This window comes from Phoenix dactylifera, chromosome 12 (genome assembly GCF_009389715.1).
Source record: "Phoenix dactylifera cultivar Barhee BC4 chromosome 12, palm_55x_up_171113_PBpolish2nd_filt_p, whole genome shotgun sequence".
Classification (NCBI taxonomy): domain Eukaryota; kingdom Viridiplantae; phylum Streptophyta; class Magnoliopsida; order Arecales; family Arecaceae; genus Phoenix; species Phoenix dactylifera.
Window position 1 is genome coordinate 5831766 of NC_052403.1, and position 57514 is coordinate 5889279.

The 57514-nt window shown below is 41.1% G+C and overlaps 4 protein-coding genes and 2 long non-coding RNA genes across 10 annotated transcripts; 4 read left to right on the plus strand and 2 right to left on the minus strand.

Annotated features, from left to right (window-relative positions):
- Window positions 1–1702: 1702 nt before the first annotated feature.
- On the minus strand, window positions 1703–9114 carry LOC103718122 (protein DWARF 53-LIKE-like). Its single transcript, XM_008806797.4, has 3 exons — window positions 7688–9114; window positions 4222–4468; window positions 1703–3995 (listed from the first exon to the last, which is right to left on the minus strand). The coding sequence occupies exons 1-3, from the start codon at window positions 8929–8931 to the stop codon at window positions 1950–1952; spliced, it is 3537 nt and encodes a 1178-aa protein (XP_008805019.2). The 5' UTR covers window positions 8932–9114; the 3' UTR covers window positions 1703–1949.
- Window positions 9115–19592: 10478 nt separating this feature from the next.
- On the plus strand, window positions 19593–24013 carry LOC120112726. 2 transcript variants are annotated; one of them, XR_005514373.1, is made up of 3 exons: window positions 19593–21212; window positions 22913–23017; window positions 23974–24013. It is a non-coding gene; the product is annotated as an uncharacterized LOC120112726 (long non-coding RNA). The 2 variants fall into 2 exon arrangements; XR_005514374.1 differs by lacking the exon at window positions 19593–21212 and adding an exon at window positions 22146–22250.
- A 2511-nt stretch (window positions 24014–26524) lies between these two features.
- Window positions 26525–28417, plus strand: LOC120112727. Its single transcript, XR_005514375.1, has 3 exons — window positions 26525–26629; window positions 27313–27417; window positions 28378–28417. It is a non-coding gene; the product is annotated as an uncharacterized LOC120112727 (long non-coding RNA).
- An 8176-nt stretch (window positions 28418–36593) lies between these two features.
- LOC103718123 (dual specificity tyrosine-phosphorylation-regulated kinase 4-like) lies at window positions 36594–45874 on the plus strand. Of its 4 annotated transcripts, none has more exons than XR_001880026.3 (8): window positions 36594–36993; window positions 37155–37817; window positions 38307–38628; window positions 38722–39001; window positions 40893–41000; window positions 41554–41832; window positions 43120–43280; window positions 45281–45874. XR_001880026.3 is itself a non-coding variant. In XM_008806798.3 (8 exons), exons 1-8 carry the CDS (start codon window positions 36726–36728, stop codon window positions 45455–45457), a joined length of 2241 nt encoding a protein of 746 aa, XP_008805020.2. In that variant the 5' UTR covers window positions 36595–36725; the 3' UTR covers window positions 45458–45835. The 4 variants fall into 4 exon arrangements, 3 of the variants coding, with proteins under 3 accessions (XP_008805020.2, XP_026664658.1, XP_026664659.1); XM_008806798.3 differs by having other exon boundaries at window positions 36595–36993; window positions 43137–43280; window positions 45281–45835; XM_026808857.2 differs by lacking the exons at window positions 36594–36993; window positions 37155–37817; window positions 38307–38628; window positions 38722–39001 and adding an exon at window positions 39223–39386 and having other exon boundaries at window positions 43137–43280; window positions 45281–45835.
- A 455-nt stretch (window positions 45875–46329) lies between these two features.
- LOC103718124 (pentatricopeptide repeat-containing protein At5g39980, chloroplastic) lies at window positions 46330–48842 on the plus strand. The gene has a single exon (XM_008806799.3). It carries the CDS (start codon window positions 46585–46587, stop codon window positions 48586–48588), a length of 2004 nt encoding a protein of 667 aa, XP_008805021.2. The 5' UTR covers window positions 46330–46584; the 3' UTR covers window positions 48589–48842.
- A 3132-nt stretch (window positions 48843–51974) lies between these two features.
- LOC103718125 (probable ubiquitin-conjugating enzyme E2 C) lies at window positions 51975–57109 on the minus strand. Its single transcript, XM_008806800.3, has 6 exons — window positions 56941–57109; window positions 56803–56830; window positions 53254–53481; window positions 53072–53135; window positions 52924–52983; window positions 51975–52459 (listed from the first exon to the last, which is right to left on the minus strand). Exons 1-6 carry the CDS (start codon window positions 57051–57053, stop codon window positions 52401–52403), a joined length of 552 nt encoding a protein of 183 aa, XP_008805022.1. The 5' UTR covers window positions 57054–57109; the 3' UTR covers window positions 51975–52400.
- Window positions 57110–57514: the final 405 nt, after the last annotated feature.

The window sequence follows — 57514 nt, forward strand, 5'->3', positions numbered from 1 at the left end:
GAGTTTTTAGAAAATCAATTCAAGCCGACCCAACCAAATTCATATGTATATATAAAAATATATATATTCAAACCGATCCCATATGTACCTATATATATATATATTATTTTTTAATATTATATATATATAATAGAATTTTTATGTTTAAATTTAGCTCAATTTATTTAGTTTAGTTCATTGAATATCAACCCTATATAAACTAGACATTTTTTATATTTAGACTTAGCAAAGTTGGTGTAGTTAGTGAAAAACTGAAACCAAACCCAAAATTCATCACAGCTTTTTGATATTGAAACCAAACGATTTTTAAAATAATAAACCACAACTATGATCGAAAAAACTGAAAAACTAAAAATTGTTTAACTTTTTTATTTCAAAATTTTTCCATAACCAAGTTGAAGACATCATTTATAAATTTTATAATATAATTCATACGAACTCAACTAATAAATATATCCAAAACTAATAACATTGCTATCAAACAAGCTCAATAATTCAAAAATAATAATATAATCATCTAACAAACATAATAATCCAAGTTAAAAATAAGTCCAACTACATTAAAGAAAATATAATGATAATTTTTTCAATAAAAAAAAATTGGTAGACAACCCAATTCAGAAAAAAAAATATAAAAAAATAAGCCCAATTAATAAAATAAGTTATAATATAATTTATAATTATTTATTCAAAATGTGCTGTGAAACTTTGATATTGCATGGAATGGGCCACCCATGCCACTTTTGGCTATTTTGAGTTTTGACCTCTGTGCAACTTGTGCTGAAAGGGTGTGTAATCCTACGAGTATGGTACTCTTCATCATCATAAAATAGAAAGAAGTTCATAAAATCACTAATACCTGGAAATTTAATGAAACCAAGATTTCAAGATAGGAGAGTGTGGATAAATAACTCTCATGTAGGACTAGTTTACCTATTTAACCAGGGATGATCTTTCTCAAGAAACTCTTGGATCCTTCATTGTATGAAAGAAAAATTTTTGTTTCCAGAGCACATCAAAAAGCAAATTTGAAACGAATTTAAACTATTCAAAATTTGATGATTTGAGTTAAAAAACACTGAGTAATATTGTAAGTAAAATTTGAAAGGAATTTAAACTACTCAAAAATTTAAAACATTGAAGGATAGTAAGGAAGATTTCAATGGATATATTTACATAGTCACACGGGTCCTTCATGTTTAAATTAAATTTTATAAAATTTAAAAAAAAATCAGTATATTGATGTATCATTTTTCTTCAAAAATATCCCTAGAAAGCTCTTTGATCACCATTTTAATCCCTTTCCCAGGGGAAAAACTTATCACTGGTATGTAACATACCAATGCTCTGTCAACTGTTGCGTCTTACTGACACCCAAGGAGAAAACCCAAACAAAAAGGAAAAAAAGAAAGCAAGGTTCAGTTGTAGAAAAATCTTTTGGGAGCCAACAAGAGGCGATGTGCTATACAATAGGTCATTTTTTTGGAAACACAACCAATGAATAGTATATCAGAAAAATTCATCCCTGACTTTCCAAACATTTTAATAAAAAATACAGCTAAAATGCTGCTAGTCTTTTTCGCCTTGAAGCTTGCAATAGGAAACTAAGGAAGAGGTTTTGCAGGGTTAAGACATGAGAGAGAACCATAAAATTTGCTGAGCACAAGAAATCCAATTTACCCACACTGTCCTGATTACAAAATTTAAGAAAATATAATTGGATTGGCACTGTTATAATCGTTTCACAGCAAAAGAAGAATAAAAGATGAGGTCCTGATGACTTAAGACATCAAATGGAACCACAAGATTTACAAACTGCAAAAGATTCAATTTACGAGCACTAGACTGACAAAACCAGGAAAAACTAATGGGATTAACAGGACAATATTATTTCACAGAGAAATGCTAGACACTACATTATACATATAATTACAGCAATCTTTAACTTGTCAGTTTAGACAAATTCTTGAGGGAAGGAGGACTCCGGGCGCATGCTCCCCCATAACTACATCCTCACAAGCAACGAGTCTGACTACAGTTTGTGTCAAGAGCTTACATCTTTCCCTCAACTCAATGAAGCTCCTGCCGAGTACTCGTTCGATCCAAACATCTAGAGCTCCTCTATCATCCGATAGCCATGCAGCTGCAAGTATCTGCTCCATTACCTTCACATCAATCTCCAGCATACACTCAGAGCCAATTGTGTCATGGAAGCTCTTACTGATTTCCTTTAATATACTATCAGCAAGGGCATCAAAATCATAAGGCTTGAAGTTCATGGTTGCATCCACTGAGCTGAAGAAATCTTCCACCCATGCCTCTGTATTATCTGATGTAGAGCTATTCCCATCACTGCTGCTACTCTCCGCGTCATTTGACTCAACCTCTTCTACAGGCAGATTCAAGTCTAGGAATGTGTTTGATGTCCTGTGTGCCCGTTTTGCAGTCTCCAAGGATTCATGCTGCTCTTTGAGGTCATCAGCAACATCCAGCTTACGTTTACTTACAAAAACCGGGGATAAATATGATTGCTTATTCCTAGACTTTTGCCTGGAAGCAATCAGCACATTAACATTTGGATTGCAGCTGGCAGCCTCTGAAACAGGTTGTGTCAAAATCTTCATCTGCCAACTCCGAGCTGCAAGAATCCTTTCCTCCGGGAATTTAACAGAATCTGTCATTCTGGAAAAGACCTTACCCTGGGCCTTCATTGCAGTCATCACAAAAATGGTGTTGCTAATGCCAAATTCCCTTCCATGAGAATCAGGAAATTTTCCAGTTAGAATAGCCTGGGATAAGCTGCTCTGAACTCGCAGATCCGCTTTATCCACATTTTGGAGGAAAACTATGGACCATGGCTTCTTGCTTAACTCCCCAGCAATATGATCGACATTTGTCTTGCCTCTGAACCTTGTATCATAACCACTGACCTCTTGCTGGTCGCAGATAGTAATAGGAAAAGTAATGCCATTTTGGTAGCTTAGATCAATGCTGATCAAGTTTTCCTTGCTGCCATAGATCAATTCTGCAAGAGCCACTGCTACCTTCTTCTTTCCAACGCTATCAGGACCAAGAAAACTGAGCCAAACGTCTCCTTTTAGGCTTGCACCACGATACCTTTCATGACCTGCTCTGCAATGTACTATAGTTTGACTGATAGCACTCAAGGCTTCTTCCTGTCGGCCAACTTTATCAATGAGACTAGCACAGAATGATTTGTAATTACTTTGATCAAACTTTTGACACACATTGGATGAACCCAGACATTGTTGGTTAAACGCAGGCGCACCACCACTCTTTGAAACTGAGGGACTATACATGAGTGGATATGTACCATTCTTCAGCAAATCAGGACAATCAGAGCAAGAATGCGACTGCACGAGGACCTCTGGAACATTTCTGCTGAAATCATCAACCTTCTTGGATAGCAAACTCCCAGAGCAACTGTCCAAATGATTTGTGTGTTTCTGAATGGCATGCTGTTCATCCTTACAAGTTGGCTCATGAGGGGTTCCCAAAACCAAATCTGTCCTAACGGATGTTACAGAGGACGGTGAAGTATGATCATCATGATTGCCCGAATCTGAATGTGGACCTTGGTGAGACTGGAAGATCTCTCTCTGAAGCTGTTCACTTTTTGATTGTCTGACCTGAAGTTTAGATATCAAGTCCTTGTTTTTGGGTTCAGGAATTACAGAAAGTGACAAACTCTGGCTTGCTGCAGCAATCTTCTGTAAGCCCCCAACCATAGGAAATGAATTTCCGCACCCTTCTTGGTATTGTTGGTTTTGAGTTAAATCAGGATTGTTACTGTTCAGGTTACTGGCTCTCTCCTTATCAGAAGAAACATATGGAAGACCAACAATGTTTCCAAGCGCCTGGTAGCTGTCAGTCTCAAGCCTCAGGCATCCCTGGTGAATACGCTGGCAATAATCATTCCACTTCTTTTGCAAATCCATTACTTTTACATTCAACAGTGTTTTATCATCTTGAGCCTGCACTGAAGAAAATGAGCAAAAAATTAAAAAAGAAAGAAAAAAAGATGAAACCTATCTGTAGGTTAATCATTTGAAAAATAATGAAACCACAATATGCATGATGATTCAATAAAACAGAAATTTTAGAACCAAGTTTTTAAAACCATTATAATATATAATGTCAACAAGCTGTTAGTTTGCTTGAACATAAAGGTAAAGACATGAATTTCAACAGTAAACACACCTTTGATGCATCTAATCCACCATTTATGCTAAAAATATTAGCTCTCTGCACCAAAGCAGGCACATCTGCTGAGTGCTGATCTTCAGCTGAAGCTGAATGTCCCTTCAGAATTGCAGCAACTTCTTGCTTGCATTTGTCATTACAATGCTGGCAGCGGAGTACCGATGGGTATGGACTGCTTAGCAGAACCTTTGACTCATATGCCGTAGGGAAAAAGCCTCCAAATGGAACAAATGAATCTGTCAAGCTGAAGGCATTTCACAAGCAATGCATGGTGAGATTTCATTCCAGTGCAAAAGGATGTAACAAAAAGCACACATATAATGATAGCAGAAAGAATAGCAAATTTATAAAATAAATCATCACCAAAGCATGTATAATGCTTTACAACCAAATCTCATGCTATTTTCTGCCTCATGCACAACCTGCAAATTGCAGCCTGCTAGATACTTTGCTTATTAACTATAGCAACTTATGTTCTATATGCCGTGCAGATGCTGTCTCAAACGGCTATAAAAGTTGGAAATTGTCAAAAAAGCTCGACATTTTTGTCTGATGAATTATGTGATAAAACTTTATATAGGAATATGTAAAATGCAGAAAAGAAAAGGGAAATGGGGTTTCAGAGACTGATCCCATCAAAATAATAGATCATAAAATAAATGAGCAGTCTTTGATATATCAAGCCAATGAAAAGAAATAAACTCCCTAATATGTTTACATAATGAGAAAGCAATTACTCTGATCCATAAATATTATATTGTCCACACAGAATTGTCTTCAAGAATGCTTCTGCATCATTATTATTGCTCCCTGCACAGTTGATTAATGACAAACAAGTCGATGACTTCTTACAGAAAGTACAATGTTTGCTTGAGTGTTGATAACTGATGACAGACATAAAATATACCTGATTTAAAAACATAGAGATAGAATGGAGACAAGGCATGGACAAGCAGCAGGAAAGTGAGACTGTGACCAACTTAGAAAAAGAAAAGCAAATGTCGATGGGTTGGATCTTACATGTAGCAAACAAATACAAGGAACAATGAATTTACTCATCTTTGACGATGGACAATAGGAAGTTGTTTGACTAATAAACCAACAGTTTCCAGCACAGGATATAATCTCAAGCTCCGGAAGTGAGTTGACAACTTGGCCAACCAAAGCCCTACAATTAGACTTATGATTGATCAAAAAACTAGATATTGATTGCAAAGTTTCTAGATTCACTTAATGTTGTATTATACAATTTTAATATCTTATCACATTTTATTGTTGAAATGGAAATCTTCATTAAAGAAAAACAAGAGAAACAACTCATGACTAAACATATAACACTATTTTATAAATCTGTAACCCAAAGCCCCCCATCCCATGTACTCTATTGTAGCACTATTATAACCCCAAATTTCACCCCACCACCCTAGGCTTCTGATGGCTTTGTAACAACATTTTGACATTATCCTCAATTCCACTCTCTTTTCATGCACCACGACAAGCTCAGCTATTCTCCATAGCCACAACTTCAATGTTACAATTTTGGGACATAAAAAATAAAATAAAAAATCATGAACTGGGAGGTCACAAAAGATGAGAACAAGATAGCCTGAGTGGCTGAGGGAGCTGATGTGGGCTTTGTCAAGGAGGGCTCAACATAAGCTGAGAGATTAATGCATGGACGGGCAGGTGACATGGATCTTGGATGAGGTAGAACCTAGGTGAGGAGAGGAGGAAGTTGTGGCATGTGAGAGGGTGAAAAGACAAAGGTGGAGAGGGCAGAACTGGAGACCTGGTTTACCTTCTTTTTTTTTTTTGATAAATACAAGAGTGCTATACAACTCTTTCAAAGATACAACCACCCCGCTCTGCTCGAACCAGTCGACCAGAGTTTCGGGGAAATCAGAAGACCAAAAGGCTGAATGACCATGTACAAGGGCAAAGACATTTGCTCTAAAGTCCTGACACCCAAGTCCTAGTTTCTGTCTTGAAGGGAAAAATATTTAATAATTTTAATATCCTTAAAGTTAAATGTTAAATAAATAATCAAGACCCCAAAAACCCATGGCCCACATCAGTGCCTTGAGCTATGATCGCAGGCTACAACTTCTACATGGCAACTAGCAGTGAATAGTCCGCTATTTGGCAATTTATCTGCATATTTTGCAAATTTCATGATATATTTGCAATTAAATTGCAAATGAACAAACTATTGCAAAATAATTACATTAGGTTGTCAAATCATAAGTATTTTTTTGAAACCATTGTCCTGGCTTTGACGATTTTGGTCACCAGTTCACAGTCAACCACTTCAATTGCAAGTAAACCATGGTTTGTCTCATCCTTCTTCCTCACCCTTTTCCTTTTGAGGTCTCTAGACCAAAAAAGAATATGAAGGCTAATAGGAGGACTGCATAGATGCTTTGCTCCCCTCCCCCACCCTAGAACTATAGATGGCAACTGGAGATGAACAACAATTGAAACCACCTACCTCCTACTAGCAGACTGAGACCAGTAGAACATCCAACGACCCCACCATATTCCACATTAAAGGGCTCTCTAGGCTATAGTCCAATGGAGACCAACATCCACACAAAGGAGGGAGGATTTCGAGGCAAGCGTAATCAACACCGATGTCTTGAGAGAGAATGAGAAAGAGAGAGTATGGGGTTCAATAAGAAGGGGGAATTATGGAGAGATCATGGAAGATTTGACATCTAGGGCTGGGGGTGGAGGCCTTTTTCCCCACCAACATATAAATAATTGACCCAACCAATGGTTAAACTGGAACGATCAGATGGCTTGAGCAACTGAACCATCCAGTTTGATGATTCAGTGGTTTTTTCCCCCAAAAAATCCAGGTTACCACTTGATCCGACCTATATTAGTCTCTGTGTGATGAGTCGAACTAGTGCATCCATTTGATTGAAACGGGTTCTAAGTCTATGAACAGAGGTATGCATTTCCCACACCTTTCAACCTTCATGCTCCTCATAATACAAAAATGAGCAGATTCTAAGGACTGCTTTCCTTAAGCTCATAATATCTGGGCATAAACAGTTAGCATGAAAGTAAGCCATATTTACCTCAAGCAATCTAAATGTAGTAGCACAAGCATCAAAGATAAAGAAAGCTATATAATAATTCACAATATTTTTAGCAATGTAATCAACCTTCAATTTTCACATATAGATCTTCAGTTTTGAAGGCATGAGGTTGCCTCCAAATAAAATTCCCATCTCTACCCAAAAACAAACCTTTTCTACGAGTAAAAACAAGACCTTCTAGTCATCAATATGCAACAAACTACTAAGAAAATTCAAGGATGATGAGCCATAGCTTTAATTTCTAAGCTAAATTTTCACAAGAAGCAAATAAAAAGTTCCTAAATGAAATCAAATAGCAAGTACTGTATTGATTTAAGTAGAGATCGAAGTGGAAGGGCCCAAGGCACTGATCTACGCACCTGGGAGGCCTGGGGAGCGATCCACCCGTCCCCGGCCGGACTGTGGTAATCGGTAGCAGCTGCAAATCCAAGTCTTTATCCAGCAGAGGATAGCGCGACAAGAACTTCATGTAAGTCTCGTAGGACGCCGACCATCCCATCACCCACAGCCTCCCCCGGAAAAGCTCCAGCACCCTCGTCAGCTCCGGAACCAAGCAGCTCCCCACATCATCGCCCCCTTCTACCATCCCCTTCAAATCCCCGATGCTCAAAACCACCCCGGGCTCCTCCGCCTGCCGGCCCATCTCCTCCAACCGGGCGCCGATCCGCGACCTGCCGTCACCGCTCTTCCCGAGCTCCGACACCTCCCTCTCGATGCTAACGAGCCTCAGCCCGCGCAGCTCGGGAGGCAGAACAGCCCAATTCTGCCGCTCCACCGCTCGAGCGAAGTCCTGGGCGGCCTCGCCAGCGCTGACGCCAACCAGCATCGGATTCCGGGTGCTCCTCCGGGCGAGGACCTCGCCGATCCTCCGGCAATTCTCGTCGCCGCCATCGGAGGCGGAGAAGGGGAACGTGAAGCCCCGTGGCGTAGGGAGCGCATCGAAGTCGTCCGCAGCCGAGAAGTTGCACAAAAAGAGCGGCGGGCAGCGAGCTGCGCGGGGGAAGCGGAGGATGGGCAGCGGGGGGCGCAGGACGGCGAGCTTGATGTCGCAGCTCCGGAACCCAGCCTCGCCGAAGACCCGGCTGACGATCGGGTCGTCGAGGATGGCGAGCACCAGCTGCTGCAGCTCCACCTTCACGCCGCAAAACGACGACGACCCCTGCTGCTGCTGCTGCTGCTGTTGCTGGTAGAGGTGGAACGTGTCCGGATTCCGCCTTTGGTTGGCCTGCGAGCGCTTGATGGCCGCCATCAGCGAGTTCGACACCGGCGGCTCCTCCGCCGGCGCCGCCTGCTTGTGGTGCTGCGACGACGACGACGACGACGACGACGACGACGACGGCAGCCTATCCAGAGCGACCCCGAAACAGAGCTCCAGCGCTTTAAACTGCAGCCGGGGGGAATACATGGAGCTCCGGGCGCGTGAGAGGGCGTCGCGGAGAATGGAGGAGGGAGAGGATGAGGAGGAGGATAGGAGGGCATAGACGAGGTGGAGGGAGGTAGTCTGTGCGTGGGCGCGGCGGCGGGCGACGGCGACGGCGTCGTCGAGGGTGGCGGCGGCCTCGCCCGCCAGGCACTGCCGCGCGCTGCTAATCGGCGTCGGCATCCCGGAATACCATATACCGGAATTAAAAATAACCAAAAATCCTCGCCACCAACAATATTAAAACAACAGCAAGAAGAAGAAAAAAAAAATGTATCTTCAACCTTATTATATAATAAACAGAGTAACGGGGTTGGGAGAAGCAGTTCTCGTCCCTGGCCAGCCTCCTCCGGGAAATATAAAAATCCGGGGAAGTAGTAGAGTCCATCGGTGCCCTTTATCAGGAGAAAAGAGTAGAGTGAGAAGCTCGGGTGGTTGTGGTGGGGCCCCGAGAGCACAGATGCCTGGGTCTCGTTGTTTGCATCCAGCCATCGCTCTCGAGGAGGCTCGTGGGGGCCTATGACGAAGAGATGCGGAGGCCAGCGTCCACTTGTTATGAGAGTGGGGCCCAACGGAGGTCATGGAGTGAGGGAAATGGTATGGGGCGGGGCTTGGGATCGCTGTCACCGCTTTTGAGTTTGGACGGGTTAACCGCCGGACGGGAGCCCGGAGCGGGGATCTCTCAGTTTCTGTACTTTGGAGCGGTCCCGCCTCCCCCCTCCTCTATTTTTTTAAGATAATTTTTGTTTTGCTTACAATGCAAGTACAGACGTATTAAAAAAAACAAAAAAAATAAAAAAATCACAAAGTGCCCTAGGTAGCCCTTCCTCTTAGATCCACATCATACCGTCCGAATGGTTGGCCATATAAGCAACCATACAATCTGTCACGCCTCCGCGGGGCACGTGAAGCACCCAGTGCGCACGTGGGAGCCACATGAGGGGGAAAACACGGGGCTCTCCTGCCAGATATTGTCCGGTTCCGGACCTTCACGCAAGCGTCCTTCACCCCTCTCCTGCCTCATATGCTTAGGCTCTGAAATGAGTTTTTTCGATGTAGGATTATTAGGCCTCACACCCTTTTCACCATCGGACAAGAGTCGTTTTCGGCTTTGATACCAAATATCATGCTTCCGCCTGCGCGGGGCACGTGAGGCATCCAGTGCCCATGTGAGGGACACATGAGGGAGGACCGCGGGGCTCCCCTGCCAGATATTGTCCGGTTCTGGGGCTTCACGCAAGCGTCCTTCACCCCTCTCCGATTTTATTTTCCTCCCAAAACGCGTCAGCAGGATTTGGAGACACCCGCCTCACATGCACATGCTCTAAAACGAGTCTTTTCGATGTGGGACTATTGAGCCTCATACAATCTGCGACCCTATTAGCCTCTCTGATGCATGTTTGGCCCTGATAGGTTTCCATTTTTATTTAATTTTTGTTTAGACCTTATAATATAAATTTACTAGAATAAATAGAAAGTAGTAAAAAAAATAAACTTGACAAGAAACAGAAGCTCAAGAGTCTCCCATTGCACAAATTGTGTGATGACACCATCCAATCTACCGTAACATTGGCTTTCTGAAATATATGCGTAATCTCGAAAATAACTAAAAAAGAGATAGTCCTTCTAACATCGAATGGGCTCACTCCATTCTTTGGAATAGTTGTTTTAGATGAACTCTTTTGGCAACAAATTGTATCATTGTATAATAATTTGCTGATATGTTAAAATAATGAAGATTACTTTATTATGATTTTGGACATATATTTGATCTTGGATGTAGTAGGCACGGTGCGTGCTCAAATTGTTAAGCTATGCATTTCTTTTTGAATAGGTTAGGGTGGGGTGAGTTTCAGAATTTTTAGACTTGGGTTCCTCTGCCGTGTGCCCTTGTGCACCGCAGAAATTTGTACATAGCCACCGCACGTATAGGCTATTGCTCGTATAGGTTGCACGCCGTGTACGGACCAAGTACGACCACTCAGATTTCTACAATAAGATGAATGATGTGATAGACATTCAGGATGGTATAATCCTCTGCGATTTAAAATATGTGTTGTTAATGATCTTTTCTAAAATTTGAAGGGTATTTTGATCTTTTATCTTGATGAGAACTTTACTGTTAATGTCACTTCAATTTTCTACTAAAGAAAATTAGAGGTTGCAAGTATGTTGGCTTGACGAGGGATGTAGGTTTCTCCGTATTGCTGGAAAACAGACCCAGGGGTGACCGCAAACCAAGAAGGAGGAGCTTCTGCTGCAGTGCGGTGGCGGACGGCTATCTTCAGCAGACCTGCAAGAAGTCTGGATCGGAGGATCCGGCGAAGGCCCTCCGATGCTTAAGCCAAATAGAGATCTTGAGATATTTTAATGGAGATGCTTTCTGACGAGGAGAGAAAATGCCCCTCTCCCACGCAATCGGATGTGATTGCGCAAATTTTGGGTTAAATGAATTACCTTAGATGTTACGGGATTTCAGGCTAGCTGGCGATCGGCTAAAATTGCGAGGATTCAAATATTGACAGCCGTTGTGGTGGAGACTGCGGAATTTGATTCCAGAGGATTTGGTGATCCTTTCTTTAGGCGGACCGACTTGACTGTTAGTAGAGTTGGATTCAGTCTCAGCTTCTGACTAAGTCTTCCTTGACCTCAAGATCGATCGGATTTTGCTCAGCCGAGATCATGCGTGCCGAGGTCATGCCTGCCGAGGTCGTGCTTGCCAAGGCCATACTTATTGAGATTATGCCTGCCGTCGGATTCGGATGCTTTAATCGTATGTGTGGGGTGGTCCACTTTTCCCTCCATCGCTCCGATATGCTTGGACTGCCCGGAGACAGAGGAGTCTATCTTCCATATCATTAGAATTTGCCCGAGGGCTGCCCTAATCTGGGGGTGCGCCTGGGGTCCCCATGATCCATGGCTGGGATGGTCGACGACCAAGGATTTCTTGCTCTTTTTGGAGACTTCAACGAGGAGGCCGAACCTGGAGGGTCTCGAGATCAGGGCTGCCTATCTAGCTTACCACTGTTGGCTAGATAGGAACGCCCGAGTCTTCAAGGGCAGCAGAGTTCGCCCGAGGTCAGCAGCGGAGAGGGCTCTTCTTCATGCGGAGGAGATTATCTACAGTGCCACGTTGTCGTCTCTAGGGTCGGCCGGAAAAATCTAGGGTTCCCCTCTTGCTTATACAGCGCCAAGGACCGTGCAGGTCTCATGGAAGCCCCAACCCTCTGGTTTTCTCAATATGAACTTCAACAGCAGTGTTGACGAAAAGGGTGCACTAGAAGTGTGGGCTTCGTTATCATGGATCATGATCCCTATTTGATACCGGCTGGGAGTCGACAGATCTTCGACACGTCCGTGGTTAGTGCAGAACTCAGGAATGAATGGGAGGGAGTTACCTATGCACGGCGGGTGCTGGGCGTAGACCGCATTTTGCTCGAGGGAGACTCGGCCTTGGTAATTGAGTGGATCCGGAGCTCAATGTGAGGTCCATCCCATTGATCCACGATATCCGCAGACTCTTCGATGAGGACAGTTTATCGTAGGCTAGACATACCTACAGGGAAGGAAACAGCGCGACTGATTGGATAGCCTCATTCGCGGCCTACAACTCGGGAGGCTTTACCTAAGGGGACCATGTGTCAGTGCCTTAACCTCTATGTTATCTTCTTTTTTCTGATTTTGCCGGATGCATTCATTTTTAGTGAGTGTAAATTATCATTGTGCCAAAAAAAAAACCTGTCGCCCTAAATTTATTATGGATATCCAGAAAACAAACGGAAAATGTCATATATATATATATATATATATATATATATATATATATATATATATAATGATAAAAAAGCACAAAAAAAATGATTTGAATTTAGATTTGTCTGGTCAATTTAAGAACAACGGCACATGTGTATAAATATGGTTCTTAACTGTTTTTATCGTCCTTGCCCTTTCATTCACATGTAGGCGGCGGCCATGACGCGGGTTAAAAGTAGAAATGGAGGGCGCCTATTAGTTCCACACCGTATAACATGGATTTTTTTTATAGCAAAAAAAAAAAAAAAAATGCCTTGCATGGTTTGGTGCCGAGTTAATAAGTTCCCAACTTCCCATGCCATGTTAAAATGCTTCAATGTTTGATGTGACTAGGTGTTAAAGTGGGTAAAAGATTACTTAGCGATTCCAAGAACTCCACATTTGTTATCAAATAGTTTTTTCCACCAATCATAAGCATGACATTCGCACCGTGTCGAGGTTTTATTTGGTGTCATTAGCCCTTGTGACATTTGTCTCGTTTGTTGTTTTCATCCCACAAATGCAAAAGGGATGCTTCAGTGGCTTGTCATGCATTCGTGAACGTAGCAAGCTTCAACACTCTTTCTATTCGAGAAGACAGTTTGTCGTTATCCTTGAGAGTTGCGAGGAAAAGTATAGGAAGAAAAAAAATCTAATTTTTCTTCTTTTGGTTTTTTACACCAAAAAAAAGAAACACTAAAAATAACTTTGTATTATTAAAAAGTTTAACTTTTTTTTTGGTTTTCCATGACCTTTTTTAAATAAAAGTTATTTTTTACCCAAAAATTTCATCCTTGGTTGAAACCTTTTCTAGCTAAAAAATGGCTGATAAAAAACGTATCTATAAAATAAAAATATTTATTTTATATTATATATTATTTATGTATAGTATAAATAATATCATATGACTAGTTTTTTTTAGACGAAATCCTAAATCATGGTACAAGTAATTTAGATATGGTTGCAATTTACATATCTTTCCCCTCTAGAGAGAGTTTAGAACATCCAAGCCTAAGTACAACACCTAAACAAATATATAGGCCTCCCAATCTGCAAGATTATTGCCCAATATCCCAATATTTCTTCTATCTCAGCCGGCTTCTGCTCACACCTGCTTGGTCTAACTTCCCTTCATAACACGTCCTCCATCCCCTATGGATCCGATGTGGCAGCCGAAAGTTACAAAACATTTTGGTGTTATAATTTTCATCAAGTAGGATGTTAGCATTGAAATTTTCATCTTGTAAGATGTTGCTATATTTACCTTGGATCTAATTATATTGGTATTTTCCATGCAGAGCTCACATGCAAAGCATATATACAACATAATTTATCTTTAGAGTTCGTTTGGTTAGGGTATGCCAAGCCTCGTTGGAGTCCGGGACTTAATTCATGATGAAGTCCAAGGGGTAAACTTCGATCCTTTACTGTGGCTGATCTGGATAGAAATTTTACTGTTGACATCTGGAGGATCTTCACTGTAGATATCACATCAGTTTTTCACACCAGTTTTTTGAGTGGAGAGATGATGATTGCTAAGAATCATTTATTTACAACAATGATTGTAAGGAAAAAATAAATTTTAAAAAAATTAATCCAAAAAAATGATGCCAAAAAAAAATTACAATATAAAGATAACCTCAAATGAAAATATTACCAAATTTTCAGCAATATCCTTGCATAAGAATTTAAGTAATAATTTTTTTTTAATTCGCTTCATTTGTTGGTTATTTACGACCCACTTATATGAAAGCTGTCATTATGCATAATTTGAATATTCAAACATATTTATATGAGCTGATAAATATTTTTAAATTAATTATACATATATTAGAAAATATATTTTTTATTATAAATAAATTTTATATTTTAATTTTTCATTAAGTAAATATATTAAAAAGCAACCATACAATTAATTGATTATTTTGAAAAAAATAAACTATTAGATAGAAAAATAGAAATTTAGATTTAGCATGATCATATATTGAGTTAGTATACTTTCTAATATATGCTGGTACCATATAAAAAAGGCCATTTGAGGGTTTGAAGGAAAAAAGTGAAGGCATTTCCATCAAGCAATGATAATTTTAGATTCTCCTTTCAATAATCTAGCATGAAAAAAAATACCATCATCCTGGCGGTATTTATTTTACATTCTTTTTCAGTAAAATAAGCATAGGATTCACTATTTATTTTACCACTTCTCTCATCCTTTTTTCTAACCAAATATGGTAATTTGATGTAGAATTTATTTTTTCATACTAAACTATCCCTAAGCAAATATACTTTTAAAAATTGGCAAATCCGTATTTGTTTTTCAATTCCATGATAGTTTCAATCTTTTTTTTAAAAAAAAATATCTCAGTCCACTAGATTCATGTCATTATAGGATTTAGAAAGCACAAGATCCATGCAACCTTACTCATATGTACCAAGATATTTTGCTTCCATATTCCAAATCCGTTGCATGTGCATTTATCATCGAACCAAAGCTTATCTTCAAATTGCTGATATACTAAGATATTCTTAAAGTTTCTAACAATTTATGTAAATCTTGGATGACATCAAAAGACATCCATGAATTCCTCGAATAAAGTGAACAGCCAAAAAGTGACAATGGAAGCCACCAACTAGTCCAACCTTTAATGTACGCCTTGTTCCTCAGAAATGGACGCATATGAATGCATATCTGGAGATAGAAAACAATGGAATTCATGGTAGGCTTGGTGGAAAGAAAAATCAGATAGAGACAAGCAAGCGAGATATAGTTGAAAACTGAAATAACTTTGATATATATTTATCAGTAGTATACTACTAGAATGTTTATAAAACTTTAAGAGAAATATTAATAATGAAATTTTTGGTAGAATTATTGACAAAGCAATGGATACAATTTGATTTTTTTTATAAAAAAAACAGAAATATGATAGTATGGCTATCAACCCCAATTTACTAATAAAGAACAAGGGTTTGAAAAATTAGAGCGAAGCAAAGGCATCATGAGATATGCTAACCAATATTAAGAGAATGTTTGATTCAGCGGAGATGGATTTTGAAATGAGAATGGAAATATGTGATTCATGTTCCAGTCTATTGGTTGGAAGAAATTATAATATATTCTGATTCTAAAGGAAAAAGAAAATATTTTAATTCCTCAAAATCTATTACTCTTTTTTAATATTCTAATTCCATTTCAATTTTGATTTCAATTCTAATTGCGAACTAAATGCATTGGAGGATATAACTATTCCGATTCTCTATTTTAACTTATTCTAATTCTGATTCCAATTTCTATTTCGATCGCGAATCATATATGGCCGTAAAAGATTTAACCTTATGGATCTATTTGGCGTCCTTAGATTTATGGTCTCATGTTTTGCCTTTTCACTGGAGTTGCACAACTATAATCCAGGTGAAAGGCAGGCTAAATGGTCATGATCCGGTGGAGCCTCAAAATGACCTTGCAATTGAACGAAGAAAAAAAAATCTCTAAGAAGAATCACTTTGAACTAAAGATATAAAAGCGGAGTCAGCTCAAGAGTAGACTCGCATCTCGAGTGCCACCATTTTTCCAATACCATGTCGCACGTACATTTACGCGTTTCTTCCACCTACCCCCATAATGATTTCATTCTTCGTCACCTTCCAAGCCATACTAACCCTCGGTCCAAAGGTTATTAATCCAAGGTTGCTGAAGACGTCCGTCATCACTCACAGCCCGACAGCCGTCATCCCAAAAAACTAAAAAGCCTGCACTCAATGGTGACCCATGTCCTTCTTGTTCATCCCTCGCACATTCGTTGCACGCGCCTGACGCAGCGCGGTGGCCTAGGGAAGGTAGCATTCTAAGCGACGCTAAGTGACATGCCCCTTAATTTCTGTCATTGTTTCTCCCTCTTTCTCCTTTCCATTCAACGGAACGGGACATGACGCACTGATAAGGGTGGTGATGGAGATGGTGGTGGTGGTGGTGGTGGTGGTGGTGGTGGGAAGGGGAATAGAATTCTCACCACCCACCAGAAACATCCTCTTCACCTCCATGGAATCTAAAAGCTCTTGAGTTGGACCCGGACCCCACCACCTTTTGTCTATGCCTCCCACCATCCCTGATGCTGTTTTGTAGGACCAAAGCCTGGGTTAAATGTATAGGAACAAACAAGACAACCCCAACCCAACACTAAGACCACCCCTCCCCACCTCCCTTTCCTTGTCTCTTGCTCTCTTACTCTCTTTCTCTTTGTCGATCTCTGCGGCTCTGCCCATCTCCCAGCCCGCACCAGTGCTTGCAAGAAATGGGCAGACCTTCGGGCCGGCCTTGTCCCCCTCAAACCCTTCCATTATTGGGGACGGATGAGCACTCGGCTTTTGAGTGATGGTGAAGTATCAGAGAGACGAGAGAGCGAGAGAGAGAGAGAGAGAGAGAGAGAGAGGGCTCTTCTCCTAGAAAAAGGCTAGCTTGGACCCAGATTGGTTGGCTTCTTTGGGGGTGGTTCTATATACACCCCCCCTATTGCTAAGGACACCCCCCAAAAACCAAAAAAAAAATATCCAAACTAACCTTTAGTGTAATTACCATATTGCCCTTGAAATTTTCTCATACACCCCCCTTCCTCCTCCTCCGTTTCGTTTTGAAAAGAAAAAAAAACACCTCTCAAACCCCTCTTAAACCCCTCGATCCATTTACATCGTTTAGGCGATCTTTGAAGGAGATTTAAGCCCCATTCGAAGCATGGACAAGCAACTAGTGATTTGGGACGAAGAATCGGCCGCAAAGGTACGTGTTCCACCTTGTTTCGAAATTTTTTTTTTTCACGGTTCGTGCTCCGTTCGGCACTGGATCGCCGAACAAAAGGCTTCTGTTCGGCTGAACAGTGCCGAACAGAAGCCTTCTGTTCGGCAACCCTCAACCGAACAGATCTGTTCGGCTGCACAGTGCCGAACAGAAGGCTTCTGTCCGGCACTGTTCAGCCGAACAGAAGCCTTTTGTTCGGCGATCCAGTGCCGAACGGAGCACGAACCGTGAAAAAAAAAAAATTTCGGGAGAAGCCGGCGAGGTGGTTCCGGGAGAAGCCGGCGAGGTGGTCGGAGATCGGGAGAATGCCGGCGACGAGAGGGAGAAGGGGGAACGGGGGGGTTTTGGGCGTTGGCGAGGTGTTTTGGAGGGGAAGAGCGGGGTGGGGGGAGGGTTTGGGGGGTGTAGAGAGCAATTTAGGTGAGGGGGTGGGGAGGGTGGGGGGTAATTTAGGAATTTTTAATTTTTTAGGGGTGTCCTTAGCAAATAGAGAGTATTTAATTTTTTTTTAATTTTTGGGGGGTGTCCTGAGCAATAGGGGGGTGTATATAGAACCACCCCTTCTTTGGATGGTCCCCTCAACAGCCCACAAGAGGGCAAACCTTGAAGGGCACAAATGTCCCTCAATAGCTATCACTACTCTTTCGGCGTTAACCCCTTGCTTTTTCATAAGTTCTTGCATGTCTGTCCTTTTAAAAATGTCCTTTTACGTGTATATGCCAGCAGATTATTCTTGTTCATCGTATTCTAAATGACATGCATGCTATCTACATGTTTACAAAAGGTGATCATTGAAGTAGAAAAGTCTATACATTGTTCTTGATATGCACAAATGCACTCCTAAATGACAAAAAAATTAACCTTAAAGATGGTTATAACGGTAAGTTTGCAAGCTAGGTTATTCTTTTTTAGGTACTTAAATACTATGTTGCTCTTTTATTATGTTAAAATATAATATTTTCAAAGAGGCTAACAGTAGGACAGAGTAACTAGGTAGCTTCTTATGCAGCCGACTATAGTAGATTTGAGTATTGGAAAACCCCGACTAGTTTACTAGGTTGTCTTTTCAACATTTTGACGATTGATTGGAAAAAGAAATAGCAATAATATTTTCTAGCAATAGATCGCCTTTATTACTTTATTATGTTTATAGTGAAATAGCTGGTTCCCAAAAGTTGGATAGGACTTAATTAATGATTATGATTCTTGTAATCAAAATTAGCTATATGTCTGTTTAAATCAATGCTTACTTTTATCAAATAACAGGTAGTGTTCTTGTTGTATAAGAAACATTATAATGATCACCGCTTTGATTAGAGCTTTTGACATAAATGACATAATACTGGGTCGTGTCTGAAGCTATTATAGCAGCCTTGAAGCCTGAAAAAATAGTTACATTGATGATCAATACATGTAAATTATAAATTTATAGCTGTATATCGATAAAAAAAATATTAATTCAAACAATATATTTGATATATTGTTTTCATTTTGTTTTGTTTGGGGGGTTGAGGGGAGATCGAGCTGTCGAATATTGCTTTCCCTTGAATTATTAGGATGCTTTCAGAAATGGAGTTCTCCCTTGACACAGACTTTTCGTTGTGCTGCTTGGCTGCCCCTTTCGAGCCAAATCGGGCCACCATGGCTCGCCTTAGGACCACTACATCTCTCCATCCCAAGTCTCGATCCAATATCAATCAAGATCCTCTACGGTGCATCAAATCCCCTGAGGTGCACTCGGTATTGTGCACCTCAGGCACTACAAAATACTGTCATCCATAGATAGCTGCCATCAAAAAATGAATAAGCATCAAGCATCATGCACCGTGTATGATATGGCACGTGGTTGAGAAATGCTTTACGAAATGGCAATCTATCTTTTGACAATAGTCATCATCAGATAGGATTCGTGCTCACCTAAAATAGAAGGCCAGGCCGCTAAAGATATTTTTCCAAGGGGTTTTGAACCCAATCCCAGTCGTCGCTGGCCACTGCCCTTAATGGCAACGACCCACACTTTTACGTTTATCCGTTGGAATCGTTGCCCGTTTTTGATAAAAGATTGCTACTGCTAGCGTGGAATCCGATCCAATTTCACCCTTACGTCATCGATCATTCCATGTGTCACTTGTTCTCCTTCTCTGGCTCCCAAAGTTGGGCCAAAGTCTCAAAAGTCCCGAGTCCTTGACCTTTCTTACGTTTCTAACTTGGCTTAGGTTTAATATATTTGTAAAGCCTCGTTGCTTTGAAGTCCACAACCCAAGTCTATGCTCTCCCATCATGGTATCATGTGTCAGCATTTGGTAGTGCTTCTGTAGCATGGAAAGGTTCCCCACCCACTGCTTTCCATGCGGGTCGGCGGAAGCCTAAAGGCCAGGATATAAAGGTGGCGACTTTTTCACTCAAAAAAAAAAGAAAGAGAGAAAAAAAAGGTGGTGACTTTTGTCCACATTCTTTAATTAGTGTGCGTAGCTAATGATATATGCTAATGACTTTTCTTTGCCACCGTATCTTTTGAAATGATAAGAATTTGATCTTCATGTTCGGTTTCACGCTCACAGCTTCATCTTCTACAGGGTTATTGCTGTCCTGGCTCATTCTTCCTGATGATCGAATGAATTGGTGCAAGATCCATGAGAGCATCAAGTGGCTTCCTTCGAAGGGAGCCAAATGGCCATTTTGATTGGCTTCGGCAAGATTCTTCATCAACTTGTGATTTGTCTTGTACGAGGAGTTTCTCAGCTCCTCTATATTCCATCAAAAAAACAAAAAAAAAAATTACATTCTCTTAAAGGTAGAACTCTTTCTGGCTAGACGCCATCACCTAGAACTCTTAAGTCCTCCTTCCCTCATATAATTTGGATTCGAGCTCAGGTGTCTATTAATTGGTGGTGCAACTACTGTGAGACTTTTACCAGCTAGCAAGCTGGCCGGTACAAATAATGGCACAACTAGTAAAAGGATAACAACTAAAAACAGTGGGGAAACAATACTAGGGTCCTAAGATACTTCCATGCTTTTCCACACACCATATTGCTTAAGATTCCAGCCAGATGATATGCTTACTAATCCACGTCAGTGCTGCATCATTTATCATGCATGGGGCGAGCACATTGGTACAAAATGGAAACCTTCAAAGCCCACAAGCATACGCACCAAGCCATTTGAGTAAATGATCGAAATGCAATGAATGACCTTATCCTTGGATGAAGATATTCCCCCTCCCAAGGTAAGAGCTAGGGGGGATGGATGTGAGAGACGTGACTCGGAGAGAGCGATGGTGTGTATATATATTGGGGGACCAGTCCCACTCGCAAAAGGGTTTTGTTGCTCTTGTGGCTGATGGCATTCCCACCACCACACAAGGAGCAAGAGAGAGAGAGAGAGAGAGAGAGATTCAGGTTTGAGTGGCTCTGGGAGCATTCAGCGTTGTTCCACTATGCTGGACACATGCATGAAAGAGGTCTCAGAACCTTTTCTTTGTAAAGGTGGAGGACCCTTGTTTGCTATCTGCCAAACTTTCTTCTCAAGCCTTTCTCCTGGGGTATTTTTTGCCGTGGGAGCCCTTTCCTACATGCAGGGGCTGCCCTATTCTGTCGCTCGTGGGGTTTGGTCGAGTTCATTAGACCTGCATCAAGGCAAGCAAACACCAGGAAGCCCGTAGAAGTAAATTTCTTTAAAAGCTTTTGGGATTTTAGAGGGTGTTTAAGAAGTTATAGCTAGGGAAAGTGATTGCATCATTGATGTACCTGGCCAGTTGCAAGCTGCCTTCTTTCTGTGGATGTTGGGGTGGGGAGAGATTACCTCCACTACATGGCAGACAGCTTCCATGACTTTTGCGATGTTGGAAGACAGCTCCCATTCACCACCAATATCAGAGGTATCTGTCTGACAGCCCAATAAGCCAACCGGATTATTGATTGGACTCATAAATCTATCATGTTGGATTTGAAAAGTGTATGTTAGATCTTATTTCCTCTCAATTTATGCAAAGATTTTAGGTTTCTAGGTCCTAACCAGTACTGTCATGTTCCATGACCAAAACTTATTGCATCTTAAAACTAGTCATGGGATGAGGATGCATACTAGGTGCCTGGATTTTGCATACATAATGGATGATTTGAGCAATGATTTTGGCGAATGTGAATTTTGGCACAGTATAGTGAATGGTGGATGGATAACTGCATTCCTTAAGTCTCATATGAGTAAATTGATTGCTTCTTCTTTTTTTTCATTTTTTTAATTAAAAAAACTGGGCTTAGCCTTGAGTATTAATGTGCAAGACATCAATAATTGACTTTGTGGGACCTAGAGGCAACATTAGGTCATATGCGATGGAAGCAAGGAGTAGGGAATAGGGATATGTGAGGAAAGTAACCAATGACATTTGTGATAGCCTCTATACTTGGCAATGAAAGTCCAAGACATTATACAAACATAAACAGTTAGAGTTGCTATTGAAATTGACCATCCGCTTGATTTATTATGTTCGACAAGATTCAATGTATGATATTGTACCTTCTAGAATTTATTTGTTTGATCATCAAATCGACGCAAAATGGATTTATATTTTTAATATTGTAATACCCCTGAAAAAAAAAATAAAAAAAAAAGGAAAGGGGGACGGGCCGGCCCGAAAAGACCGGGCCCATCCCCTTATTACGATCGTGCCTTAGGCACGATCGTGGTGGATGAAGGGAGGGTGCAAAGGGGGAGGCGGCGGCGGCGTTGTTGGAGAGGCGACTCGCTGGAGGAGACCGAGCGCCGGAGAGGTTCGAGATCCGGCCGGCCGCGGGGGGCGGGGGGGGGGGGGGGGAAGCCTTCCTCTTTCCTTCGGTGAAGACCCTCCGCAAGTTGCTCACAATTTCTCCGCCGATTCCTCGCCGGAAAGGTCGCCGGAGCACGCCGTCGGACCGAGGTAAGTGGGGCTCCCTTCCTTATGCTTCATGTTCTGGATTTTGGGGGCGTTGGAGGGGTTTTTGGCCGGTGAAGCCGTCGGAGAGGGATCCGAAACAGGGTACCCCTGTTTCGGCCCCTCTCTTTCGGATTTCGCCGCCGCCGGCCGCCGGGTTGGCCGGATCTATGGTCTTGGGGGTTGAATCGGGACTGTGGGTTGGTTGAGAGGGATTTCTAGGGTTTTAGAGGGGATGGGAAGAGGTGGACCGAGATCTCCTTCCTCGTGATCCCATCTCCTTTCCTTCCCCTCGTTGGTTGGCCGCCGGCCGACCACCGTCGCCGGTGGTGCCGCAGTTGATGGCCGTCACTGGCCGGCCGTCGTCGCCGAGGATGGGCACCTTGGTGGCTGTGCCACCCTGATCCAAGAAGAGAGGGAGATGGATCGGTTCCCCTTATTTTGAGAAGGAGGAAGAGTTTTCTCTCTCCTCTCTTCTCTCTCCTAGGTTCTCTCTCTTGTTTATTAGTTCCTCTCTCTACTTGGATTATTTCTCTCTCCAGTTTCTCTCTCTAGTTTGATACGAGGAGACCATGGTTTGTAAGGATTGCTGGATAGTCGTAGGTCAATGGAGGGTTTTGGATTGTCAGATACTCTGGATAATTTTTAATATTGTCTTGATTCTGTAGGGGGACAATCTATTGGACGAGAGGACGCTGAGCGGAGTCCTGCGCATTCCGGTTCATAGATCGCCGTGAGGACGGTGATTAGTTTGTCTGAGTTTTCAACAAAGTGTAAGAATCCTTGTACGCCAATCCTACATGATATAAATATTTTGCACTATATATATATATGTTTGATATGCTATGATCCAGGCAAAACAAAATGGTTTTTATATTTAAATTGTATTTTGATCGTCTTTGCTTGTGATTGGTATAATGATAGATGCATGCATGCGCATAACCTACACCTGCAAAATTTGACTGATGGATGTGGTGCTCTAAACTAACCATATGATATTGGTTGCCCCGTCACGGGCTGGAAACGTGGCTGTGGTTAGTTTATAGCCGGAAATAAATAAAAGAAAATTGATGTGTAGATGTAAACTGGATTGTATGAAAAAGAACTTTGGGTTTATCTTGTTATTATGGCAGGCCCCGTCACAGGCTGAAAATGTGGTATTTTGGTAGGCCCCCTCACAGGCTAGAAATGTGGAACTATAATGTGCAGGCCCCGCCACAGGCTGAAAATGTGATATTTTGGTAGGCCCCCTCACAGGCTAGAAATGTGGAACTATAATGTGCAGGCCCCGCCACAGGCTGAAAATGTGATACTTTGGCAGGCCCCATCACAGGCTAGAAATGTGGAACTATAATGTGCAGGCCCCGCCACAGGCTGAAAATGTGATAATTTGGTTGCCCCACCACAGGCTGAGAAATGTGACCGAGATTTGACCCAAAGTCGGAAAGATAATTAAACCGGATCAAGTTGAAGAGAAGACATTGAAACTATAATACATGTTTATGAGCTATCATATGCTATATATTTCTTGTGTGGCTGGACTTTTATTGATGTTTGATGTACATACTTGTATCGATTATTTGAGCTTTGATAGCCGGTTATGACTTCATGATATGTGCTTTGACTTGTCATGGTTTTCAGATTTTTATTATTATTGTGTTGGTGTGGATGTGTAGGGATTCTTACTGGGCTGTAAAGCTCATCCCCTTTTCTTCTTTCTTTTTATCAGAGTTGCAGGATGCTTAGATTTGGATGGGATGGGCGCAGAGTGCAGGTATCAGAGTCATTAGCTAGTTAGTTTGTTTGTCCTTCTTTGATGTCGATGAACATTTGAAGATCTTGTAATTGAACTAATTTGTTTATTTGGATATGTCGGACTTGTCTATTTGAATTATTAAATTAATCGTGGATTTATTGGAATTTTGTTAAACATAGGCCTTGCATGATCTTTAGGGCACTGCTCTAGGGCTCATGCGGCCGGTCGCGTGCCGGACCCGGAAGTTGGGTTCGGGGCGTGACAGAGTGGTATCAGAGCTTAAGGTTAAGGTATCCTAGGGTTTAGGTTCAGGTGAGTGTGAGTGGGGAATTATGATCGGAAAACTATCAGAGCCTTAGTTTATAATCACCTGAGATTGTAACAGGAATGATAATGTAATTTAAGGTTTAAGACCACTAGGGATTGTGGCCTTAGTGGCATTAGAGTTTAAGGTTTAAGATCATTGGGGATAGTGATAAATTGGAATCTGAGCATATGTTTAAGATCACTAGGGACTGTGACTGAAATATATTATAGCTTAAGGTTATGATCACTTGGAACATGACAATTAAATTCAGTGCTTAAGGTGTAAGATCACTGGGCATTGTGATAAAATATATGCATCGGGTTTTGGTTTTCGATGAGTGTGGAAGGAAAGTATAAATTATCTTTGATCATGATAAGAGAGGTTTGACCTAAGATAAGTGTAGGAAGGTCCACAATGGCATATCAGTTATACCATATTCGGATATTATTTAAATGACCTGAAAGTTCAAACTTGATATGGGTTTTGATGTGATCGTACTTTTGGTTTTGCTGCTAATTATTAGAGTAGGGTTTGTACGTAGATCTTCCATAGTATTGGAGTGAGCTAAGAAGATTTCATAATATTGAAAGGAATGTTCTTCGAAGTTGAATATGTATGTGGATTATATCTGGTATTGGCATGTTGGCTATTGCAAATAGGTCTATTTCCTATTAATGTATTTGATTATTTTGAGGCCATAGAGTATGCATATTGACGGGGGAATTCTAATTATTTGAATTCTCCTATTTGGATTGGGCTACTGGATTTTACTTATAATTGTAGAAGATTATTTGATGTGTTAAATTTAAAACTCAAGCCTAGGTTTAAGATTTGAGCAGGATCTTTTGTCATTGTTGATGAAGCCACTAATAAATGTCATATTGAGTAGAGACTTCGGTCATGAGATGCTTACATAAATTATCATATATAGCATTTTTGATGGATGTTAAGAATCTTGGTGAAGAAAGATCTGGAGATCGATAGAGTTAATTTCTAATCATAGTGTATTGGCTCAATGACTTCTAACCCATTGAATTTGAAGTAAATCTTTTTGGAAAGAAGATCAACGTAGATTGTCTAATCGAATTGCTGAGGAAATCCAAGGTTAACTTATTTTAAATTAAACCTAGATATTTTGAATTCTAAAACGGTTGTGAAGATCATGTCGTGACCTTAAACTTGATTAATGGCTTGAGTGTTAGTAATGGTTAGTATACTCTACATAAATTGAGGATAGAGAGATCTGGAGGTTCTGCTCAATTAAAGTTCTAAAATTTGGATTTTTCTTACTCCTAATGCAAAGTGATATTTCGGTCATAAATTATTTAGAGGCTTTAGAGTATTTAATGGATTAAATCAGAGTGCGCAGCGGAAGTGTGGTGGTTTGAGTTATTTTGAAACTGGTTAAGGACATTAATATTTGATCTAAAAGGTATTATGATGGAACACTTGAGTTAGTTTCTAGTAGAGGAGAATGTTGTTGATTCTATGGATGATCTAGAGGTAGCTATGTAATTTTCACCGGTGGGTTCTTCTATTGTCGATAACTTTTGGGAGAATCTTGGGCATCTTAAAATTAGCGTTAATGGTTGATGAGTCCTTGGTTGGTCTTAGACTTGGAATGTTTTAACATGGATCCCCTATTTATTAGGATGATGTGGGCGAGAGAAAATTATTAGGCCCAGAGATAGTGCAATAGACCATAGATAATGTGTAAGTGATCAGAGAACGACTTCGTACAGCTCAGAGTTGTTAAAAGAGTTATGCTAATAATAGAAGGAGATCAAAATAACCTACTATGTGTGGTAAATAGAAAGGATTAAGTTTTGAGATGCTGTAATTTTTGTATGTCAAAATCTTGTGAGTAGGTACTCCGAGAGGGAGACTATTTGAAATCTCGGGGATGATATAACGGATGCATATTTTTTTTAAAGTTTGAGGCTTCAAGTAAGTTAATTTCGAGGACGAAATTTTTTTTAGGGGGAGAGAATGTAATACCCCTGAAAAAAAAACAAAAAAAAAAAGGAAAGGGGGACGGGCCGGCCCGAAAAGACCGGGCCCATCCCCTTATTACGATCGTGCCTTAGGCACGATCGTGGTGGATGAAGGGAGGGTGCAAAGGGGGAGGCGGCGGCGGCGTTGTTGGAGAGGCGACTCGCCGGAGGAGACCGAGCGCCGGAGAGGTTCGAGATCCGGCCGGCCGCGGGGGGGGGGGGGGGGAAGCCTTCCTCTTTCCTTCGGTGAAGACCCTCCGCAAGTTGCTCACAATTTCTCCGCCGATTCCTCGCCGGAAAGGTCGCCGGAGCACGCCGTCGGACCGAGGTAAGTGGGGCTCCCTTCCTTATGCTTCATGTTCTGGATTTTGGGGGCGTTGGAGGGGTTTTTGGCCGGTGAAGCCGTCGGAGAGGGATCCGAAACAGGGTACCCCTGTTTCGGCCCCTCTCTTTCGGATTTCGCCGCCGCCGGCCACCGGGTTGGCCGGATCTATGGTCTTGGGGGTTGAATCGGGACTGTGGGTTGGTTGAGAGGGATTTCTAGGGTTTTAGAGGGGATGGGAAGAGGTGGACCGAGATCTCCTTCCTCGTGATCCCATCTCCTTTCCTTCCCCTCGTTGGTTGGCCGCCGGCCGACCACTGTCGCCGGTGGTGCCGCAGTTGATGGCCGTCACTGGCCGGCCGTCGTCGCCGAGGATGGGCACCTTGGTGGCTGTGCCACCCTGATCCAAGAAGAGAGGGAGATGGATCGGTTCCCCCTATTTTGAGAAGGAGGAAGAGTTTTCTCTCTCCTCTCTTCTCTCTCCTAGGTTCTCTCTCTTGTTTATTAGTTCCTCTCTCTACTTGGATTATTTCTCTCTCCAGTTTCTCTCTCTAGATTGGAGTTTTCTCTCTCTAGTTTGATACGAGGAGACCATGGTTTGTAAGAATTGCTGGATAGTCGTAGGTCAATGGAGGGTTTTGGATTGTCAGATACTCTGGATAATTTTTAATATTGTCTTGATTCTGTAGGGGGACAATCTATTGGACGAGAGGACGCTGAGCGGAGTCCTGCGCATTCCGGTTCATAGATCGCCGTGAGGACGGTGATTAGTTTGTCTGAGTTTTCAACAAAGTGTAAGAATCCTTGTACGCCAATCCTACATGATATAAATATTTTGCACTATATATATATATATATGTTTGATATGCTATGATCCAGGCAAAACAAAATGGTTTTTATATTTAAATTGTATTTTGATCGTCTTTGCTTGTGATTGGTATAATGATAGATGCATGCATGCGCATAACCTACACCTGCAAAATTTGACTGATGGATGTGGTGCTCTAAACTAACCATATGATATTGGTTGCCCCGTCACGGGCTGGAAACGTGGCTGTGGTTAGTTTATAGCCGGAAATAAATAAAAGAAAATTGATGTGTAGATGTAAACTGGATTGTATGAAAAGGAACTTTGGGTTTATCTTGTTATTATGGCAGGCCCCGTCACAGGCTGAAAATGTGGTATTTTGGTAGGCCCCCTCACAGGCTAGAAATGTGGAACTATAATGTGCAGGCCCCGCCACAGGCTGAAAATGTGATATTTTGGTAGGCCCCCTCACAGGCTAGAAATGTGGAACTATAATGTGCAGGCCCCGCCACAGGCTGAAAATGTGATACTTTGGCAGGCCCCATCACAGGCTAGAAATGTGGAACTATAATGTGCAGGCCCCGCCACAGGCTGAAAATGTGATAATTTGGTTGCCCCACCACAGGCTGAGAAATGTGACCGAGATTTGACCCAAAGTCGGAAAGATAATTAAACCGGATCAAGTTGAAGAGAAGACATTGAAACTATAATACATGTTTATGAGCTATCATATGCTATATATTTCTTGTGTGGCTGGACTTTTATTGATGTTTGATGTACATACTTGTATCGATTATTTGAGCTTTGATAGCCGGTTATGACTTCATGATATGTGCTTTGACTTGTCGTGGTTTTCAGATTTTTATTATTATTGTGTTGGTGTGGATGTGTAGGGATTCTTACTGGGCTGTAAAGCTCATCCCCTTTTCTTCTTTCTTTTTATCAGAGTTGCAGGATGCTTAGATTTGGATGGGATGGGCGCAGAGTGCAGGTATCAGAGTCATTAGCTAGTTAGTTTGTTTGTCCTTCTTTGATGTCGATGAACATTTGAAGATCTTGTAATTGAACTAATTTGTTTATTTGGATATGTCGGACTTGTCTATTTGAATTATTAAATTAATCGTGGATTTATTGGAATTTTGTTAAACATAGGCCTTGTATGATCTTTAGGGCACTGCTCTAGGGCTCATGCGGCCGGTCGCGTGCCGGACCCGGAAGTTGGGTTCGGGGCGTGACAAATATCCCGTCAATTTTTTTATTCATTTATTTCTAACAATATGATAAAGGGTTTGATTGGTTTATGCTCAAAACTTTAATATGAAGTTATTGAATCTCAAGCCATGTACTTTAAGATGCCTAAATAATGAATATTGAAGTTAGTGACCAGATCATGTCACAATTAAGCAAACTCACTTGATAGTGGACTCATCCTAACTATGATTTGAAGGAAAGAAATGAAACATTACTTGATATGTATTGCATATATAATTAATCAATATCATGCACATTTTAACATGTATATAAATCGCATGAAAACGAACAAATCAAGATTATTATAAGATATCGATTGTTATGCTACTCATTGAAGGCTTTAATCAAATACAATTAATTGTTTAATTTGGAAGTTCTGCACCAATTTTTGTCTGTAATAGTTCTTTTTCTCTTCTCCCTTTGTCGACCACAAACATCAAAATTAGAATATATAGGGCTATATTTGGTCAGTAGAATACCATGGCAATCAGTCCTCTCACAGGACTCAGTCTGGGGACCTACTTATTGCCACCTTTCATTGTTGTAGGGGAACCAATGAGGCCTGATTTTAAGAGGGCAGAGCCTGAAACAATAAGCTGCCAACCGAGACAAGCCGAGTTTGGGACCGGTTTTCTGTACTACCATCGATCAAATATTTCTAACTGAGGTAGAATTTGATTAATTGTGTTCGAGATTAAACGTGATTAAATACTAATTGAACAATGCAATGGTAACTCAGAAAAATCACTCAAAAAAGTCGTTAAACTATCTTCCACCGTTCACGCTGCTTCATCATGCGTCACAATTCACAATGCAAATACAAGGAGAGCAATGAGAATACAACACACCAGCTGATTGATTTGGAGTTAGTGAAGCATTATTGATACTAATTACTACGTTTGAGGACCGAGACAGCGAAAGCACGGGGAGAGCTGCTGTAATGCTAGTAAGAGTTGTGTTACAACCATTTGCAAGTGCATGAAAGGAAGGATGCTTTCTTCTCATCAAAACTTGCAGTTTTTTGGTCAGGCACTTCTCTCTCTCTAGTTAATTAGGCAGTTTTTAACATATGAGAAGTAGAATTAAACTTATCTTCGCATGCTGATGAATATTCCGGTCAAATGCTTTTCAAAAAAGAAAAAAAAGAACATACTGCACCAATGGACCTTCTACCATGGCAACCAGCAAAACACCTACAGTGTGAACTGTGAAATATTGAAAAAGAATATGGCCATCTGTGGGTCGAGAAGGGCCCGACCGACCAGGATGCACCTAAAAACTAGGCCCATGTAATAAGCAGGCCGGGTTGGGTTTGATACTAAAGCCTCGGACCTGGAACGTAGGCCCGAACGCCCAAAGGCAAACTTGGTGTGGCCCATGAACAGGTCTATGATCACGTGGGCTAACACACTTTGGGTTGGCCGATTGGGACCTCATGGCAAGAAATTTTGCCCTACATTGCATGTACTATATGGCCGCACACATCACCAATCGCAACCGCTCATTCCTATAGCGATGCATCAAGACACACACTCGATGAATGTGGCCTACATGAACGAGCAGTTGTGATTGGTGGTGTGCACGGTCACATGTTAATTTGCTAACTTGTCATCTATTGCAAATATATCTCATCTTGTACTAGCACTAGAGACCAAAGTATATCCGGGGTATCTGGGGTTCCCATTCTGGCTAGGCAGCACCCCACATGGTGTTTTTCCCCTAGGAGCCCCCACCCAAGCTTCCTCAAGGTCATCTTCGATGGGTCTGTTTTGGATGGAGGCACGAGGGGATGTGTGAGTTTTGTCATAAGGGACCCGAACTCCAAGTTGGTGGCAGCGGGCGACTATCAATTATTCGACATCACGGTCCCCGGTGCGGAGCTAAGAGCTGCATGGGTGGGCTTTTGACATGCTTAACGAGTGCTACTAGCCAGTTCAGTCATCCTGGAGGGTAACTCGGCCATGGTCATCAATTAGATCCAGAGAGAAAAGGGTTGCCGACTGCGGCCATCCATTGTTTCGAGACATTTGGATGATGATGAGGGATGGAGGGGCCGTCCAGGCCAAGCATATATTTAGAGAAGCTAACGAGGTTGCGGATTAGGTGGCCGCCTATGTGGCCTACCATGCCGGTAGCACCTTGTGGGCTAGGGATGGGGAGCTACATCGAGAGCTCCGCGATATTCATTTTTCTGATTTTATTGGATGCATTCGTACACGTAATGCATGAATTACCTATTTTATCAAAACAAAAAGAAAGCATATCTGCATATCATAATATAAACTCTGATAGTACTAGAGACTTGGACGCCTAAAGGCTTTTGGAGATTTGAAGGTCTGCAGTGATAAATACGTAAAGATTTCAGCAAATGAAATGGCTAACTCTGTTTATCAGCTAGAAAATCTAATAAGTATGATTTTCCACTTAAGCATGGACTATGAGGTTCTGTTTATAAGATTTTCAGTTTGTGTGCATGACTTTCTGTAGTAACATCAGAATTGTTATAAAAACATGACCACTGAATGATGTGGCTTGCGCCTTCAAATTGTAGAAAGAAGAGGAAGCCTAACAACATAATGAATTATTTCATTGCGAACGCTGCAAGGATTTGTCACTCTGCACTTGCAAGGGCGAGTATGTTCTTCCATTCTTTTGCATGGGACATTTCAGTTTGACAAGTAGGCTTGCTTCAAGTTTTCTACTATAACTAGGTTTCCTTCTTGATTTTATTTTATGTTGTCTCATTTCCTATGTCATCTATTTTTTGAGGTTGGAGGACCTATCTACCATGACTGCTTGTCTATTTTTGAGATTGCTACCTCTGCATTCTTTTCTAAGCAGCCCTCTTTCAGGCTTGCAGACAAAGTGATGATTCCAACCACTCCCTCCTGATCTGAGCTCCATTGCTCCAATTTTTTTACATGAAGTAATGCATCTGCGTCCTGGTCATGCTTGTTCCCTTGTCTCCTTATATTGTTGGATGTGGCTGCATAAAGAGTGGGTTCATCAATTAAAGGAAGAGGATCACAATCATAAACAGGATGCAGGCTTGCTCCATTGAGACAATTTTATCATTTGATACACATTCTAGGACAATTGGAACAGCTCAAAAATTTAAAATTTAAGTGGCTTTCAATAGACAGGGCCATGGTTGGGTAAATACAGATATATGAAGTGCAAGTCCACTCGATGTGATCATGACAATCAAAAATATGTTGGCTGATGAGTAGGCTGATATCATCGTAGAGCTTCCCACATAATTTTCAAATGTAAGAGAATATTTGGAGAATAATTCCTTCCGCCGCCGCTCTGTAATCACTCTTCGATGATAAGTAGGGTGGCTAGGTTGATATGTCATGCAAGGTTTAATTTATTAAATAAATTATCATGATTAAACTGTTATTATACCGGATCGTCGTGCGATGTTATGTCTGCATGCAAGTGTGTTGGGTTTTCTATTTTTTTGGTGACCGATGCAAGGGTGCGTCGTGATGTTGTATTTTGAATCTGCCGTTCGATCTTTCTCGAATCGGATGAGCATGATCTAGTTTGTGATTATTATGCATAGTCTAAATGTGGCATGAGGTCCTGATATTGGGTTAGTGATGCTCTGATATTACTTGCTTCGGTCGTGGATCAAGACATTTGACCTAAAACCAAACTTCTCTGCAACATCTTCTCCTGATTTCATAACCTAATTTTACTTTAATCATAGGATCGTTGCAAGTCCAAGTTTTCATTAAAATAATTAGCTTATGCCGACATTGGCGGAGTTATACATGGCCCATCTTGAGATTAGTCAATCTCCTTTCAATAATGGCAGAGCCATTAGTTCCGAAATTCAACTAAAATTTATTAGAATTTTCTAATTCATTTGATAAGATTATAACTTGCTCATAAAACCACCACATGCAAAGGCATCTTAGCAAGATCATATAAACAAAAAATTGATTAGATCAATGCAAAAACACCGAGAAATAACACGAACCATACAATAAATAATCAATTGACTTCATTTGTTAACTCCATAAATCTATAATTGTTGAATGGCAAGCAAACAATGTCCCGAACCATTTGCAAACGAGAAGTATAAATAGTCTAAAAATATTTTAGATTATCTAAAGAATATCACAACATGGCAGAATATTGTGAACTTGCAACCTAGCTACCGGATTACCGCGTGAAGAGTTCAAATATATATATTTTCTAGAATCCGGATCCTATCACTCGCGGTACGACTACCGCTTCCTGCGTGCTGCGTGCGTATTGTTTCCGCTATCAGCCCCAGTATTTTTTTTTTCACTTTCTTCCCTTCTCTTCTTTTAATGCTGTTCTAAATATTAAATTTTACATAAATACCCTTACAAAGTAATATTTGCATATATTGCTTTGTTAAATACTTATTTTGCTATTTTGTTCTTTTTTTTAATCCTTATTTTTACATATGTATCCACGCTATCTAACGCAGTTAAAAAATTAACGGTTTCAAATTAAAATGACTAAAATACTCTTAATGGGTAGATGTGCAAAAAAAATATATTTACAAAGTGATCATGATGGGAACAAAAAAATAATTTCAAAATTTTATTTTATTTTTAATTAAAATAAATGTGGTTTTTATTAATAGTGTTAGAAAAACCGTTATATTAGGAACATTTGTGCAAAAATAGTGTTTTATGAGGGTACAAAAATAAATATAAGTTTAAAGAGAGTATTCATGTAAATTTGAATTTTAGAAGGATATTCATGCAAAAAACTCTTTTTTTTTTGAAACAGACATAATATATATAGCGGGTATGAATACACTCAAAGTAATCAAAAGATAATAAATTCCAAAATGCACAGAGTAGTCAGCTCTCACCCAGCCACAGGATCTCCTCAGAGTGGTTAGTCACATAGAAGACTATCCAATCTGCTACCATGTTGGCCTCTCGATATACATGCTTGGCCCATCTCTCATCATCTCTGAAATATCTATCTCTAGGGAGGAAATGGTAATCACCCACCTATTTTATGGGTAGTTCTAAATAAACACCCCCCCTATTGCTCAGGACACCCCCCAAAAATTAAAAAAAAATTAAATACTCTCTACACCCCCCCATTTGCTAAGGACACCCCTAAAAAATTAAAAATTTCTAAATTACCCCCACCCTCCCCACCCCCCACCTCCCCACCCCCGCCTCTGCCTCCTCCTCCTCCCCCCTCCTCATCCTCCTCCTCCCCCTCCCCCTCTTCCCGCCCACTTCTGCCTCCCCCTCATCCCTCTCCCCTCCTCCTCCGCCCCGCCTCTGCCTCCTCCTCCTCCCCCCTCCTCATCCTCCTCCTCCCCCTCCCCCTCTTCCCGCCCACCTCTGCCTCCCCCTCATCCCTCTCCCCTCCTCCTCCGCCCCGCCTCTGCCTCCTCCTCCTCCCCCCTCCTCATCCTCCTCCTCCCCCTCCCCCTCTTCCCGCCCACCTCTGCCTCCCCCTCATCCCTCTCCCCTCCTCCTCCGCCCCGCCTCTGCCTCCTCCTCCTCCCCCCTCCTCATCCTCCTCCTCCCCCTCCCCCTCTTCCCGCCCACCTCTGCCTCCCCCTCATCCCTCTCCCCTCCTCCTCCGCCCCGCCTCTGCCTCCTCCTCCTCCTCCCTCCTCCCTCCTCCTACTCCTCCACCCCTCTACCTCCGCCCCCCATCCCCATCCCCTCTTACTCTGCATCCCCCTCCGCCTTCTCCCCCTTCTTTGCCTCCTCCTCCACCCCCTTCTCCTCCACCTCCCCCTCCTCCTCCTCCTCCTCCACCTCCCCCTCCTCCAACTACCCCTCCCCCCTCCGCCGCCTCCTCCCCACCCTCCTACCCCTCCTCCCCTCCCCTCCGCCGAACAGAAAGATTCTGTTCGGTTGAGGGTTGCCGAACAGAAGCCTTCTGTTCGGCACTGGATCGCCGAACAGAAGCCTTCTGTTCGGCACCGTTCAGCCGAACAGAAGCATTTTGTTCGGCGATCCAGTGCCGAACGGAGCACGAAACGGAGGAGGAGGAAGGGGGGTGTACTGAGAAAATTTCAAGGGCAATATGGTAATTACACTAAAGGTTAGTTTGGGTATTTTTTTTTTAATTTTTGGGGGGTGTCCTGAGCAATAGGGAGGGTGTATTTAGAACTACCCCTATTTTATACTTTACTGGATTCAACCAATAATAATGGCCAAATCGCCCTCCAGCACTAAGATTTTGACCTGCGCCCTAACGTTGCTTGGCCGCGTTTTGGGACTCTTCAAATTAAAGGTCTTAGATCTCTTTTAAAGGCGTCATCCTTTCAAAAAGCCAAAGAATATTATAACCTTACCTTCCTCTGCAAGTAAGGCATGCCTAACGTTTCACGTTTGGCGGCACCTCACAAACAGCCGAAGTAGGTATAAGTAACGGCGTTATTCCACAGCAACGGTCATGTAGAGAGATTCAAATTATGGCCACTATTTACCTCAATGCTTTTGTAACCATTATATTTTTTTTCTTCTGTTTTAATATTTTAAATTTAAATATTAATACCTGCTACATTATTATTCTTTTTATTATCGCTGTTATTGTTATTAATATTTTTATTATTTTTTTGAAACCTAATAATGAGTATGTGCTTAGTTAATATTTTTTTCCGTGCAGACGGTATCTCTCCACTATAATTTTTCAAATAAAATAATATAATAAAAACATTAATTTTTGTTATTATCTACAAAGCTATTTTTATTTTCTCAGCATTATCTATAATTACATAAGAAGCAATATTAATGATTATAGTCCCCTATCTCAACTTCCACATAGTAAATCTTTTTCATTATTATTCATTAATTTATGAAAACAGAAAGATAATTGATGTATATTTTTATTAAAAAATGAAATGTATAAAATTTAATGTATAGCTCGCAATAACTTATGTGTAAAACTGGTTATAAGAGGTTTTTTTTTGGCACATCGGCAGCTCACACTCTACGAATGTGAATACGGCTAACAAAATCTGAAAACAAGAAAGCAGAAAAGGAACTCAGCACTGTCTCATGCTCTCTCCAGGCAAGACCTCAAGAATAATGCGTCGCATAGGAAGCAACCCAATCAGCAGCAGCATTCGTCTCTCCGAAGATATGTGTGGCATGATGGGCATTACATTCCTGCAGTAGTCTACGAATGTTAAGTAGTAGCGGCCTACTCTCGGCTGCACGACCTTGACCCCGAATCCAATCAATGACTGTCGCCGATTCGCTCTCTAGAATAAGCCGGTCCGCTTCTAAACTCCGTCGGGCATAAGAGATACTTTTCCAGGCAGCTCTGAGCTCTGCACATACCACCGAGGAATCGAAGATCCGATGACCCCCCGCCGCCACTAGCTTAGAGTCATGATTTCTGATGACAAAATCTGCGCCTCTGCAATACCCGTCATCGACCATACTGCCATCAAAGTTCATCTTCAAAAAGCCAGAGGTGGGGGTACCAAAGATACGGAGATATATCTGTACGCTACAGAGCAGAAAGAGGGCCCAGATATCCCTGGCCAACTTGGTAGGTGAAATTCAGCAGTACTAATGAACTCCTCTGCATGCAATAATGCTTTGGCCACCACCGCCCTCGGGGGCGAACTTCTTTTTTTTTTTTTTTTGACAAAATCTTGTTTAAGAGTAAGTTAAAACAGTCCCGCCCCCACGGGCGGTGACCGCACCCCAAAAGGTTCCGTTTAAAGCTGCGGGGGAGAAGGAAGAAAAGAGACACGGGGTAGGGGACACGTCTTTCCGCTACCCACCGCTTTGACCCCCCACCCAACAAAAAGATTCGACGAAACCAGACCTCACCACGTGTCACTCCATTCCCTCTCCCTTTCTCCCCTCACGCCACCATCAGCCAGGGGCCCCACCCACTCTCCCCAGTTCCTTTTCTAACCCACAGGGTTGGTGAAGCGCTGCTCCGTCCCCCGCCCCCACGGAGAATCGGATCCCGCTCGTTCCTTCAAAGCATGCGGCCCCGATGGGATCCCGTCCTCCGCTTCGTCTCCCTCCGTCTCCCTCCGTTTGAGTCGCTCCGCCCATGGCCGCCACGCGAGTCGAGGACGTCATGGAGTTCTTGACGGCGCATGGGTTCGCCCACGCCGCCGCAGCCCTCCGCGATGACGTCCGCTCCCTCTCCGGCGCCGCCGCCGCCGACGCCGACGCCCTCGGCCTCGGCCTCGGCCTCCTGCCGCCTCTCAGGATCACCCCCGGAGGTCGCGCAGGAGAGGGCGGTGCCCTTCCGGCGAGCTCGGCCCCCAGCTCCTGCTCCTCCGACGCCTTCCTCAGCCCCGGCTTGTCCCCTTCCGGTAGGAGGGATTCGAAGCCCTTCTTCTCTCTGCCGACTACTTTCTTGTTTTCTTCTCTCTGCCGACTACTTTCTTGTTTTCTTCTCGATTTATCACAAGACGACTTTATTTGATCTTTAATTCTTGATCTCATTGCCAATCTTATGTTTTTTCTTGGACAGAATTGTTGAATCCTTATGGGCTTTGGTCCCCGGGTGGGGCTCAATCATCGGACTCGTCATCGGAGAGGGAGTTTGGGACTGCGCGAGAGTATGTGGAGTCGAATTTATTCAACGATCCCTTCTGGGATGATGACCAGTATGGGGCCTATCTCAATGATCCGTACTTCGTAAAGATGAGCCCGAGCCCTGATGCATGCCGAAGCGAGGATAAGTTTATAATGTCTATAGACGCTGAGGAGAGATTTGGGGAACGAGAAAGATTTGATTTTGGTGCGGGAGATAAGCATGGAGATGGCGTTGGTGTTAGTTGCGAGGGTTGTTCTGAGATTTATATATGTTCTTCTCCTCTTTGCGATTGCTGCAGTGGATTAAGGGAGCGGAATGATGGCAGCCCCATGAAGGGGGTTGGAAACTCGAGTTCGACGATATATGGGCGATATCGGATATTGGATGACCATACAGAGAGACTGGATGAATGCAGGGAAGAAGATAGATTTCAGTTGAAGCGGGTCGATGAGAGGACCAAGGATGCTTTTTCAGAAGGGGATTTGCTTCATGATGCCAGTGGAGTAGAGAGGAAGAAAAGTTTGGAGTTTGGATTAGTGGAGAAGGAATTGCAGATGCTTAACTCATATGCAGGAGGTGCTAGGAGTACTCAAACAAGTGAGCATTTGCTTTGTCTCTTTGATTAGTAGTTACTTGTGGAGTGTTTGCTTTATTTTTGGCAGGGGTGAATTTTTACTTGGGTCCAGTCTACCCGAACATCATTAATGAGTTGATAGAATTTGCAGTTGAGCCTCTTCATAAATCATAATCATGATTGATGAAATATTGTAAATGACAATTTTGTCTGGTTGTTACGTTGATTCCTTGTTAATTGGACACTGAAACTAAATAGAATTCTAACTTAACCACATTCTAATGAGAATGGTACTTTATTTGCAATTTGACTACCCTTAAATGTTATTATATGTTCATCATGGTACATTTTCTGAAATCTTGTTCAGCTTTGATGCCTTAGCTCCTACATTTCTTCCATTCCATGGTAATTTCAAGAATATGTATACTTCTGTTTCATTATATTCATCGTTGATTTGGTGCTGGGTTTTCTTTTCTTGCCCTTCTTGAAATCTTTTTTTCATGTGAGTGCAGATGGTGATTCTGGATATGAGAGAAAAAGCTGTGGGGATTCAAATGACTGTGGTGAAGTACCTATCGTAAATACCATAAGTAATGAGGAGGTGCTAAAAAGAGATCACTGGTTACAACCTTTTCCCGAGAGAGCTTATGAGAATGATGTAGATGATGCCTATGAATTAGGAGAGTCTGAAACACTTGACAGAGGATTTCAGGATTCTAGAGCTGTGGGGGTTGAAGGAGAGGACCATGACACCAGTGATGAGCTTCAGCTGTATAATTCTAATGAGGATGAATTTGAAATATTTGAGTTGAGAATCATACATCGGAAAAACAGGTATAAGAACCAAAATTTTCTGTCAGAATTTCTATACAATTTGATTAATGCATAAAGATATCCTGTGCTCACATGTTAGGCAATCAATTACAGGACGGGTTTTGAAGAAAACAAAGATCTGCCAATTGTTTTGAACTCAGTTATAGCAGGCAGATATTATGTCACTGAATATCTTGGTTCAGCTGCATTCAGCAAGGTAGTCCAGGCACGTGATCTTCATATGGGAATTGATGTGTGTCTTAAAATAATAAAAAATGATAAGGATTTCTTTGATCAAAGTTTGGATGAGATCAAGCTCCTCAAATTTGTGAATAAACATGACCCTGGTGATGAGCACCATATATTGCGCCTCTATGACTACTTCTATCATCAGGTATGTGGTATCATTTCAAGATATAGGTCATCTCTTGCATAATGTTCAAACAGTAGTTTTTTCCCCATCTGTACTGGGATATCTCATGCCCATCTCTTTGTTCAGTACAAATTGAAGTTCTTTTGTCTAATTGATGCTAATCATGGATACTTTTCCTACTTATGAACAACTGTGTGTATAAAATATTTTTTCTTATGTACTTTTGTAGTGAACATATATGTGAAAATAATTGGGAGATTGGCCTATAAAGATCAGATCAAGGATAGTATTCTCCCCCTAAAGAGAGGAATTGGCTGTTTTCCGACAAAAAGAGTCGTATCAAAGTCCTCTATCATTCTGTATGAATCATATAGTTGCGAACTCTAACCTCAAAAGGAGAACCAAGGTACATGGATAAAGTATTTATTATACATCCCCATCCTATTTGTTCCAACCTTATTGGATGCTTCATGCATAAGCTTATTAACAGGCTCTTTCTTAAATCCACTTGAAGATTGATGATCTAATTGAAACAACCCAAAATGATTTTAAATCAACCAAAAGCTCATTCTACCCCTCAGAAGATCAGCCAGCATTTTTATGTTGTGAGTAGCTAGAAAGGGCTGCCCTCTCAACATCTCTCTGTATAAAAAAAAAGAACTAAGAGGGTATCCTTGTTCACATTGAGGTACATCTTATATTTTCTAGAATCATGGTAGAATGTTAAGCGCAAGGAGAGTCACTTTAGCTCTATTCTAACCCCTTAAAATCAACAGAAGCCCTTATGAAACCAACTGATTTTAATTCATGATTCCTACTAAATATAAATCTCAGTGAATTATGTGTTTGTCTAAAGGCACTTCTGTGACGAATCTTAGGCATTTCTTGTTCACTTTATCATGATGCTTTCTGCAATCAACATCAAGCATAGCTGAGATCTTTCTCCAATATCTACTTGGATAGCCGAGATCTTTCTCCAATATCTTACTTGGTTGCACTCATGGGCCACAAAGCAGCAAGGTATCAAAGTTAAAATTTTAGCTTCCAATGAAATCCCTATCTTTCGTCTAGTTTCTTAAATGAGCTCTTACGGCACATAGCTGGCATTATGGAAAATGTGTATTTAACACATTCAATAAGCTAACTGGCATATGGTTCTTGATGCAATTACTACACCCGACTCCTGTTATTAAATGGAAAGAAACTCATTAGACCATAGCTCAGAAGTCATCCCAATAATAAACATTCTGTATCTCGCTATACTCTGTAATCAACATCAGTAAGACCAAGAATTGCTCATAAAAGAAGTGAAAAAAATCAAGCTCAACTGCCTTCATCTTATCCCTCTCAAGCAATGCTTTGCTCTTCTCTTTCTGTGTAATTTTGTAAAACATTGTATGTCATAAAAGCTTCATATAAGCCCTACAGAAAGGGTATATGAACAGCTGCTAATAACAGGGCGCTAATGCGAGCAATCAGTTGGTGGTACTAAGTAGGAAAACATACAAAATCGTAAGAATATTATGGATTCCATAAGCATTGTAGATAATGATGATGGAGGTAATTTCAGCATTTTGATGCTGAATCTATATATCCTGTTTTTCAGATTGATTTTTAATTTGGTGGTTGAGAAGCAATGTTCTTTTCACTAGCTTTTTGAAATCCCTATGCATTTAGTTAATATCTGCTCTTTATATATTTTTAGTTAGGTCATTTTACTGTTAGGATTTTCTGCTGAATTTCATGATTAGATGTGTTTTTTTTCTTGTATTAACTAGTGTACCTGGTGTTTTCTTGGTATTTACATAAATCTATCCTTTCTAATTAAATTGCTTATAGGATTAACAAATGCATCTTCTAAATTCTGATTTGTTGATTATTGTGAAATTCTGACCTCAGAAAAATCCTACAGGAACATCTTTTCATCGTTACTGAATTACTACGAGCAAATCTATATGAACTTCAGAAATATAATCTGGAAACTGGTGGGGAGGTGTATTTCACATTGCCCAGACTACAGGTATGTCTTGCTATTTTTTAATAAAAAAGGTCCGACAAGTGTTTTGAGTCATTAGGGGACTCATGCTAGAATTTTGTGTACTTGGATACCCATAAGACTACCATTGCCCTCACCCAATTACAAATAAAACTAACACATCTGATAGCGTGCCATAATTGGAAATGCCCCCTTTGATCAGCATAACAAATAAAGTGGGTGAAAGAATGGTTCTCTGTACTTGTGTAAAGAAATTTATGATAATCTTTATGCTGACCATTCCACAAGTCAAAACAAACTAAAGCTTTATCACAAAGGCATCAAGTTGTAGTGTAACTTAGAAACGCTTTCTTTCTGTTAACTGTGTCTTGAATCATCTGGTTCATTCTTTATTTTGTTAGAATCATTTCATTGGCTAATGCAGATCTTTAATTTTCTTGTAATGCCACATCTGGTTTTCTATTCCTACAAAAGATTCTTGAAATCATATATTTTACTTACCTATTATTCATTGTTGATAGGAAGACCAAATGCTAAATGATTAACAACTTATATTGAATTTTCTCTTTTCTCTCAGACTATAGCTCGACAATGTTTAGGGGCTCTAGAGTACCTGCATCATTTGAGGATAATTCATTGTGATCTAAAGCCTGAGAATATCCTTATTAAAAGCTACAGCAGATGTGAAATTAAGCTTATTGATCTTGGAAGCAGTTGCTTTCTGACGGACAACCTGTGCCTGTATGTCCAATCTCGTTCTTATAGAGCTCCTGAAGTTATTCTTGGTCTACCTTATGATCAGAAGATTGATGTCTGGTCTCTTGGTTGCATCCTGGCTGAGCTCTACACTGGTGATGTAAGTTCAACTTGATTTTTCATTTCTTAAATTTATAGAGACATGCTGTTGTATTGGATATTGGTAACGATGTCATATATATGTAAACATCAGGTATCATACTTGATTGGAATAATCACTTTGGCAAAAGAGTTCTTTTCATCCTTTTCTTGTAACTGCTTCGATTGACAATGCCATTCAGAAAATGGAATTATCTTTTTACAGCAGCATATAAAATTGATCACATGATTGAAAGTTACATCCTTTTCTTTGAAAAATAGTCTTATGACAGCTTCAAGATCTTCAACAGGGAAACTTGGGATTTTGTATTGCTTCCTACTAGAGAAGTTCGGATCAACTACAAATTGGTCTACAGTGTCAAGTGTCTCTGTGATGACCTTCTGAACTACACCGTAGATTGATTAGTTGCTCGTGACTTCAATCAAGAGTGTCATTGACTTTGTTAAAAGCTTCACTCCATTGCTCAACATAATAGTATTGGTGAATTCTTTATGTCGTTATCATTTATATCTGACCTTTCTATCGTTATATAACATAGATTAATATTATTGGTGTTAAATGTCTGACCAACCTGGGTTTGCCAGGGCTATTTTTGAGTAAGCCTATGCCTGGCCTGAAAATTGATAGGTTCTTAAAATATCGGTCTGGCCCGGCCTGATGGGCTGAAAATGAGTTCCCAGGTGGCCCATGCCAAGTCTACATAATACCAACGAATATTACTATGTATAACACCATTATGTTGCCAGAAATTTTTAACTGCAAAGAAGCTTGAGAATTATAACAATATAGCAGGTCAGGATTAATGTTTCAGCGGAAGAAGCTGTAGGGTTTCTCTGTTGTAGCTTTTGTGGCCCATCCATTCGTCACATTCTGACAAGTGACTTAAAGGCATTATCCTTCTTATTACCAGTTGTCCCCTTTTCCCTGGAAGCTTATCCTTATCGGTGCAAAGATTTGTAAGTTCACGAAACAAATTCACTTAACATGCTCAGGATATGGTTAAGAGATCGTCAACCAACAAGTTGTTAGGATTGGCAACTGCTAGTATAAACTCGTTTACAGCTTTATTCAATCATATATGTTGTATTTAACTCATCCATATGTTTTCCCCCTTCAATAGCTTTTCTTAATGTATCAGCTTAAAAACAAGTTTTATCTATTAAGCATGTGTAGATATGTATGAATGTACGTTCGTATGCACGTACGTACGTATGTATATATTATTTTCTATAATCTATGAGAATTTTTCAAAATTTCTTTACGTGCTAGCTGATTACGAGTTATAAGGTCTGCTGCCATGACAGGTGCTGTTTCCAAATGATTCAGTGGTCATGATGCTGGCTCGCATGATTGGGATTCTTGGTCCAATTGACATGGAGATGCTTGTAATGGGCCAGGAAACACACAAGTACTTCACAGATGATTATGATATTTATCACAGAAATGAGGTTTGTCTCACATTTCTCATTCTTAAGTTCAATATAAAGCCTGTCTAGTCATTTACTCCTAAACTTAAACAAGAATTCATTTGGTTGTTTTGTTAACCTTTCCAAACTCAGATATATGATATAAGGCTTGTCTGTTATAATTTTGTTTTCTCAATGTTAATATGTTCTTGTATATAGAAACCTTCTTTTCTATAGCTACCTAGTAATTCTAAAATGGAAAATAGAATATTCTTACATAAGTTGCATAGAAAGACAACAAGAATTCTTTTGATCCTTTAGTTAATCTTTCCAATCTCAAATTTATGATATAAGGCTTGTTGGTTATAATTTTGTCTTCTCAATGTTTATATGTTCTTGTACGTAGAAAACTCTCTTTACTATAGCTACCTAGTATTTTTAAAATGGAAAAAAGAATATTCTTAGATAAGTCACATTGAAAGATGACAAGAATTTATTTTATCATTTGGTTAATCTTTCCAAGCTCAAATATATGATATAAGGCTTGTTATTATAATTTTGTTTACTCAGTGTCTGTACGTCTTTGTATCTAGAAACTCTTTTTACTATAGCTACCTAGTAATTTCAAAATGGCAAACAGAATATTCTTACATGTCACATTGAAATATGCCACCAGAATCATACATTATATCTATGTTTCACTTAGGACTAGTGTTTTGTTTCTATCCACGATGAACAAACTCCTTTTGAACCGAGAGTATCTTTTCCTATGGCCAGTGCTGCGTTATTCACTGCAACATGTTATGGTGAGCTTGATTGCGTTCAATGAAGTGCCAATGCTAATTTGAACCTCCCGTAATTAAAGGTTCTTAGACTCTAAGATAGTATTAGCACATGCAGATGAGACCCAAATTGTGGATACTAATCACCTCCTATTACCTATGACATACGGATGCTCTCCAAGGGATTCACTAATTCGGGATTTTGGTTCATAGACGTCTATTAGTTTGAACTAGAACTCCATTTTTCAGAGAAGAGGATCAGTTCAAAGTAACTCAAAAGAAAAGGAATACATGCAACCTGTTGAAAGGTACATATGTTGGTAATGAGCATGGTTAGATGAATTTTGTGCAACATCTAATTGCATGGAAAAGATCTTAGTGCAATAATAAGATTGCTTCATTATGATCTAGGTATCACAAATTCAATATATGGAATTAGCCTCACTGTATGTGGGGCTAAGGCTGCGTACACCTGATCTTCCTTAGACCCCCTGGTGGCGGGAACTTCGTGCGCTAGGATGTCCTTTATATAATTGCATTGAAAAGGTGAACTAAGAAAATAAGAATCCTCGATCCGTCTATTTAGGGCACTTTTTAGTGGATCTTGTTTATCCCTGCGTTAGTCTTCTCATTGGCTAGTTTCTTAAATCCTTCTTGTTACTTCAATGCAAGTCCTTCTTGAAGGAAGAATAGCTAGTAGAAGTAATGTGCATGATTGACAACTTAATAATATTTTGTAGAAAATTTACTGGATTTATTATAAAAATTGTCCCATCAATAGCCATATATCATATGATTTCTAGATAATTTCCTTTTCAACTTGCAAACTTGGAGCCATATAGTGAATTTAAGCCATTTGTGCTGTAATATATCACATAAAAAGAAAGAAGAAATCTTGGGAATAATTGGGACGAATTATTATGTAAGGAGTCTGATATAATCTTTATTACATTAAGAATAATCGACAGGATCAATGTAGTGCCATGGGGAAGTATGTTGAATTATGACATAGTTACCCTGTATTCTGGTTTTCCTTAAAATGTCTAGCAAGATTTGATTCCATCTGAATGATATCATATCTGCCTTTGCACTTGCTGGTTACTTGGGCGATCACAGTGTATATCCAAATCTTGTATTAAAAGAAAGAAAAGGGTTGAATGATTATAACGTGCCATCAAGTGTTATGGTGTTAAAAGTTTTGAAAATATATTAGACTATTGAAAAATAACTATTTTATTTTTTTTCTGTGTATATCCTCAGGAAACAGATCAGGTAGAGTATTTAATACCTGAGAAGTCCACATTGGCACATCATTTGCAAGTTTCAGATACAAAATTTCTCGATTTCCTTTCATATTTGCTCCAAATAAATCCTAGGAGGCGGCCCACAGCAAGACAAGCATTGCGACATCCATGGCTCTCCTTTTCATATAAGTAAAGCTGCATCAGAAGTTTCATTGCTGCCCCTAATTGTTGGTAAAAAAAAAAAATGGCGAACGCCGCACCACCTTGTTTGGATCTCCGCCGTAATGCGAAGGCATTCTCACCATCTACAGGTTCAGTCACCGTTGTTTGTTTGCTATTTCTGCATCACAAACTTACTGAGTGAATTTCTTTATAAAAAATAGAAAAAAATTATACCGAGTGAATCGATTCATACATGTAACCAGGCATGTAAATATCAAAAAATTATGTTCTGTATATAGTCGAGTTCAAGTTTCATGCGTGCAATTTTTGGGGCTGGAAATGCTGTTCGGCTCCAAGTTTTCAGCCGGTGAGTTGATTAGTGAGCTACATCCTTGTCCTTTTTTGGGCCCGAGTGTTATCCTTGTTGCAATTAATCCAGTATGTATTATACTTGGCTCGAGAGCTGGTGATTGATGCTGAGTTGCCGGTGGAAAGCTTTTTGTTTCTGAACTCCAATACGGCAGTTGATACATTTTAAGATGCGTGGAGGATAGAAATGTTACCTTTTATTTGCTTAGATGGAAGTTTTGAAAGGAAAAAAAAAACTAAAATGAACAGGATAGGTAGATAATCAGCAAATATGGTAAAAATAAACTTAAAACTTTGGCATATCGTACCGTTTCGAACCGAATGGTACGGAGTGTATTATACTGTATTGGTTATCGGTATTCGGTACGGATGGCTGATCGATGCTTGGTATAAAAAAATAAAATTTCGTATTATATCATATCGATATTGTGGTACTGAAATAATAAATCTTGTTTGAAATAATATTTTAAAATTTATTATTATAATAAAAATTTATTATAAGAATTTGATAAGTTGGCTCATAGATATTTCAACGTTCATCAGTTCATCGACAATTCCCACCTGGATTTAGTCATATCCTAAAAGATATTTTTTACCTCGTCTCCTGATAAAAATTGTGTGACGAATAAGGCTGAATAAGCGGAGATCAATCGGATTGCATTTCAGTGTATTTACGAATCACAAAGGATCAGAGTACAACGCGAAAAGCCATCGGAAGTTGGTAAGGGAAAAGGGAGAAGACGGCCGCCAGAAGAAGCTCAGCAGCATTCCAAAGAGCATACTTCCCGGATGCCGGACAAGGCAACGGCTATTCTCCTTCCCCAACCTACCTCCTTCCTCTCCTCTCCTTGTCACCCTTCGTCGCGCCCAGTTAAACCAACCCTCACCTGGAACTCCATCGTCGCCGCTTCCACCCATCCCATTCTCTCCTCCACAGGCGGCGGTCGTGGTGGCGGCAGAGACGTATGGAGGAGAACTCCACGGAACCAGCATTATGTGGACCGGAGCGTCGACATGGACGCGCTGCTCTTGGCTCTGAGCCAGACCACCACCCCCGAAGAGCTCCACGCCGTGATGTCTCCTTATCTTGGCACCCCCGACGGCCGCCACCAGCTCTCCCCTCGCTTCATGGTCTCCCTCCTCTCCCGCGAACCCGACTGGCGCCGCTCCCTCGCCCTCCTCGACTGGATGCTCGATGTCGCCTCCTACCCGCCTTCCATCTTCGCCTTCAACGTCGTCCTCCGCAATGCCCTTCGCGCCCGCCAATTCACCCTCGCCCTCGGCCTCCTCCACGAGATGCGCCTCTCCCTCTCCCTCTCCCCCGACGCCGTCACCTACTCCACCCTCGTCTCCGCCCTCGGCCAGGCCGGCCACCTCGACGCCGCCCTCTCCCTCCTTCCCCTCCTCGACGCCGACGGCGTCTCCCCCGACCTACCCCTCCTTACCACCCTCATCGACCTCGCCCGCAAGCTCGGCGACCACTCCAAGGCCCTCTCCCTCTTCTCCCGCCTACGCCGCGCCCGCGTCCCCCCCGATCTGATCGCCTTCAACTCCGCCCTCGCCGCCTTCGCCTCCGCCGGCCTCCTCCGCGACGCCCGCCGCCTCCTGTTCGACGAAATGCCCGCCGCCGGGGTCGCCCCGGACGCCGTCTCCTACTCCACCCTCCTCGCCGCCCTCGTCCGCCGCCGCCGCTATCTCGAGGCCCTCTCCCTCTTCAGCGACATGCGCGCCCGCCGATCGCCCCTGGACCTCACCACCTGCAACGTCATGCTCGACGCCTACGGCCAGCTCGACATGGCCCGCGAGGCCGACCGCCTCTTCTGGAGCATGGGCCGCCTCGGCCTTCCCCCCAGCGTCGTCTCCTACAACACCATGCTCCGGGTCTACGGCGACGCTGAGCTCTTCGGCGAGGCCATCCACCTCTTCCGCCTCATGCAGCGCAAGGAGATCGAGCAGAACGTGGTCACCTACAACACCATGATCCGAATCTACGGCAAGTCCCTCGAGCACGAGAAAGCCGGCAACTTGGTGCAGGAGATGCAGCGGAAAGGAATCCACCCCAACGCCATCACCTACTCCACCATCATCTCCATCTGGGGACGCGCCGGGAAGCTCTTCCGCGCCGCGAAGCTCTTCCAGAAGCTGAGGAGCTCCGGCGTCGAAATCGACCCAGTGCTCTACCAGACCATGATCGCGGTGTACGAGAGGGCCGGCCTCGTGGGGCACGCCAAGCGTTTGCTTCACGACCTCAAACACCCCGAAAACATTCCTAAAGGTACCGCAATCAAGATTCTCGCCAGTGCTGGTCGGGTGGAGGAGGCGGCGTGGGTATTCCGACAGGCGGTAGGTGCGGGGGAGGTGAAGGACATATCGGTGTTCCGGTCCATGATGGATTTGTTCTCGAGGAACCGGAAGCACAAGAATGTCATAGAGGTGTTCGAGAAAATGAGAGGGCAGGGTTACTTCCCGGACTCGGAGATGATCGCCATCATCCTAAATGCTTATGGAAAGCTTCAGGAATTCGACAGGGCCGCCGCCCTCTATCAGGAGATGCAGGAAGAAGGGTGTGTTTTCACGGATAGGGTGCACTTCCAGATGCTCAGCCTCTTGGGGGGACGGAGAGATTTCAAGGGGTTGGAGGCATTGCTTGAGAGGCTCCGCGATGACCCGGACATTGACAAGAAGGAGTTGCATCTCGTGGCGGCTGGCATCTATGAGAGAGCGAACAAGCTTGATGAAGCATCTAAAATCATTGCCCAGATAAAAAATTCAAACGCCGTTGCTTTTATTTGATAGGATGTAAGAATCATTCTTTTGGTTATCACAGTAGTTGGAACCCAAAGTCGCCGATATCAATGAAATGTCCAATGACTTCACCAACTGTACAATTTTCCGGACATTTTACTGATAGGATAGGCTTTTGTAGATTGCCCAAATCTGATTGTGTAAGATAATCAAATCCCATCTTCCTCTGTTGTTGCAATTATCATTTTTTTTTTCAAAAAAGAAACAGCTTAGGCTATATTATGCTGCATGCTTCTCAGTTAGACTACTTGTATGCCATGGATTGTGTACATGATGTATATTGATCATAGCAGAACTGATGCAAATCTTCTGAATATTGTGGATTGATTCTAGCTATCAGTTGGTGGTAGCTTTGCTGCCTCCTTAATCAGCAAAAAAAATAAAAAAAGAAAGGATTCCAGCTATCAGTTTTTATTAAGGCCTAATCTTTGTAGATTGCATATATATTGTCTTCAGGTACCAACTTAGATGGCACGCGTTAAACCTTCATTGCATGCTTGCTTGTTTGCAGAGCACTACATGCTGCATTTCCTGTTTAATCTGGTCGTCGACGTGCATATATATATAACCAATGGTCTGTATGGTTTGCTGTACTAGTCGGCATTGGTGCATGTCAACTGTATCGTACTGTATCGATATCGAACAGATATATGGTATAGAGGATGTATCGAATATTGGTATACCGAACCAGTCTCATAGTGGGTCCGCTGACACACAATTATAAGATGGTACTGGTTTGAGGTTTGATATCGAGACGGTGAATTTTGTACACTTTTCTGGTAAGAAGCCACCTCTTTGCAGCATTTCCCTCTTTAATCTAATTCTTTCTGATATCAGTTACACCAGGGCATTTAACTAAATGTAAAAAAGAATTGTATTGAATGTGGAATCTGGAGAGAATCCAATCTTATTCTTGCATATGCAAAGAAGTTGTTTTTATTTTTCAAACCCGTGATATATAGGTTGATATATAGGTCGTAGTGAAGTAACCAACCAACCTTACCGTTGGATCAAGACTTGCCTTCTACCCTAATGCAAAAAGATTAATTAATTAGTGAAAATACTTTTCTGCAAAGGATTGTTTCAGCTTATTTCCTTCTTGTTTCTTGCCCTCCATGCTGAAAGATACATATTGCCTTGGACACGCACAGATACTCAGTTTTTTATGATCTGTATCAAGCACAATCATTTTCCATGATTTTATCAACTACAAGAAAATCGATTGATCAGTTGGTGCCAGGCTATGAGTAGTAGTTGTCTTCAACTGTTAGGAAGGCTCTTCAGGACTTTGCTTGGGCTTAAGATTTAGTGTAAAGATTTGTGATTCTTTGTGGTTGTATAGTTGTCAGAAGGATTGCTCGTGTTGGAAGGGCAGGAGGGCGCCACCATTTTGTCTTGGCAGACCACCATGGAAGCCCACTGTTTGGGAGAAAAACAATAAGAAGCAAAACAGTAATAGTAGGGACACCAAACAGGAGGGAACTCTGGCATCCTGAAACAACTTAAGAGAATTGAAAAATCTCTAGTAATAAACTGGCGCATCATGCTATTACTCTAGAAAAATTTTACTCCAATAATCCATACTTTTTGCAGTTTGGGTGATTTAAAGTTCCCAGAAATATTTTCTGATCCCATAGATCTCTCATTCCTTTGTTCAAGCGAGCCAAAATCGTCCACCACCACAAGCACCATCATACTCCATACCGACCACCACACAATCACCACCACTATCTTGCCATCAACACAATTACCACAGCCGCCGCCACCACCAGAGTTAGTATGGCCACCGCCGCCACCAGTACTACCACCACTGACATCACAATCACCACCATCGCGACTGCTATCATCACCAATATCATTATGAATACCACCACCGGTTGTCACCCACCACCATCGGCCATCATCTTGACCACCACCAGCGGCTGTCGCCATGGCATCCACCACCACTGCTCGCCATCATCAAGACCACCATCACGATCACTAGCACCATCACCACTACCAACATCGATCAGCACCATGACCACCACAGGGAGGGAAGCAGGATCCGGATATGGCTTTTGTTTCGATTCTTGCTATCCTCTTTTCTCCTTTTACTCCTGTTTGCATGGGTTTTGGACTTTTGTGGTGGGGGTGGAGTGATACTTCAGCGCCAAAGCCTAGTGAGATTCTGCATTAGCTTGCTTAGCAGGGCAGCAAAACAGTGAGGTGGATGCCTGCCTCTTATTCTACCTCTCTCTCTCTCTGTTGGTCTGTCCCTTCTTCTTAGTTTGCTATTTTTCATGATAGTGTTTTTGCCATCAATATTCATGCAAAGCTATTAAAGCTTGCTGGTCAGCAAAGTTAGAAATACGAATGGTGATCACATTTTATCATTGTGGGGTGAAGCAGAAGTTGCTGATGGAACGAACGCAGCAAAATTGTGGAAGATGTGAGCAGGAAATAGCAGAGCTCATCCATTAACACGATAATAAATATGGTGAAATTGTTAAAGCAGGATTTACCAGAGTTTTCCGGTTTACGAGTTTTATAGTTTTATTTGACCAACTATTTTGATTAGTTATAGAGTTTGGGTGACATGGGCATGCTTTGAGAGGCCTTCAAATAGATTGTATGGTGTGAGTTTGATAAAAGAGGAAAGATAATTCATGCGCACAACATCACGGACCATGCGTGGACAAGTCTGGGCATCCAGCCAATCCAGAAGCTCAATGTAGCTACCTCTAGATGCCAAATTACCCAACGGAAATAATACTATTTGCGATGATGTTAACTAATACCTCTTTCAATATAATAAGAACTGATAACTTGTATATTGTGCGAAAACGTGCTGACAAAATAAATAAGTAGATAGACGAATGGATGAACAAATGAAGAATACTCGAGTGACAACATGTTTCACCTGCATTTAGTTTCTAATAATTAAATTGCAGCTGTTTGACTGCAGAATCCGGTGTTGAGGTCGGTCTCAATTCGCCTCAACCGACTGCAGAATCTAGCAATGCTTGTCCTTTGATGTCGCCAGAACTTTCCGCTGCAGATGTGCGCGCAGGATCTTCATGTTTGACAACTATGGCATTAGTAGTGTTGGCTTGATCAACTGGTGGTGGAAGCTACCATGAGGATGGACTTTGTTGGCTTCATAGTATGACCAAGATTTACTGTTTTAGGTCAATATACTAGCTCACCTGGACAGAGTCCTGGCTTTTAAACATTTGCTCCATACTGGTATATTCTGCTCATTCTTGAGGTATAATTCAGATGCAGGAGGAAAGAAACCCAGTTTTTTAGCTTTTACGAGCAGACAGATACAGGACACGGCATGAAATTTTCAGTAAATGAAAACAGGATAGACTGATTTCAAATTCAGAAAAAAAATGTGCAAGCAAAGACAAATGTGTTATTCATGGATGCAATGCATAATTTTGCTTGATGCTGTTTGTCTGAAATTTTAACAAAAGACGACCTACTACAATTATACAAAGATGCACACTAGAAGAATCTAACAAGAATATGTACATCTTCACAAGAATACGTTCGATCATAAATGCTGCAATATAGCTAATAACCAATACCATCATCTTGCTTTTTCCCCTGAGTTGTACATTATCTGACTCAAGGATAAGGAGAGAGGCGTCCAGTTTCCCTGCTTGGCTATACACAAAATGAGGCTTCTAAACTTTACAGAGAGAAATACATGTATACAGTGTCCCTGCCAGAAGATTGTCATAGAGCTCATCTTCCAAACACAATGCTCAATTTTATGCAGTCTTCATTAAGCATTTTTGAAGAAAGTATGCAACTCAACTTTCTAATGCTTCAGCAGCATCCATGTAATGCTTGTGAACCATTTTTCTGTAATCTGCAAGGCCAACAAAACCATCATATTTAGGATACATGAACCAAAGGCCTTAGGAAGCAAGTGCCAAAAATGCCGGCGTTGAAATTGGTCGTAGTCCATGAAGTTCAAGGAGAATATAGTGCAAACTGATGATGCTTGGAATCAATCTATAGGTTATAAACTTCCAATTGCAAGCATCAAACCAGAGAACTATCAGGGGTGCATTTAGCCAAACCAGCCAAATAAAAAGGAGCTTTGGGTCATGATGACCGCTGCCTTCTAGGAGACAAGCTGAGTCAACTCTAGAAGGTAACCAAATAATGGACGTGTCAAAAGGGAAAAAATCCTCAGTGTCCAATAGCAACTTCTCCCAGACCAAACACAACAGCACACCACCGGTGCAATTTACTTGTATTAAAAATAATACCAAACTTGAAGATGCATAAAATAAACAAGTGGAAATTAATAAAGATAGAAAATTGCACCTTCTTGGTTGCTCCACAGTGTTGCAGCATAGCTATTGAGAGGACTTTCATTATTGGGTTCTGCATCAAATCAGTCACAATTAAGCTTGAGATGCAACTGGCTGAATATGAAACTTACAACCCATAACATGCTACAGAAAGAGCCAACCTCCTAACAAGCTCTGAATGGACAACAAGATTGTTCTGCAATCATATGCTGAAGACCACATATCCTAGGGCACAATACAGAGATTGTACCGGTAAAATACAGAAGGCTGCATCAGTTCTAATATAGTAAATAAAATTAAACAGCCTAGTGCCTACCCTTTAATCGATCAGGCTGCGAAGTACCTGGAGGATGTCTAAACAAATATTGCCATAATGATCGACGTTTGGATGGAAGCATGGAGTCTCAAACTTAACCTGGGGAGGCTTAAAAGGGTAGTCATATGGAAAGCGCAACGAAAGCTTGTAGGATAAACCTTCATATGGAGTTCCTTTGCCTCCTTCAATAGTACCAACCCAAGAGAAGATGTTTTCGCCTTCAGGAAAGGCTGATACTCCAACATCTCCACTCATCTGTGATACACAGAGAAATAAGAAAGGACGAAGGAAAAGAAACAACCAGTAATCCAACTGCAGGTAAAGGAAATACACATATCAAATGATTTGCAAATGAATTAGTAGACAGCAGCGTATGCATCCACACAAAAGACTTTCTAGTTCAAAATATTTACCCAAACAACAGCAATTTGTTACTGCATAATCTTATTTATGAGAGGTAACAATGCAACATGGTTCTGCCAAGGGAAGAGAGAGAATAAAGTGAGGAAACCTTAACCTTAATCAACAAATATCGTCACATCTATTTGGGGTCAGATTTGTAAAACTTCAATCATCATCTGCTCCTAATAAGTGAGTCTTCTCTACCTAGGTCAGTACTCAGTACACCACTTCCATCCCCACTGCACGATAAGGATATTTATGATTATTTAGCACAAAGAATCTCTCTCTCTTAACAGAAATTTTATCAACTGTTTCACATTCTTTTTTTTTTCTCACAAGGGGGTTTTGCAAGGACCCTTCCAGTAAAATTGAACAACTGATAACTCATCTCACACATGCAGTACTATTGGTCCCTCATCAATTAAAATTAGTAGCCATTGGTCCCTCATCAATTAAAATTAGTAGCCATTGGTCCCTCATCAACTAAAATTAGTAGCAATTGGTCCCCCGTGAATTAAAATTAGTAGCACAAGGGAAATAATGAATACATGGAAATTTACTTCTATCTTCATCTAATTCAAAGCCATTATATAGTCTGGAAACTTGTTAGCCCCCCTCCGCATGTGCTTGATTGTCCACCAAAAGTCCAATCTACTCAGAATCTCTCTTCCATGGAAATAAGGTTTGGGAGGAAGATTCTTTCTCTTTACAGCACAACCATATCTAAGCTAAAATGGAAATTTTTGACAGAATGATCAGATGAAATTAAGTAGCACATGTCAGTTTAAAAGAATGTCTGTACTTTTCTACTGCAATTTTCTTTTTCATTTTTTTAATTTTCTCCATCATATCAGCATTGCTTATGGATGATTTGAGCACTGGACAGAATGGAAACATCAGTCCCATAAAGGTTTTGTAATTTCTTTCTTGCAACATTTGGTTGAGAAAATCTGCCCAAGAGGGGAGATGTAGTTTTACGTAGAAGCACTAATGAAGAGTGGTTCATGCCTAAAGCTATCGATCGGCAAGTGTTGTATACGTAGTTTCAGGTTGACAACCACCAAAATTTTATACAAGATGATGCAGAAACATAAAAGTGTGATCCAAAATTTCAACTTCACTCTGTCAGATGATAATCCCAGAGAATTAAATATTAACCTCTTCAAACCTGTCAAGGGGAAGTTTACTCATAGTTGCTCACTGTTTGGTAAGATCTTGATGGGAATGCCATCAGTCTGCAAACAAACTTAGGGATTAGAAAATGAATATTAACAAAGACAGATAGGGTCGACATTCAAGCAATCCAAAATAATTCCTTTACGTAGCCATGTAGGTCTCATCAAGAATTTAATTTATTAGGCTTCTAATTTCCACCCCATATCCGATGCACTACTCTGCATTTAATTTCGAGGATAGATCTTAAGAGGATAGTCACAGCATTACTAGCCTGAACTCAAAAATTTTTAACGCCTACATAACCCTCCCTGTCTGATTGTATCCAAGAGGGATCTTTGGCAGCAACAATTCCTCAGAAGTGCCCACAGTAAGTAGGTCTCTTCCATTTTATGATACTTTAAAGACTTGTTCCATGGTTTGCAAACAGTAGACCTCCCAATTAAATTTAATTCATGTTCTCCACTCAATCTTTTGACAGAATAGTTCTAAAACAGCTTTTCAATTTCTTCCATAGGAGACAAAGGGACTTTGAAACAACCCAACCAATAGAGACAAGAGATTAGAGAACAGATTAACTCAATATGCCTCTTCATATCAAGGATGGTCACCTTTCAACAGATTTAGGATGGCTTTATCCATTCTTGAATTGTTCCTTCAAGAAGCAACAAGCTCTAACAAAATCAGGCTTTAGAATCTCTTGATTAGAAATTCCACTGAAGAAGCTTCAGCATTTACAATAGATCTACAATCTCCATTTTTACAGGGCATAAGTAAATGAAACATGGGTAATTATCATATACATTCCATGCTTAATTGGATTAATAAGCCCTTTCATCAGAATAACTCCCAAAAGAAGTGATATACCTTCAATCCCTATTATGAAGGAGATTGTTGTCTCCATGGATTCAAATACTGATGAAATGGGATAGTATCACTGATACCCTACCATTCTGGCCATTCCATTTGAAACTGGCTGGTACTGACAAGTACCAAAGCATGTCTCAGATGGTACCAGTCCTGAATCAGTTGTCCCGGTAAAAACAGACATGTACAACTGGTACCAAGCTCGGTTCTGCCAATACCAAGGCCAGCCCGCACAACAATTTTTCTAAAAAAAAAGTGGGGTCCATGCTAGCTTCCCTCTTTAGCATTCTCGTGAGGATTGGGAGGCCACTCTAAGCCTTTTTTGACCAGAGAAAGTGAAGGGAAAGGAGGGAGGAAGATTTATGTCATTTAAGTCTCTCCCAGTACTACGTCCCAAAATTTCTATAATATATTTCCAAATCAAGTAGCCCATGGGTGGCAATCATATAATTTAGAAAAATCCTACAACAATCAGTGCTTTACTTATATGAGAGCTGACAGGTTTTTGAGATGGGTAACTTAATAGTTAAGTAGAGAATTCAAGGAAAGGATGTAATGCAACTTTAATCATCCTTTAATACGTGGCACATTGTTAGCCAGCTTAAATTATAAGAGAGAAACAATTGTGTAGAACACCAGAAATCATAAAGAGATAAAGAAAACAGAAGAATTAAAAAAAATAAAATCAGAATCTTCCCTCCAGCAGATAGCTGGAGTCTGAAACTTCACAATTAATTTCCATAATGATCTGATCAACCTTACGATGTGACAATTAACCCTACCAAAATAAAAGAACCCCATTTCAACTCAAATTTCAAACACCCTAGTAAAGACGATCCCATCTATAAAAGAAAGGTAGAAAAGAGAAATCCGATTTTCCCCAAGTTGGGATGCTCGAAAGAGCGATATCCCAAACTCATCTCAAACAAGTAATCCATGGACCGCCAGAGAATGCTATTATAATCGAGAAACCTAAGCCTAGGAAAAATTTCAGAGAAAACAGCCATAATATCTTCCGAACATATTTGTTGCTCATCGCAAGAAGGAGATGAAAAACCTCCAATATTCTTCTTTTTCAATCCGAAAAGATAAAAATAATAGAAAATTAGGGGAAGGGCAAGAAGCGGAACACACCATGAGAGACATCAACTCCTTCTGGAGCCTGCAAGAAAGAAGAGAGCCAGTCAAAAATCGGATCAGAACCCAAGAAAGAGAGAGGAGACATCCAAAAAGCAAGAAAGATCGAAGAATGAAAAGTGGCGCGATCCGAACCTCCGGGACACCGAAGTGGTGTCGACAGGATTGGGCGGCGCCTTGGGTTGCTTCGAAGACGGCGCCGGAGAGGGCAGCGCGGCGGAGGCGTTGTCCACATTCCGGACCTCCATCCCTTCCAAGAATCCAATCCCCCTCGATCGCCCCCTTTCTCTCTCTTTAATGGTTATGGGACTATTTGTCGCTAACTAAATTTATTATTTAGCGAATCAGGAGTGTATTTTATTCATTGTGGATTTTTTTTTTTTTTTTTTTTGCATGAACATGGCCTTAGATGTCATATGAATATCTTTTTAAAATTAATATTTTGTTTAAAATATTTTTAATGAATAAATATGTAAAAAAAATAATTGTGATAAAAAAATAATTTCAAAATTTTATTTTATTTTTTTAATTAAAATAAATGTGGTTTTTTATTAATAAAAAAATCATTATATTAGAATGATTTGTGAAAAACAGTATTTTATAAAAATATAAAAATAAATATAAATTTAAAATAATATCACGCATATTTAAATTTTTAAAAAGATATTTATTAAAAAAAATATTTTTTATGAAAAATTTATATAATCAA

Bases quoted from the DNA above. Each gene is read 5' to 3' on its own strand.
- LOC103718125 (XM_008806800.3), bottom strand. From the start codon at position 57,053: ATGGAGGTCCGGAATGTGGACAACGCCTCCGCCGCGCTGCCCTCTCCG. The intron at 53,136-53,253 runs GTACTTCGCAGC...ATTGTGCCCTAG, and splicing joins TTTGTTTAGACATCCTCCAG to GATATGTGGTCTTCAGCATA. The intron at 52,460-52,923 runs GTGCAATTTTCT...TTGGCCTTGCAG, and splicing joins ACTGTGGAGCAACCAAGAAG to ATTACAGAAAAATGGTTCAC.
- LOC103718122 (XM_008806797.4), bottom strand. From the start codon at position 8,931: ATGCCGACGCCGATTAGCAGCGCGCGGCAGTGCCTGGCGGGCGAGGCC. The intron at 4,469-7,687 runs GTGCGTAGATCA...AAATGCCTTCAG, and splicing joins TCGCTCCCCAGGCCTCCCAG to CTTGACAGATTCATTTGTTC. The intron at 3,996-4,221 runs GTGTGTTTACTG...TCTTCAGTGCAG, and splicing joins GTGGATTAGATGCATCAAAG to GCTCAAGATGATAAAACACT.
- LOC103718124 (XM_008806799.3), top strand. From the start codon at position 46,585: ATGCCGGACAAGGCAACGGCTATTCTCCTTCCCCAACCTACCTCCTTC.
- LOC103718123 (XM_008806798.3), top strand. From the start codon at position 36,726: ATGGCCGCCACGCGAGTCGAGGACGTCATGGAGTTCTTGACGGCGCAT. The intron at 38,629-38,721 runs GTATAAGAACCA...AATCAATTACAG, and splicing joins ATCATACATCGGAAAAACAG to GACGGGTTTTGAAGAAAACA. The intron at 43,281-45,280 runs GTTTGTCTCACA...GTATATCCTCAG, and splicing joins ATATTTATCACAGAAATGAG to GAAACAGATCAGGTAGAGTA.